At 40.4% G+C, this 72,089-nt stretch overlaps 1 protein-coding gene and 2 long non-coding RNA genes across 4 annotated transcripts in view; all 3 read left to right on the plus strand.

Annotated features, from left to right (window-relative positions):
- The first annotated feature begins 13,602 nt into the window (after positions 1 to 13,602).
- Positions 13,603 to 18,312, plus strand: LOC140529329 (uncharacterized). Its single transcript, XR_011975504.1, has 2 exons — positions 13,603 to 13,759; positions 14,191 to 18,312. It is a non-coding gene; the product is annotated as an uncharacterized lncRNA (long non-coding RNA).
- Positions 18,313 to 35,456: 17,144 nt separating this feature from the next.
- On the plus strand, positions 35,457 to 40,012 carry LOC140529330 (uncharacterized). Its single transcript, XR_011975505.1, has 2 exons — positions 35,457 to 35,633; positions 39,713 to 40,012. It is a non-coding gene; the product is annotated as an uncharacterized lncRNA (long non-coding RNA).
- Positions 40,013 to 68,769: 28,757 nt separating this feature from the next.
- RD3 (RD3 regulator of GUCY2D) overlaps positions 68,770 to 72,089 on the plus strand; it is a 23,567-nt gene continuing 20,247 nt past the window's right edge. For both annotated transcript variants that reach the window (XM_072647907.1, XM_072647908.1), the window contains exon 1: positions 68,770 to 69,222. The gene's annotated coding sequence lies outside the window, so the exon portion shown is untranslated. The remainder of the gene's footprint in view (positions 69,223 to 72,089) is intronic.

The raw sequence follows: 72,089 nt of genomic DNA on the forward strand, positions 1-72,089 counted from the left end.
CTGGAACCAGTAGGGAGCAGAGCAGGTTAGAAGAGAAGAAAGGGATGGGGGCACGGCAGGAGAGCAGGCATCAGGACCAGGAGGAAATCTGAAGGAGAAGTTAGACTGCGATGGCCATAATCAGGCAAGATGTAGAATGATCCCAAGCATCAAGTTTAGGGGAAGAAGAAGAAGAATCAGTGTGGGTGGGGTTTGGGGTGGAGGGGGGGAGGCGCTTTGTAGTGGGGAGAGGGAAAGAGGGAGGGGGGCAGGGTTAGGGTGGAGTGGCCGCCCACGAAATCAGAAAGCAAGTGCTGATTTCCAACTCCGGGAGGATCTCAGCTCACTCCTAAGAGAAAGAGATGCTTAGGATTTCTTAGGTGGTATCTGCCTGCCTGAGGAAGGCTGACTAGGCGATCTTCCAACGCTCCTTCCTTCCAGGAAGAGGATTCCTGGCACAACTGCCCTTTAAATGATTAATACCAAGTTGGCCGGAGTCTGAGAGTAGGTGTGAGGGGGCGAGCGATTCCCAACCTGCTTTGCGTGTCTGCCAGATGCAAAGAGGATGCAAAGCAGGGTATTTTTACCTTCTGACTGCTGTCCCCTTCCCGCCCCAGTGGGGAGCCACGGGGATGGCTCTCATGATTACAAGTGACTGACGCGGGCCGAGAGAACACATTTTCTCTGAGAGGCTAAGTCGGGGAAATGAAGAAGGGAAGCGCTTCTCTAAAGCCACGAGGCACACGATTATACCTAGACAAGTGGTGTCTTCAGGTCCCCAGTCTGAGAGGTCATTCGGACCACGGACACTTTGTGTGTGGGTTGTACACGTACCTTTGTGTCCTATTCTGTGGCTGAAAAAGGAAAGGGAATTGACAAGATTCTGGCAGGAGAGGTTCTCTCTGTCTCTGTCTCCCTCTGTTTCTGTCTGTCTCTCTCTGTCTCTGTCTCTCTCTGTCTCTGTCTCTGTCTCTCTCCCTAAAACCTGATACATAATTAGCAATTAGCTGGGCAGAGGACCTTTAAGGAAGAAGTCGGAAGCTACTGAAATGATTAGAGGTGGGTGAGGTTAGTCTGAGAAGCCGCCCTATCACATCTGGCAAAGAAGAGTGGGTACAGGAATTCAAGTTTGGGGAATGGCACAAAAGTTCAGGAAGTGGCAGGATGACTAATTTGATTTGCCTGATATAGATCTTATTCTTTAACCTAAAATACACCCTTGGAGAGAGGGCAGGGCTATACTCCCTGCGGTCTATGCATCTTCCACAAGGGATGTATCTGAAGTTTTGGGTGCTTAGTTAAGTGCTCAGTAAATACTCTTGCACTTGACCTGGAGTAGCAGGCAGAGGAGACTCCCAGAAGGCAATGGAATATTTGTCCCACTTACTCTTTTCCATGAAGGGAGGGAGTCATACACAGCTTGACATTCATTCCTCTCTCATGGTAAACAGTTCCTCAGCTGAAGGCTCCCCAGGAAGCTGTCGAATTCACACATTTTTGAGAAGGTCATCCGAGCCAAACAGTTACCAATCCTTGGTTAGTAAAATAATCATGGTAAAAAGACTTCATCTCACTCACCTTTCCAATAACATTATGAGCTGCTCAGTATTTTTTAATTTGGAAGACCAAAGCTTAGATAAATGCACTATAATGCTCAAGGGCACACGTTAAATCAGAGTTGGACCCTGGAGCTGGTTATTCAGTTTCTAGTAATTGTTGCTTATATACAAGGCTTGATGGATTTCTGGTTATGATATTGCCCTGGGTCCTGTGGGAATGGAGAAAATTCCATTTTTGAGCTCTACCATATACTGAGAGAGCACATACTTATAGAGAATTAGGTCTTCTAGGCTCTGAAGACTATTGAGCAGCTGCTCTACCCTGGGGACTGAGCAGGGGGAAGTGGACAGTCAGAGGAATTTAGTTTAAAGCTAAGTTAGCCAATGTTCTCATCAGTGAAGCTTATCAGGTGCCAGAAGGGGGCAACCCAGGGAGTTTGAAAAGCTTTATTGCTGGAAAGTTTCAGAGGGAAGAAACGTAAATTCTCCACTCCCAATTCTGAGTCCTATCTAGACACAATTAGTGTAATGCTCAGATAATATCACGTACCCTCATAACAGGAATGGTGGTCCAAGGGAAAGAGTGCTGAATTTCTGATCAAAAGTTCTAGGATCGAGTAAAGAATTATTTAGTCCAATTGTTTCATTTCACAAAGGAGGAAACTGAGATCAAGAGAAGTAAAAGATCATAGACAAATATGGTATGATGAGATTATATACATATATAAATATATATAAATGGATTCAGATATAGTCCCATCCCCTTGTTTTTTTAATTTAATTTGTTTTCAGTTTTCAGCAATCACTTCCATAAGTTTTAATTTTTCTCCACCTGCCTTCCTCCTCTCTCCCCAAGATAGCATGTAATCTTATATAGGTTCTACACACACATTTTTATTAAACACATTTTCACATTAGTCATGTTGCATAGGAGAATTAAAATGAATGGGAGAAACCATGAGAAAAACCAAACCAAAACTAAACACAACATAAGAGATAATAGTCTGATTCATTCTGTGTTCCAATTCCACAGTTCTTTCTCTGCATGTGGATGGCATTTTGCTTCAAGAGTCCTTTGGGAAAGTTTTAGGTCCTTGCATTGCTGTGAAGGGCTAAGTCTATCAGAAACAGTCCACACACTGTGGCTGTTACTGTGTATAATATTCTCCCAGTTCTGCTCAATTCACTCGGCATCAGTTCATATAAGTCTTTCCAGGTTTTTCTGAAGTCTACCTATTCATCATTTCTTATAGCATAATAGTATTCCATTACATTCATATACCACAACTTGTTCAGCCACCCCCAACTGATGGGCATCCCCTTGACTTCCAGTTCTAGGCCACCACAAAAAGAGATGCTATAAATATTTTTGTACATGTGGGACCTTTCCCCATTTTTATGATCTCTTTGGGATACAGCCATGGAAGTGATATTACTGGGTCAAAGCGTATGCACATTTTTATAACTCTTTGGGCATAGTTCCAAATTGCTCTCCAGAATGCCAACCTCCTTGTTTTACAGATGAGAAAACTGAGACATAGAAAGTATAAGTGCTTTGCCAAGGTGACACACATAAACCCCAGAGGCAAGGTGTAGCTGGAGGTCCTCTTACAGAGACAGCACCCAAGGTAGTCAATAGCAGAATAAGAATTCTCGATCACAGGTTATCTCACTCCAGCACCAGCACCTAACTCTAGGTCTCTCAAAGCTGACATGACTGTTCAGCAAACTTGAACAACCACATACATTCAGGAATTATCTCCTAAGGGCAGGGCACTAAGAGAGTCACATATTTTAAAATAGGGTCACCTGTTCTGGCGGAATGCATCATCTAGTACAGAGTCAGCATCTCCCAGAAGCAGACCCTTCTCTGGTACTCATCAGTTGCATGGCCTTGGGTAAGACATTTGAACTCCCTAAGCTTTTATTTTCATGTATGTAGTGTGAATTCTGATGCAGATCAGCAAATCCAGGTCTTAAAGAATTGCTACCACTTGCCCATAATCAGTTGTCAGAAGCAGTCTTCCTGATTCCAAGATCATCCCTCTGTGCACATAACCACACTGTTTCTCTTCCTCATCTATATCAGGTTAAGGTCAACACCTTTTTAGGTTTTGCTGGCAGCTTACAGTTACATAGAAAAGGAGGGGAATGGTGCTAGGCAGGAAAAAAGACACAATTACCTATCTTACTCCTGACCTTTAAGTTTCTCTTTATGCCTTTAATCAATGTGGAAGACTAGAAGAATGTTGAAATTGGAAAACTGGATATCCCTGAATCTCAGAGGTACTTGGTAATTATTGGTTGTATAGTCTTACATGCATAATGAATGGTTAGTTATTGGCTAGCCTTCAGAGATTAAAAATCATGAGGCATTCAGAAGGAGTATGATGAATGAGAGGGAGGTCCCCTTCAGACCCCAAGCTCAATGACCAGGAAGTTGAGTCCAAAGATTAGAAAGTGTTGAACGTTAGGACACTAAAAGCTTAGTTAGGTATGTCAAGACCTTGGCACCAAGGGTCAGGAATTTCTTGCTAGAGATAAGAAATTTCATAGCAAACCTTTAGGGAATAAGACAAGTCACTCTCCAGACTCCTCTACCTCTTCAGTAGCAGTCTTCTTCCTCCATCCATCCCCCCACCCTAGATGCTTCAGCCTGAGAGCCCAATCTCTTGAGTATACAACATTTAGATGTCAGGAAAGTTGAAGACTGAAAGGGAAAATACAAGGGAAGTCCTTTCAGTTGTAAATCAAGGCATTTCACACCTTGGAAGAGATTCTGGGGCTTCCAGAAACTGCGTTTCATATGAAAAAGCCAGCAGAAACAATGAGCTTGTCCTCAGAATATACAGTGCCTTACTACCTTTGTCTCTAGCCATTTATTTTCATAAGAAATTTGGGCAAAGTACTAGGGTGATACCATAAACAACTGTAGGGTCTCTCACTGAGGGAAACAGATTCTGAATCAGGAAGAGGGTGTTCGTCCTTCATTGCCGAAGGAGACCATGCCATCAGAGAAGTAATAACACGACTTGCATATGACTTTGTTTTGAGGGAGAGAGGGCTGTGCAGGTCACCAGCCTCACTTCTCCTCCAGTGCCACCTGAATCCAGTGACCAGATATTCATCAGGATGAGTGGAGATGACCCAGGATGAGGCAATTAGGGTTAAGTGACTTGCTCAAGGTCACACAGCTAATGAGTGTCAAGTATCTGAGGTGAGATTTGAACTCAGGTCCTCTTGACTCCTGCACTGGTGCTCTATCCACTGCACCACCTAGCTGACCCCCTAAATCAGAAAGAGTAATTAAATAGGAGAAAATATACCTCTCTTACCCTCTGCCAAGAGAAGTGACAGACCTTCCTGCTGAGGTCCTGAGAGTACAGAGGTGGAGGCTCAGGTCATTGGGTCTCTCACCTTTCTGAGATCAGTGTTAGGAACACTATAGCATTCCAGGTGAAAAAAAAGCTGCAACAACCACAAGCAGCCAAAAGAACCAGTACCTTTAACCTTCAGGAACCTTCCGTTGTTAGTGCTGGTTATTATTCGGTTCCTTCAGCTAGGTTGTTGTAATGCTTTTCTAGAGGAAAAGCATTCTAGGAATGTGGAATGGCTTATGCAAAGGAGGGGTAGGGGACTGTACCTGAGGGAAAGTAATAAAATCACTGGAAAATTAGCTGGATTGAGCTTTGAATGTTTGTCCTTCCTGCTAGGGTCAATGTAAACCTTGTTGAACTATGACTGATCAGACCAACATGATCTTGGAAGTCTCTACCACAGGTTGGGCACAAACATTTGGAGTGGAAATGTCTCCAAATTTGCATATCTCATGTTTCTTTTGAGCTACTACAATTCTGCTTTGCTCATAGGGCACCTTCTTTGATAAAGGCATGTCATGCTAGATGATCCAGAGCCATTGTCTCCCCTATCTCAAAGTTCTTGAAAGAGACCTTGACAGTATCTATTTATCACCTCTTCTGACTATCATGTGAGTACCTGCCTTGTGAGTTTCTATAAAATAGTCCTTTGGGCAGGCATACATTTGGCATTCAAACAACATGGGCAGCCCACTGGAGTTGCTCTCTCTGCAGTTGAGTTTGAATACTTTGCAGCTCAACTCAAGAAAGTCCTTGGTGTCTGTACCTTATCTTGCCAGGTGATCTGCAGAATCTTCCTAAGATAATTCCAAAGGAAGTGATTCAATTTCCTGGTATGACATTGGTAGACTGTCCAGATTTCACAGGCATATAACAATGAGGTCAGCACAACAGCTTGGTAGTCCTTCAGTTTGGTAGGCATGCCTCTTCTCTCTCACATTTTCCTTCAGAGTCTCCCAACACAGAGCTAGTTCTGGCCATACATGTATCAACCTCATCATCTGTGAGTACATCCCTGGAAAATATACTGCCAAAGTAAGTGAACTTATCCACAGAATCTAAAATTTTTCCATTAGCTGTAACCAGTGGTTCCATGGATGGATGGTGCAGTGCTGGCTGGTGGAGAATCTCTGTTTTCTTGGGTTAATTGTTAGATGAAAATTAACACTAGTGGCAGAGAATCCATACTTTGCTACATCTCATACTCAGAGGCTTCATTGAGTGCACAATCATCTACTAATAAAAAGTGTTTTAAATCCCAAACAGAAAAGACCAATGGAGATATTGGGTCTGTGTGAGGACCCAACCCATTGATCCAGCAAAATTGCCTGGCCCCACCCAGCAATGTATTGAACATCGAGCAGAGACTTCATGCTCTGTGAGGAGCAAGCCCCTCAAGCCCCCATCTAGCTAAGACACTGACATCTGTGAGTAGCCAACCGAGCCTAGACTTCTAATGGCTTGTTTAGCACCAACAGTGATGTCCCACTCTACAGTAAACTTCATGAGATAGTTTAAATGGAAAGGCAAGCTGGAGATTGAACAACAGGATTACACAATGTTTCTATCATGTTTTTACAACTGACATAATTTTGGTTTTCAGTAGTGGGTACGGGAAGAATAAAGTCCAATTGAGACTTTAATGCAAACAACAACTTTGCTTTTTGATAATAAATATGACCTTTCTGTCATCTCTCCTAGCTCTTACCTCCATATTATCTCCACTCTCCATCTTACATGGGCAAGAGCCTTGACTCCAAGTAAATATGGTAATAGTTTTTTAAAAAGAAAAGAAAGAGGATTGTGGTCTAGATTAAAAATAATTTAGATCACCCATAAAAGCTTTTGAATTTGGTCAAGATCAGGTTTTTATTACCTGAAATTGCAGACAATGCATTTGTTTTTGTTAGGCGTATTGTTAGCTGGAAAATAGAGTAGAGAACTCATGAAAGTTATGGACTGTGAGTGTGAAAATCAGATTGTACTATAGTTTGCAGAAGCTGAATATGAATCCCAGCTCTGTTATCTCAAGCAAGTAACTTAGGCAAGTCATTGAACCTATCTGAGCCTCAGTTTCCCCATCTATAAAATAAAGGGTCTTTATTAGATGACTTCTAAGGTCCCTTTTGGAGGCAGTTAGGAATATGACTCAGTGGATAGAGAACTGGACTTGGAGTCAGGAAGACTTAGTTCAAATATGTCCTTAGATACTTACTAGTTGCGTGGCCCTGGACAAGATACTTAACCCTGTTTGTCTTAATCCACTGGAGAAGGAAATAGCAATATCTTTGCCAAGGAAACCTCATGGATGGTATTGGCATGCTATGGTCCACAGGGTCATGAAGAGTCAGACATGACCGAACAAGGTCCCTTCTAGCTCTAAATCCCATGATAATCATAGCTTTTGTGTTAGAAGAGTTAGCAACAGGGCCAGAAACAAAACTCATCTCTTGATGCTCAGTCTATGTTTCTGCCACTGTCCCATACTGTCTCTGCTAACCCTGATCTCAGCCCTATGGGCTTGTCCATGCAATTACAAGCAAATACAAGTTGAGAATCAACTTCTGGATTTAAGTTAATGATCCTCAGGTGTGGGAAGAGATTCACACTATGGAGGGACTAAAAATTCCACTAGGATTTCCATCTGAGCCTGCTTGGAGGCAGATTACCCTTTCAGAGTTCTGCTCAAATCCAGGATTCCTGTAATTTCCAACTAAGGAATTTAGATTATTTCAGAAAAGACTGAAGTTGGATACCAGAAAGAATTTCTTTAAAATAAAGGTGTCTTGTCATTGAAATAGGTGACCAAAAGATATTATACAATTGATCACATCTCTTGAAAATTTTTGGAGATAGATGTATAGGATGAGGTTAGAGGGATCCTTGCCAAGGAGTAGTGGGATGAATATCATGGTCCTTCCCAGCCTTAGGAGATAAGGAGTTCCTTTGGCATTCCACAGTTGAAAGTTAGGGCCATACAGAAGGCATGGCAAATATAGGTGTGGATAAAATGGATCTCTTCCATGTATGGCTAGAATCCTTGGACATAGTTACATTATTCACTTCAATTTTCTCATCTGTGAAATGAGAATATTGGACTAAAAGGTCCCTTAAATTTTCCTCTTTCTTTCAATGAGTCTGATAACAGTAGGTCCCCTCCCTGCCCCCCAACTTTCCCTCTACCTTTCTCTTGCAAAGCCTCTAGGAACTGGCTCTTCCTCATGATTAGAAAACTTCTTCTCCCCCACCCCCCATCTCCCTCCTTCTGCATGTTCTGCAAGAAGACTTTCTCAGGGCTCTGTCTCTCCCCCTTGCAAGTGCCTTGTCTCTGAGATCACCTCCCATGGACATCTTGCATCTTATATGTATCTAGTTGCTTACGTGTTGTTTCCCCCATTAGAATATGAACTGCTGGAGGGCAGAGACTGCATTTAACTTTCTTTGTATGACCAGCATTTAGCTAGGTAAATAGTAAGCCTTAGTAATGATGATCCCTCATTCCTCTCTCCCTTTCTTTGCTTCTGTCCCCCCTCACCTTACTCTCATAGCTTGATATTTCATTCTGCCCTGGCCCCCCTCCCATTCCCACCCCTAACTAGCTCTGCCCTTGGAACCTCATAAAGCCTTCTTTCCTCTCACAATGCTTTGGAAATACAAAGGTATTTCCTGTCCCTGGGAGAATCTAGGGTTTGCTTCTGCCAGCTTCCTCTCCTTAGGAGAAAGAGATCTAGGTCTAATTTTGAGAACTAGCTTGAAAACATTCAAAATATATTCTTTCAATATTTAATAAAAATGGAGCTCCTTCTATGTGCACAGTGCTAGGCATTGGAGGAGACACAACATTTTAAAAGACACTGTATCTTACAATCTAAAAGGTGGAAAAACACAAACATAGATCAGTATTAATATTATTCAAACAATTGTACTGTGCAACACAATATTGCCCAATAAATGTATGAAGGAGCTGCAGGATAAGATGTGGTACACGGTCAGAGCAGAAAGAGCATTACAGTCTGGAAATAGCGTTGGTCTTCAGATTATGCTTTAAAGAATGGGAAAGAATGCAAGAGATGAGGAAGGGCAAGGAGAATGTTCTGGAAACAGAAACAGTGTGAGTAAAGGGATGAAGGTAGGAAGATGTACACAGGGAGTCCACTGATGTTAACGTACAGTGTATTTGGTGGTGGTGGGGTGTGTGTGTGTGTGTGTGTGTGTGTGTGTGTGTGTGTGTGTGTGTGTGTGTGTGTGTAGAGTTGGGGTGGGGAATGTAATAATACAGTGAATCCCAAAAGTCTTACTGAAGCTGAAAGCTTTAATAGCACCCCCCTATTAAACTCAAATAATTTTAAGCTATTGAAGCTTTAAACTGCTCTTGGGATACCCTGAATAAGATACAGTTGGAGATTCTACATGGCACCAGATTCCAGAAGGCCTTGAATATCAGTATCTGGAATATGAACTTTACTCAGTAAACAAAGGGGACATCTACTGAACAGTTTTGAACAGAGGTATGGCATAATAGGATTTATGCAAAAGGAAGATTATTCCAAGACTAGTTAGAAGGATGGATTGGAAAGGGAAGGAAACTAAAGATGGGAAAACTTGGGGGGAGGGGAGATTGATACAGTAGTTCTGAGAGGTGTGAATGAGAGCCTACATCAAATTGGGAGCAATGGGAATAAAGGAGAGGTGGGCATACTGTCAAGCTGGAATCGTTAGGATCTGGTAACTTGATATGAAAGGCAAGGTTAAGGAAAGACTTAGAGATAATGCCAAGGTTTTGAACACAGGAAATTGGGTAAATGGTAGTATCACAACCAGAAATAACTTTTTCAAATGACTTACTAAAATTTGGGTAAACAACTGAGAGATGGAAATGATAGTCCAGAGATATGTGTGTGTGTGTGTGTGTGTGTGTGTGTGTGTGTGTGTGTACTTGCCTTGGTTTGATCACATATAGGATACCATCTTCAGTTCTAAGAAAACCATTTTAGGAAACACATACAGAGAAAGGGAATTAGGATAGTGAGGGCCCTAAAAACTATGCCATAGAGGGACTGGCACATACAGTGCCTGGCATATAGTAGGTGCTTAATACACGTTTATTGAATTGAATTGATTGAAGGAATTATGGTTGTTTAGTCTGGAGAAGAGACTTAGAAATGTCATGACAGCTATCTTCAAGTATTTGAAAGGTCACCCTTGGATTAGACTCATTATGCTCAGTCCCAGAAAGAAAAACTTGAAGAAGTTAGATTTGTAGAGGGGCAGATTGAAGTCCCATGTAAGGAAAAGTTTTATAGTAATTAAAGTTATCCATGAGTAAAATGGGCTGTTTTGCAAGTTTCCCCTGCATCTAGAAGGGGCTAGCTGGTCAATTCATGGAGATGGTATCCAAGGGATTGCTGTTTGGGTAAGGGTTGAACTAGATGATCCATCTTTGAGAGTCTGGGATAAGGTGGAGAATAGAACCATGAGACAGATAAGATAGTAAAGTTATGAAGCAATTAGAAAGAACACTTGGAGGAAGATTATTTACTGTAAACATGTGGAAAGAAAAGAATAAATAAATTGTAAACTTCAAAGTCATTAGGGAATGGAAATAAAGGAATGTTCTGGAAGGAATTGTTGGTGAAGGAGTCTGCTTACAACCCCTTCTGGCCCTGTGAATCAGGGGAAATGAGGATGGTCTTCAGTGGAAAAGTTTGAAAGCAATGTGGGGAAATTATGAGAGTCTGGTGTTAGATCAAATAAGGTGAATAAGTATAGACTTTCTCTTTCTATGGAACTGGTCAGAGAAATGGACTGGGTCAAATTGAGGGTGTGGCTAGTATGGTCTTTAGTCTTGATGCTCAATTTCTTCAAGGGAGGATTCCTAGGGGAAGGGACCCAGCACTAAGGATTTGTTCAAAGTAATGCTTCAGCCCTGGATCCTGAGATAGTTTGCTAGGAATCTGGAGTCAAGCTGCCTTAGGAAACCATCATTTGTTGGTTTAGATCAAACATAAAAGAGGTCATAATTAATACATTTTGGCAACTCATTTGGTGAGAACATGAAGCTGAAACCCATATCAATTTAGATTTCCTGCATACAGATTATACTCTTAATGTCAAGGGACTAGTGTCATCATAAGGATGACTGGATGAGAAAGTATGAGAAAGTTCAGTGCAAACCTTTCTCCACTATGAGGAAAACTACTCCAAGTACATCATCTTCAATTAAGTATTTATTATGTACCTACTATGTGCCATGAACATTGCTGGGGACTGGGGGTATATGGAAGACCTAATATCTTTTCTGTTTCTGAGATGGCTATTCCAGCTCTCACATCCAACTCACAGTAAAGTACCCCCCTATCTCATTTTTTATTACTCGGGATGGTGAGTTTCTCTGGTGCCTTCAATTATTTTGCATGGGAATCCTTTTGGGGAAAGGAGTAGTTAAAATTTATTATTAAAAATTAATATATTTTTTGTTCTTTCCCACCTTCCCTTCTTCCCATTGGAAAAAAAAAAGGAAAGAAAAAAGAAAAAGAAAATCTTTTTAACTAATAAGTATAATCAAGCAAAAAAAATTTTTTTTTATCATATTGACCAGCAAAGTGAGGAGATGGAAAGCACATTGGTGTCTTGCTCCTTCTACCTCTAACAATTGCGCATTATATAGGATTCAAACAAAAGAGCAAAGAAACAGTAGCTGATTGGTTAAGATATAATGTTTTCCAGATAAAGCACAAAGATAAATTAAAATGTACTTCTCAGAATACCAGAAACTATGTGGAACTTTCAAACATCAGTAAAGTTTTCTGGGGTTGGTATGACCCAGGATCCTAAGTCAAACATTAAAGTAGTCTGATCCTTGAACAGTACATATCTAGTTTCTTGTCAAGCAAGGCTACAATTAAAACAATGAAATAATAATTTTTCTTACAATTCAGTACTTAATAATTTTACCTAAAAATTAGTCATTGATAATTTTATCTACAAATCCTTTATCATAGGTCCTCTGACATCATGGTTGATCAATGCATTGATTAGATTTCTTAAATCTTTCAAAATTGTTCATTTTTGCTATGTGGATGTTATAGTATAAATTGTTTTTTTCTGGTTCTACTCACTTCATTCTCTGTCAGTGCAGACAGGTCTCCCCTGGTTTCTCTGAAACTCTCTTTTATAATTTCTTATAGGACAATGAATTTCCATTAATTACATTTATAGAGACAGAGTGGGTAGAACATTGACCTTTAAGTCAGGAAGACCTGAGCTAAAATCTGACTTCAGACACTTAATAGTTTTGTGACCTTGGACAAATTGTTTAACTTCTATCCGTCTCAGTTTCCTTACCTGTAAAATGGGCAGTCTAATAACACCTTCTCAGGGTTGTTATGCAGATCAAATGAGTTAATACTTCTGTAGCTCTTAGCACAGTGAGGCTCTTAATAAATGCTTGTTTTCCCTTCTTTTTTCATATAGCATGATTTTCCCTGATCAATAGCACCCATCCTTGGAGCTACAAAAAATGCTATTATAAACATTATATGTGGGTCCTTCTCCTTTCTTTGATCTCTAAGGCTAGAGTGGTATTGTTGGGTCAAGGGTTTAAGAACAGTTTAATGGCTTTGGAGCCATAGTTCTAAATTGTTCTCCAGAATGGCCGGTCCAATTCACAGCTCCCCCAACAATGCATTAATGTGCCTCTCAAAGCCCCATGGAAAATATTTTCAGTGGGTCCTCAGTCCCTGAGAGCAGGAGTGAGTATTATAGATGAAAAAAATCTCAGTCAAAGACTGATGCTTCCAGTTTTGTCCACGTTGGGCCTCCAGAATAGGGCTTCGTCCCACATCTGCCTCCTATATGTTTGTTCACATTTGCAACATCTCAGTTGGAAGAAGAAATCACCCCAAGGAGGAAAATGACCAGTGCTAATGGACAGTGCTGACAGTCAGCTAGCTGAAAGTATATAAACCTAGGATAGAGTTTCTATCTCTGGCAATTGGGTTTTGAAGGACAGTCAGAGTGGGTGGGAGGAGGGAGGGGTTCATGCAAACCAGATTTGTAAAGTTTGTAACTGCTGTTTGATGGTTGGTGATTAAGTCTTAAAGACAATCTTGTGGGAGTTGTGGGCAATGATAAGAGTATGATAAAAGCTTGTAGAGATATTCTTGAGTGAAAGATGGGGATAAAGAAGGGATAGGAGTTTTTAAAAATGAAGACCTACAAAAATGCATAGATTTACATATTGAGTGAATTAGCTTGCTTCAGGACAAAGATTTATTCTTTTAAAAAGTGAAAAGTTTAAGAGCACTATAGAGATTTTTTTTTAAAGTGTCTCATTTAAATTTAAAACTTATGGAAAGTGAGTGCTGAAAACTAAAAAGAAATAAATTAACTTTAAAAAAATGTGTCATTTGATGCAATTAGACTGTGATCTCCTAGAGGTCAGGGACTGTCTTTTGCCTCTTTTTTTACCTCTAGTACTTAGCATAGTGCCTTGGCACATAGTAGGTATTTAATAAATGTTTATTGACTGACTAAACAAATGACCTGAAACAGTGATTATACATTCATTTATCTTATTTAGCACTTTGTAATAATATATCCAGCTTTCAATCCATAGCTGTAAACATTAAAACTCTCCTATGCAAACAAACTCAAATGCTAATTTTGTGCTTTTTACAGCTCATTTTGCATATTTTAAATTTAAAGACAAAAGTACTCAAGCCATAGAAGTTGAGCCCTGGATGGGACCTTGGAGAACGTATACTCCATCCATCCGGCATTTTCATCTTATGGATAAAGAAACTGAAGGCCAGAGAATGGAAGAAGTCCTTTGAATATTGCACAGTAAGTGTATAAGGTTTCTCCCAGTATCTCCTTTCTTCCACCTCCTTCCTCTCAGACCCCCACCTCCTTCTGCTACCCCTGTGGGGTTGGGTTGGGCAAAGCCCAGTCTGGAAAAACAACTGGTGTTGGTCTGCTGGTGTGGAGGGCGGGCAGTGGGATCTCTGAATCAGAGCAGGGTCTGAGCTAGCTCTGGTCACGAGATCTTGGCAGGAGGAAGGGGAGAGAGGAGGAGCTCCCAGACCCCTTGGCCTATGATCTGGGCCACGACAAGGAAGGAAGTTGGTGAGACGTGATTCCTGCTAATGAATCCTTGTGAAGTTTCATTTCCTGCTCAGCTCTGGACTTTGACATCAAAAGCTTTTCTTTTCTAGCAGCTACTCTGCTTCAGTCCCTCCCTACTCCAATACTTCTCTTCCCTCTTCTGTTTCTAGGTTTACTTTGGGGACATTCAGCAGGAGGGAGAGTCTGAATGATGCTCCATCTGCCCTACAGTCTTCTAAAGGCTAGTGTGGTTTTTGAGGGGGGAAATGGAGGGGGGGGAGGAGAGATTTGGGAGATCCCACCTGCGCTAGTCATAACCCCAGGGGAGGAACAATAGTCTGAACCCTTCAGCAGCCAATACAATAAGTGTGTCCACTCTGAGCTAAAGAGTAAGATGGTGAAGTAGATAGAGAGCTGGGCCTGGAGTCAGAAGATCTGAGTTCAAATTGGACTTCTTACACTAGCTGTGTGACTCCCGGCAAGTCACTTAACCAATCTCTGCCTCAGTTTCCTCAACTGTAAAATGGAGATAACAGCACCTATCTCCCAGAGTTCTTGTGATGCTCAAATAAGTTAACATTTTAAAGTGCCTAGAACATAGTAGGTGCTTAAAAAATGCTTATTCCCTTCCTACTGCCTCTGCTGAGCCAGGTCCAGAAGCCATGTCTCTTGATTTCCAGTTAAAGACTTTTTTGACCTTGATATTGGTGTAGCAATGCAAACCAGCAATTGTTCTGCAATTTATAGTCTTAGAAAATTGCCTCAGGCACCCGAGACTAAATCACTTGCCCAAGGTCACATAGCTCCTTTGTGCTAGGAGCTAGCCTTGAACTCAGGTCTCTCTGATTTCCTCATTGGCTTTCTCTGTATTACTCTCCATTGCCTCTCTCCATCTTCTGTATAATCTGTTCCTCTCTCCTTCCTGGCGTTTCAGCCCCCTCCACATTAGTGCCATCACTATTAGTTACTGTTACTACTAATCTATTACTAAATTAGCTAGCAATTGCTACAACCTTACTAATACCTTATATTGATATTGCTTGTTTCATTTTCATTTTTTGCATCTATTACCCCATCTCGGTCTCTGCTCTCTTCCTGCCAGTCTATCTGTCCCTTCTTGGCACTCATTCCTTTGCTCACCCTCCTGTGGGTGGGGTCTGTGCTCTCTTTTCCAGGTACCTAGAAACACCTTCCTCTCTCACCCCTAGGAAAGGACACTGCACGACCTGGGTGGAGAATGAATGATGAATGACTCATGATTTCCCCATGTCACCAACCCTCTTAAAGATAGTACAACACTACAGACAAGTGCAAGGCTGGAAGAGAGTTACATGCCTTTGAAAAGGACAGGGAGTGGCCTGCATTTGCCAGCAGACTCCTCCCAAACGTGTGGAGACTTCTGTGAATATTTCATAGAGGCAGGGGAAAGAGCTGGAGGCCTCCCACTAGCCTAAGATTTCTTAACCTGAGATCCACGGCATCTGTGAATAGATTTCTGGAGTTCTGTGAACTCAAATGGAAAAAAAAAATACATCTTTATTTCAAGGTAATTGTTTTCCTTTGCAATGCTATGTATTTTATTTTATACATTCAAAAATATTATTATGAGTTCATAGATTTCATAATGAGCAGTAGGAGTGAACAAAGGGTATATGACACAAAAAAGATTCAGAATCCTCATTTTAGCTCATGCCTCATAGTCCTGTCCCTACTCCTATTTAAAGACTAAGGAGAGAGGCTCACTGAGGGAGGAACTCATCAGTCCAAGAGCTCAGGTGAAAGTGTGAGATCAGGAGCTGCTGACTTAGCTTCAGAAGACTGAGTTGACATGGCTACTATAGAAGTATGTTTTACATGACTTCACAGATATCATTAATATGAAATTGCTTGCCTTCTCATTGAGTGGGGGTGGGAGCAGAGGGACAGACACAATTTGGAACTAAAAAAAAAAATTTAATGAATATTAAAAATGCATTCTTAAAAATAAATGAGACTGTCTTGAGCTTATCTATCCTCCAGAAGAGGCTGAACCAGGATGTGACAATTATAAAAGATTGTCCTTAGACCCTAAAAACCAATGTTTATTAAACACAGGGAGTGGGATCACCTTGAGTGACTGGGGACCCCCTCAAAAGATGGACACACCAACAGGACTTGGGCACAAGTAGAGAAGCCAGGCACAATGATGGGCTGGCTACACCACTCTGCTATGGGCTAAGAGCTCTTACTGGGCTGAATACATTGACTGAGCCTGAGTACACACAGAGTCTAGGAGAATAGACTTGAGCAGCCACATAACCCTCCCTTCTTCACAACAACTAGATACACAAAGGTTCTTTCCTAGAAAACATTCAAAGGACTTTTCCCTACAGGACAAAGTGCCATCCTATCACATTCTATAATTTTGAAATGTGAAAACAGTATTAAGAAATTTCTGCCTTGTAAAAAACCCTGGAAAGCTGGAGGCTTGAAAGATTGAAAATAGGTACAGACCAATCTGACTGTGAGGAAGTCTCCAAGGTCCTCTTGAAGAAAGAGCACTTAGCAAATTAATGAATTTTCAAGTTTTCTCCTTCCTTTCCAAAGACTTTTCTGTTGGCCAAAAGCCTTCAGACCCAGTTTAGATGCTATTTGTAAATGAAAGTGTTGACTTGTAACTTGGCTCGAGACACTCTGGAAAAGCAAACATTGGGGAAATGCAAGCATCTTTTCATTTTCTAACGGCCTGCAATTCAGCTATAGAGTTTAGGAAAACTAACAAATAACTATTATCCTGATAGCTCTTTGAGGGTTCCCCAGTTGAAGGGTTGGCTATGGAAGTCCATCTAGTAAGCACCTAATACTTGCCAGACCCTGTTCTAAGAGTTGAGGGTGTTCATAGTCCAGTGGAGAGGACAACATGATAACAAATTTAAGTTCAAGATAGAGACAGGCTAAATCTGAAATAACTAAGGAGGGAAGGCACTAGCCTTAAGGGGAGAAGGTCTTATATAGTATGTATAGTTACCAGCACAGTGCTTTACAGCTCAATTTTTTACCTGAGATTTATTTTTTAAAAGTTTTCATTAACATTTTCCATTTCTTACATCACCATAATGTCATGCTTCCCCACTCCCACCCTCTGCTTCTCAAAAGCCATTCCTATGACAAATAGTATTTTTTTGAAAGAAAAAAAATCAGCACAATTGATCGATATTTTGAAAACATCTGAAAACATGCAACTTGCAACATCTGTGGACCTCTTGCTTCCATGAAGGAACAGGTTGTGGGTGTCTTCTGTCTCTTCACTGGAGTCCCACATGACCTTTATAGTTTTGTTTCATTTACCTTTGATTTTTTAGTGTCATTGTTCACATTTATATTGTAGTTACTATGTATATTGTTATTTTGGCTCTGCTTATTTCACTCTGCATCAGTTCATGTAGACCTTTCCAAGCTTCTCTGCATTCCTCACACGCATCGTTCCTTGCAGGACAGTGCTATTCCGTTACATTCATGTACCATGATTTGTTTAGCCATTCCCCAACCGATGGGCATCTGCTGTTTCCATTTCTTTGCTGTATCACCAAAAAAGTGCTGCTCTAAATATTTTGAAGTGTACTTTTTTCTTATTGATGGTTTCCTTGGGGAATAGAGCTTAATTATTTCTTGAATAAAATTTTATGGTTATCTTTTTGATGTGGATATCACTTAAATATTCCCCTCTATTCCTCCTGAATGGGAACAGATTTAGTGAAGACTCATCAGGGATATGGAGTCTTCTCCCTAGAGTAAAAGGGACCTTAGACCCAGGTTTCAATTCCTCCAGTCAGGTGATTTCCATATAAGGCTATGTAGTACATTAGGATCAATGATTGGATATGACTCACTAACTCCTCAGTACCTAATTTGCATATGTGCATGCAGTCTGCAGTCCTCCCATAGGTCCACCTGATTTGCATAACTTCTCAATGCCCAATTTGCATGAGTTGTCAATGCTTCATTTGCATATATTTTCAATTCCTAATTTGTATATAATGACATGTATTTTCACAGGCTTTGTAAGTCCAGGAGGGGGAAATTTGAACCAGGTTCCAAAAGGGATTGGTTAGATTTCCCACCTAGAATGTAAGACCTTGCTTCTCAGCCAATGAGAATAATGGTCAGCGGTGGGAGGGGGATTTCCATGTCAAGGTCTATATAAATTGCCATTCTGCTTCTGTAAAGCGCCTCCCGACTCCAGCTTTAGTGGTGAAGGGACTGCCTGTTTCTCGCAAGAACTGAATAAAGGAGATTTTCTGTTTTTACTTTGAGATGCCTCTGAGCAGTCAATTTAAGTAAGGGGGGGGGGGGGTTCATGCTTCCCCCACACACTCCCCTTTTCCCCTCCCAGAGAGCATAATAAAGTGAGTTTTATTTCTTAAGTTTTGGTGGTTGTTATTGTTGTAAGTTCCTATCTACCCTCTGCCCTCAGCTATCAAAACATTCCAATATGCCTTGTGTTCCAGGGTCCCTATACAGTGAAATCTTCTTTTGGGATACTGAAAAATCAAGCTGATGTCGAGAAACTTCAAAAGATCTCATGAAACAGACAAAGCAGAAAAAAGGGTAGATGGGTTTCAGTGTTGACCAGCATAAGCTCACACATTAAAGAGAAATATTCCAAATTCTTATTCACATTTAGAGACAAATCTTCCAAACGCTTCTTCTAGAATTATGGGCTGTAGTCTAGAGAAAGGGACTTAGCAATTCATTGTAGACTTTCTGCTGAAGACCACCATTAAATTTGGCCCAAAGTCCAGTAAAACATTTGGTTTCTAGAGAAGGTTACTGACTATAGAAACGTGGTGTTATTCCACCTCTGGTATCAACCCATGGTGTCTATCCATATGAAATAAAGGCATGGAAGCCCAGAGTGGGAAGGGATCTTAGAGATCAGTTAATCCAGTACTAAAGTGGTTATTCTCTTCTTATACAACATGTCAATGAAATGGTCATTCAGCCTCTGGTTCTAGTGATGGAGAAAGCTCTACCTCTCTGATCCTTAGTTTTCTTTATCTGTAAAATGGGAACAGTAATGCAGATGAAACTCAAAGAAATTGAATGACTTGCCCATAGTCCCCATACATATATCAGAAGTGGGATTCAAAGGCAGGTCTTCTGGATTCCAACACCAAAACTTTGTCTTCAACAATACTGCCCTGCAGTAACCAAGCTTATAAAACTGCTAACCTCAAAATTGATATGAACAATTTCCAGCTATAAGATATTCCATCTCCTACTTGTGTGTGGAAGCACAAGCTACCCCCATGCAGGGAATACTGTCCCTCCCTAGTGCCTTGTCCCATTCAAGGCTTATCTCAGGTATCACTCCTGCAGGAGGTCTTTGTGATTCCTTCTAGTTGTTAGGATTTTCCACTCACTGCTCCCCTCTCCCCAATCACTTTTCATTTTTTGTTGTTGTCATTCAGTCCCATCTGACTCTCTGTGTCCCCATTTGGGGTTTTCTTAGCAAAGATACTGGAGTGCTTTGCCATTTCCTTCTCCAGCTCATTTTATAGATGAGGAAACTAAGACAGCTAAGGTTAAGTGACTTGCCCAGGTAGGAAGTATCTGAAGCTGGATTGGAACTCAGATCTATGCTGACTCCAGACTTCCTGTTCTATCCACTACATATGCCTTAGCTAGGGCTCAGATCCACCTTGAGTCACTCCCCCAGTTATACCAGTTAACAAAGAAAGTCCAAGTTTCCTGAAATGAACAATGTTTAGAAAAATTCAGGGGTAATTGTCCATTCCATCATGCCATATACTCCCTGGTCTCTTAACCTGTATAGCTCCCCTCCTCAGAGGACCCTAATGGACTATCTCCCACATAGAATCCCTCCTTTTGGACCAGTGGATGAATTTGTTAAAATAGGCAGTCAGGAATAAACATTTATGAACCACCTGCTATGTGCCAGGCACTGTGCTAAGTGCTGCGGGATATAAAAAATGGCAAAAGATAGTCCCTGCCTTCAAGTACTTCCCAAGGAATTCTATTGGGAAGAGATAAGGCAGAAAAAGAAATTTAAAGGCTTGAAGTAGAATGATAGAGGGGACTCTGGCTCAGAGACTTGATGAAGTTCTACAGCTGGATAGGAGATGATGAGATGGTTGCCCTGGACTTCCTCCTTAAACAGAGGATCTGGAGGAGAAACAGATTGAGTTAAAAGCTTAGACCCCATGGCAAGACCCCTAAACCAAGACCCATGAACAGGACTGTTTACCCATCCTCCTTCAGAGAGAGCTATCATTTACCTATTCCTGATTATTGTAGTACTTCCCAGGAGGAGATAAAAGACTATACAAGCACACATCAGAAATATTGCAGTTTCAGTTCCAGACTATGCAATAAAGTGAATATTGCAATAAAGCAAGTCACACGAAATTATTGGTTTCCCAGGGCATATAGGAGTTATGTTTACACCATACCATAGTCTGTTAAGTATACAATAGTATATATTGGGGGCAGCTAGGTGGTGCTGTGGATGGTGCATCAGTGCAGAAGTCAGGAGGACCTGAGTTCAAATCTCACCTCAAACACTTGACACTCACTAGCTGTGTGACCTTGGGCAAGTCACTTAACCCCAATTGCCTCATCCTGATGAATATCTGGTCACTAGATTCAGATGACTCTGGAGGAGAAGTGAGGCTGGTGACCTGCACAGCCCTCCCTCACTCAAAACAAAGTCAAGTGCAAGTCATGTCACCATTTCTCTGATGGCATGGTCTTCTTTGGCAACGAAGGACAAACACACACAATATATTTATGTTAAAAATAATGTATATATCTTAAATAAAAATACTTTATTGCTAAAAAATGCTAACCATCATCTGAGCCTTTAGCAAGTCATAATCTTTCTGCTGATGGAGGGTCTTGCCTTGATGTTGATGGATGCTGATCAAGGTGGTGGTTGCTGAAGGTTGGGGTGGCCGTGGCAATTTAAAAAAATAAGAGGACAATGAAGTTTGCCACATTCATTGACTCTTCCTTTCACCTGAACCCTTAGAGGCCGTTGTAAGGCTAATTGGTCTAATTTCAATATTATCGTCTCAGGGAACAGAGAGACCCAAGGAGATGGAGAGAAATGGTGAACAGCCGGTGAGTGAAGCAGTCAGAACAAACACAACATTTATCAATCAAGTTTGCCATCTTATATGGGTGGTGTTAGAGGCATCCTGAAACCATTACAATAACATCAAAGATCATTCATCACAGATCACCAAAACAGATATAATAATAATGAAAAATTTTGAAATATTGCAAGAATTACCAGAATGTGACACAGAAACATGATGCAAGCTCATACTGCTAGAAAAAATGGCATTGATGGGACTTGCTTAATACAGGGTTGCCACAAAGTTTCAATTAGTAAAAAATGCAATATCTGTGAAGCACCATAAAGGGACACACAATAAAATGAGGTATGCTATAGTGATAATAGCTCATATTCATACTATTCAGCAGTATGTAACATTTTTTTCACAATAATCATATCATTATCTCCATTCCTACTTGCTACTTTTTCCATATGACAATTTCTTTTTCACGTCCATGCCTCTGCACATGCTGTACTCCACGCCTGGAATGCCACCACCTTGTTAAATCATAGCTTTCTTCTAAGTTCATCTCAAGTGCCACTTTGTACATGAGACTTTCCAAATCCCACCAGCGGCCAATGCCCGCTTCCACTCCCAAATTATCTGTTTCTACTTTATACATTTTGCATTTACTTATCTGTATGTATGTTATTTCTTCCTAGTGAAATGTAATCTCCTTGAGATCAAGGACTATTTTTCCTTTGTATCCTCAGTCACTATCAAAGAAATTGACACATAATAGATGCTTAATTAATGCTGGTTAATTGATTATGAAAATACCATGGCAAGCAAGTGGCAGATGGGAGATTCGAACTCATTTCCTCCTACTCAAAATTTCTTGTAAGTAACAAGCCCAGTTAAACAAAACAAGTGCATACATTGGCTGAGTCTGAAAATGTATATCTCATTGACCTCACTAATCCATCACCTTTCCCCCATCAAGATAAAGCCAGCTTATCACAGCCCATGGGAGTCATGAGCAACTGGTCACCACATTGATTGGCCTTCTGAAGTCTTGCAAGTTGTTTTTTTTAACAATGCTGCTGTCACTCTACAAATTATTCTTGTTTAGTTTACTTTCCTCTATTTCAGTTTATCCAAGTCTTCTCAGGTTTCTAAGAAATCATACTTGTCACCATTTCTTATAGAACAGTAATATTCCATTATATCATATATACCGTCATTTATTCAGTCATTTCTCAGGCGATGGACACCCCTTTAATTTCTAGTTTGTTGCAACAAAAAGCTATCATTAGTTTTGTAAATATGGGCTCTTTCTCTCTGATCTCTATGCCTGGTAGTTCAATTTCTAGTATCAAAGGATTTCTACAGTTATAGTTCCAAATTGCTTTACAGAATCACTTGACTACTTCACAGGTCCACCAATAATGTATAAGTATATTTGTTCTCTCATATTTTCTCTAGTATTTAATGAAATGTTATTTTATTGTTGCTTTTCAGTCATTTCAGATGTCTGACTCTGTGATCCCATTTGGGGTTTTCTTGACAAAGATACTAGAATGGTCTGCTGTTTCCTTCTCCAGTTTATTGTACAGATGAGGAAATTGAAACAAACAGAGTTAAGTGACTTGCCCAGGGTTATGCAACTAGTAAATTTTTAAGGCTGGATTTGAACTCTGGAAGATAGTTTTTCTAACTCTAGACCTCGCACTCTAGCCATGGTGTCACCTACCTGTCCCAAAAATATTATTGTTCAATAAGAAATAACCATTATGAGTAATACTGAAAATAAGGGATGAATTGTATGAACTAATATTGAACTGATGTTATGAACTCATCAATATGATCTGTATGATCAATATGATCTTTAGCAATATAAACTGATAAGCAGAACCAAAAGAATGTATACCTACAAATATTCATATATGCTCTCATATGTACACATATCTGCATATATATGTGCATATACTTATAATCTGGTTTTTATATTTAAAATATATATTTATATATGTATATATTTCAAATCTAGTCTACATATACTAGATTCTAAATATATATCAATAATTATAAACTACATAGGCTAGTTTCTAAATATGCATTTATAATTGTAAAATATGTAGACTAAATTCTAAATATATACATACAAATATACACATATTGAGGTATGCATATATATGTATAAATATATATTATGCATGCACATATATGGAGGGAGAGAGAGAGGATTTTAAATTAAAAGAGCACCAATAAGAAATCAGTTCTGAGTAATGGAAAAAGCCATGAAGTTCTTGGAACATCATAGATCTACAGCTGGAAGGAACCTCAGAAGCTACCTAGTCTAACCCTTTAATTTTACAGATGAGGAAACTAAGGCCCACAGACTTTAAGTGACTTATCTAAGCTTACTCAGGTAGTGAAAGCATCTGAGGGTGGTTTTAAATCCAGCTCCTCTAATTCCAGAGACAGAGCTCTGAACAAAACAGATCTATTCTCTCACAGAAATGAGGGAGTAGACTACTTGGTCAGAATATCATATATGCTGTCAGAGTTTCTGAAGCAAATGTTTTTGCTGAGTTGTATTTCTTTGTCATAAAAAAATGGTTTAGTCTTGGTGGATTAGGAAGAAAGATAATTATAATGTAAAGATATAAGGTTTTAAAAATATATGTATGTGTGTATGTATATATGTGTACATAATACACACATGCATATATATGTATGTATGTATGTATGTGTGTATGTGTATATAAATAAAACCAGTGAATGCTGTTGCTAAGCCACTCCCAGTGGTATTTTGAAGACTCTGGGAAATAAGGAAGGCACTGCTAGACTGGAGGAGGGCAAAGGTCCCAGTTTTCCAAAAAGGAAAGAGAGAACTCTCTGCAATCTACAGCATAAGTCCGGTGAACAGAACCTTCATTCCTAGGAAAATTCTAGAATAGATCACGGCATATACATCCACAAAAGAAGAGAATGATTACAGCATGGCCTGCTTGGCTCTGTCAAGAACTGCTAGACTAATCTTGTTTCCTTTTTTGACAGGGATATCAAACTCCTAAGGAGATCAGGCAAATTTGGTAAATATAGTTTACCTAGATTTTAGCAAAGGATTTGGTAAGTTATCTCATACTGTTTTTGTGGAAAAGATGGAGAGTAGATTAGGTGACGATAGGAGTTGATGGATTTGGAACTGGTTGAATGATTAGACTCAAGAATATACACTAATGGATCAATATCAAGTTGCCTGAAAGTCTCCGTAGAGTGTCCCGGAACCTGTAGTTTGACCCATGCTTAATAAGAACTTGGGTAAAGACACAGATGGCACATTTATCAAATTTATGGATATCACAAAACTGGAAGGGACAGCTAACACACTGGGTGACAGTTAAGATCCAGAAAGATTTTTGACAGGATAGATAAGCAATCACCTGAGCCTAATAAGATGAAATTCAATAGGGTTAAATGTACAATCAAGGGCAGCATAGGAGGATCTGAATTCAAATGTGGCCTCAGACACTTACTAGTTGTGTGACTCTGAGCAAATCACTTCATCCTGTTTGCTTCAGTGGCCTAGAGAATGAAATGGCCAACCACTCCAGTATCTTTGCCAAGAAAACCCCAAATGGGGTCATGAAGAGTTGGACATGGTTAAAACAACCAAAGGTGTGTGATCTTGGACCAGGCATTCATTAACTGCTTCAGTTTCCCCATCCATAAGTTGAGAACAATAATAGCACCTACCTTTGAGTGTTGTGAGAATAAAATGAGCACTATGTGAACCTTAAAGCATTATATAAATGTTATTAATTACCATCATCATCATCATTATTATGAAAAGCCAACAGAGTAAAGCACAGAAATCAGAGAACTAGAGCCCACAGAGGCCATGTGGTTCAGAGGAAGGAGCCTTGGTTCTAGACTCACAGAACCTCAATTCAAAGCCCAGCTTTCCCGATTTTGGGAAGTTAACCTCCCTTAACCACTCTGGACCTCAGATCTTCATCTGTAAAATGTAAGACTTGGACTAGATGGCCTCTAAGCTTCCTTCCAGCTCTAAATCAATGACCCTTCACAACATCAGTCTTATGGCATCCCAGTTATCTCTTCCTAATCCTCTTCACAAATAATCGTCATTTGTTGTTGTTCAGTTGTGTCTGACTCTTTGTGACCATGGGGTTTTCTTGGCAGAGATACTGGAGTGGTTTGCCATTTCATTCTCCAACTCATTTATGGATAAGGAAACTGAGGCAAACAGGGTTAAGTGACTTGCCCAGGATCACACAGCTAGTAAGCATCTGGGGTTACATTTGAATTCAGGTCTTGCTGACTTCCAAGTCCACTACTCTACTATTGAGCCACCTATCTGCCCCTCTACAAGTAAATGTATCTTTAAAAATTTATTTAATGCTGCTTGGCCAGGTTAGTTTTGTAAAAGTAACCTTGGGCACCTATTTTTTTCTTTTGTTTTGAACTTAAATACCCAATATAAGAGCACTGCTATTTACAGAGAAGAATTTTTTTTTAAAAAAGGGGATTGTGTATAAAAATACGAACCTCCATTTCTTAGTGCTTGTGTTTTTTAAAGTACATGCCATGTATTACTTTCGAAACTGTCCTGATAGTCTGTACTTCCTTCTGAACTTTCTTCTGTTTCCTCTGTCTATTTAAAAAGATGTTTCAATGACTCTTTTTTAAGACTCAATATTACTAGATCCTCCTCTCTACCTCAAATTCTCAATTAAGAGAGAGGGAGAGAGAGATAAAAATTTTTTAAACAAATAAGTAGAGTCAAACAATCAAATCTACACAGTAGCCACATCCAAAAATAATTCATCTCTTTCTACACCTTAAATCTATCACCTCTGTGTCAAGAGATGAGTAAGAAACTTCATCATGGTTGGTTATGGCCATTGTGGTTTTTAAGTCTTTCAAAGTTGTTTTTTCTTGACAATGTCATTGTCTTTATATAATGATTTCCTGGCTCTGCTCACTTCACTTGGCATCAGTTCCTACTGTCCACGATTCTCTGAAAACACCTCTTTGATCATTTCTAATAGAATAATAATATTTCCTTACATCCCTATTACCATTTCCTAATTGATGAATACTACCCTTAGTTTCTAGTATTTCCTCCCCTCCCCATTAAATTCTCCTTGTGGCTATTCCCTTCCTGGTATTATCCTCTCTCTTTATTCCCTCTACCTCCAACCTTCCATTTATAACTGTGTTGTTTGATGTACATGTATACCAAACTATGTATGTGCACAGTCCTCCTTTGTCCATTTCATGTAAGAGTGAGATTAATTTGATACTCCCCTACCCCTCTCTCCATGTTTGTATGCTCTTATTCCCATTTACTCCAGTGATAAGAAAGAGCAAGTTCCATCCCCTTCTTCCTCCTGTCTATATTAGTGTATTCTTCGTACACTCCTTTCTCTTTCCCCTTTATTAACCCTCAGTACAGACCCACTCCCCCTGCTAGGTCCTTTGTTTTTCTTGTTTAATTACCTCAATACCCCTTGTAGACATCAAGGTTCTAAAGGGACACTTCTTTGATCTCACCATAATTAGAATATTAATACCATATCATCATACAACTCCTTTCAATTACTCAAATAAATTTATGATTTCCGGGTTTCCTTTGACTCTTGTGTTTGCATTTCAAAGTTCCTACTCATCTCTGGTCTTTCATTAGAAATGCTGAAATAGAACATTCATTAGAAGTCCATTCCCCTCCCCTCCCCCCCCCCCCTTGTACTCAGTTTTACAGCCGAGTTATTCTTGATTATAAGCCTATCTTTTGGAATAGTCCATTCCAAAAGTCTAATTTTTTTTTTTTTTGCAGAACTCCTAGGTCTTGTGTGATCATGATTAATACTTGGTACTGGAACTGTTTTTTCCTGGATGTATATAGTAATTTTTGTTTGGTGTAGGACCTCTGGATTTTGACTGTGGCATTCCTGGGATTTTTCCTTTTAGGGTTTCTTTCAGGAGGTAATCTATAGGTTTTTTCTATCTTTACCTTTTGATTCTAATAGATCCAGGGATCAAAATTGTGGGTTTTTTTCTTTTTTTTCCTCAATCTTTTGACTTTGTTCTAATATATCTTGCTGAGTTGTATAAGGTATTCAGGGAGGGCTAATACCTCTGGCATGAGGGTTGCCTAGCCTTTTTCTGGGCTATTCATCCACCTTTGATGTTCACCTTCCCCTAACTTTCACCTGTGGCTCCAAGAAGCTGTGGCATGCACTTGTGGCCACACCCTGGTAAACCATCTTGGTAGGCGGGTTAAACCAGGGTGAGGGCAACCAGCACAATTGAAACCCATCAGTGAGTTAGGGGGATGCCTGCCTCAAGCATGTGAAGATTTCCCTGGGTAGAATAGGTGGATGAGAGCAATTTGTTCTCCACTCCCCCCAAACATCAGTCATGACAGTGACTGAAGGAGAACTTGTTCAGTTATCAGATGTTAAGTTCATCCACTGCATCCTAGGCCGTTACCAGTCTTCTTCTTCTTCTTCTTCTTCTTCTTCCTCTTCCTCTTCCTCTTCCTCTTCCTCCTCCTCCTCCTCCTCCTTCCTCTTCTTCCCCAGAGTCACACTGGTAGTAAGTGTCTACGACCAGATTTGAACTCAGATGCTCCTGACTCCAGGAGTAGTACTCTATCCACTATGCCACCTACTCACCATCTTCTTGACTTTAGTCTTGGCATTGAGCTTCAATGACTCTGGAAGAGAGAGCGAGGCTGATGACTTTATGCAACTCTGCCTCACTTAAATCCAATTCATCCATGAGTCAAGACATCACCTGAGATGTCATTGGTCCTTTTCAGAAAGGATAGACCAGCAACGATATTTCTTGCTATCTCATGGAGTTATTAATTTCTGTTTGCTCTCGTCTAGTTTTTAGGAAGTCCCTTTTTGGGTAAAGTTTACCATTTTCTCTTCTAAGCTATTTATCCTCTTTCAATTCTTTCCTTCAGAACTTTTATTTCACTTTTTATCTTGTATTTTATTCCTTCTGGATATTCATGTAGCCCTAAAGGAAATCAATTTGTTTTCCTTGAGCCACAGCTTGCAATAATTATAAAGTTACTACCTCCTTCTTTGGGGTCAATCTCTAGATTTGTCATAGTTTTTATGTATATTATTAATGTTTTCTTTGGTTTATTCATCTCTCCAGCTTCGGTCCCTGAATAGAGACTTTGTGTCAGGGCCCAGCTTTGACCCCTGCTGTGTTTGTTTGACCTTTTCAAGTCTCACTCAAGGTCCCCTAAGTTTCTGGGCTGAACTCCTCCTCCTAGTGTTAAGTGCCCTGAATCTTTGAGGTTCCTCTTTAAAACTTCCTATGACAGCTCTTAATTCTGCCCTCTGGGATTAAAAAAAAGAGAGAGAGAGAGGGAAAAGGGCCTATCTGTACAAAAAATATTTATAGCAGCTCTTTTTGTGGTAGCTATGACTGGAAATTAAGGGGATGCCCATCAATTGGGGAATGGTTGAACACTCTGTGGTATGTGATTGTGATGGAATATTATTGTGTTATAAGAAATAACAAGCAGGATTCTTTCAGAAAAACCTGGAAAGACTCACATGAACTGATGCAAAGTGAAGTAAGCAGAACCAGGAGAACGTTGTACACAGTAATAGCAATATTGTACGATGAAGAACTGTGAATGACTTAGCTATTCTCAGAAATATAATGATTCAAGACAATCCCAAAGGACTCCTGATGAAACATGCTATCCACTTCTAGAGAATGAACTGACATTATCTGAAAATAGACCCAAGCATACTTCCTTACTTCTACAAAATAACTAATATGGAAATGTTTTACTGACTGCACATGTATAACCTATATTGGGGTTGTTTACCATCTCAGGGAAAGGTGAGGGAAGGCAGGAATAGAATTGGGAACTCAAAACATAAAAAAAAATGCTCAAGTGTTAAAAATTGTTTTAACATATAATTGGAGAGGGGAAGAGAAAATATTATTTAAAAAATTAATTCTGCCCTCTGGAACTAAAGAGAACAAGTCTAATCTATTTTCTATGTGATACTCCTTCAAATCTTTGAAACAAGGGTCAGGAACTTACCTATAACTTACCTTTCTCTTCAAGGCAGTTTAAGGCTCCTGGTCACAGGTCTTATGACTCTGGTATAAGAGCAATAAGTGAACCAGATAGGCTATACCAGGATCAAATCTATGGCTCTGCCAGCTCAGGGTTTCATACCTGACAGTAACTGAGGAATAGTTTGTAGTTGAAGGTGGTAGCTGTTGACCATGACTTCATCTTTAATGGCTAAAGGTCATTAACATGGGCAGCTAAGTGGTACAGTGGAGAGGGAGTCTAAAGTCAGGAAGACTTATCTTCCCAAGTTCAAATCTGGCCTCAGATACTTACTGTGTGACCCCAGGCAGGTCACTTCATCCTGTTTATTCAGTTTCCTCATCTGTAAAATGAGCTGGAGAACAAAATAGCAAACCATTCCAGTATCTCTGCCAAGAAAACCCCAAATGGGGTCACAGACTCAGATGTGACTGAAACATTTCAACAACAATATACTCTAATATCCCTAAATCCTCTAAATCTGGAGAAATCTACCAGGTGTTCCTGGCTATGATAGGCTTCCCTTCATATCTCACTCATCTTCTTGGCTGTACTGGTCATGCCTTTTTTATGTAGTTTTCATTGTTCTATCAAAAAAGTTTATATCTTAACCATCCTAGACCCTTATGGAAGGCCCAAATCTCTGTCTCTACCCTAATAGGGAATGACTCAACTCAGAGGTCCTAAAATCCTCATGAAGAGTGATTCCTCTCACACGGTCTGTTTGACCAGAGGTCAATAAACCAAGAGGCAAAACTAGAAGATAAAAAGTTTAATTAGCATCAGCTGGTGGGCAGTTGAAAGTTGGCTGCCAACTCTGCAGATCAGAGGGTGATACATACATCTATAGGTCTTATACAGTTTTTGCTGGTAGCGAAAGGAACCTTGTAGGTGAGGCTGCTCAAACCCTTTCTTGATTTGGAAGATTGACCAATTGATACAGAACATCAGGTGATTTGCAGTGGAGAATGTTTAGATCTTGGTTCCTCCCAAGATCAGATTTTTTTCTGATGAGAATTTCCTTGTAGTTAATTTCATCATATCACCTAGGTGTAGCAGGAAATATTAATTTCATCAGACTGCCTAGGGTGGGATGGGAGTTGAGGTGGAATCACAGGGAGAGTTTGTGTGTTCATCCTTTGTTGCCAAAGAAGACCATGCCATCAGAGAAATAATGACATCACTTGCACTTGATTTTGTTTATTCAGTGAGGGAGGGCTGTGCAAGTCACCAGCCTTACTTCTCCTCTAGAGCCATCTGAATCCAGTGACCAAATATTCATCAGAATGACTGGAGATGACCCAGGATGAGGCAATTGGGGTTAAGTGACTTGCCCAAGGTCACACAGCTAGTGAGTGTCAAGTGTCTGAGGTGAGATTTGAATTCAGATCCTCCTGACTCCTGCACTGGTGCTCTATCCACTGTACCACCTAGTTGCCCCACAGGAAGAGTTTATACAAAACTGGAGGCTACAATTCTTTAACCTCTCAGTTTCCTTTTAAATGTTGAGAGAGGAAGAGAAGATGGTTCCCCTAAACTCCCTGCACATGGGCTTTGTCCATTTCCTCCCCAGGTCCAAATGTAACTGTCTCCTTTGGCTGGAAAATATGGTCAATGGAGAATGGAATCTGTTGTTGTCTGATTCACCATGGAGGAAACCAACTCAATGTGAAGTCAAAGGTCATAGTGAGTAATAAGAGTAGCTCACTTTACTTTCAGGTTTGCAAAACATTCTCCTTTCAGCAGCCTTGTGAAACTATGCAACCATGATTATCCCTATCTTACAGGTTAAGAAAATAGAGCTTTGGGAAGTTGAGTGGTTTATCCACCATCATGCAGTAAGTGAATGAAGTGTGATATATAGGAGATAAAGAACTGGTCTTAGAACTAGAAGTTGTTGTTGTTCAATCATTTCAGTGTCGAATTTTCTTTACAAAGATACTGGAGTGGTTTGCCATTTCCTTCTCCAACTCATTTCCCAGATGAGGAAAGGGAAGCAAATTGGGTTAGATGACTGGACCAGGGTCACACAGCTAGTAAGTATCTGAAGCTGGATTTGAACTCAGGAAGATGAAGCCCAACACTCTATTTACTATGCCCCCTAGCTACCTCTTAGAACCAGAACACCTGGGTTCCAATTCTGCTGCTAATACATACCAGCTGTGTGACTCCGGGCAAATTATTTTACCTCTCTGTCCTCAACTCTCCAAGGTTTAAAAAGAAGGTGCCAAACTTCATTGGTATTCTAACGAAATCAATGAAATCCTAGGTCTTCTGTTGCTACAACAGTCAATGGACATTTATGAAGTGCTTACTAAGTGGCAGGCACATTGCTAAACACAGGGAATAACTATACAAGCAGAAAGAGAGAATCCCTGCCCTCAAAGAGAACACTTAAAATGATGAACAGTTCAAAAATACCCCAGAAACTTCCTGGTAGAATATTGTTTCACTTTTCTCTAGACTAAATTAATTCCCAAATACTGACAAGGCTCAAGCTGTAGGTTTCCTTCCCCGACATAATTAATTTTGTTTTTCACTTGAATGGAAAGAACATTGGATTTAGAACAAGGAAATCTGGAGGTAAGTCTTGGATTGGCTACTCATTAGCTGAGTTACTGTGGTCAAGTCACTCAACCTTTAGTATCTGTTTCCTCACTTGTAAAGTGGGAGAGGCAGGGAGGGAGGGAGAGAGAGAGAAAGACCGGGAAAAAGATGGAGAAAGAGAGGCATTTGTTAATTGGTTATTATGTGTATGTGCCAGGCACAGGAGATACAAAACAAGAAAACAAGATGGTCCCTACTCTCAAGGTGCTTACATTCTAATACAAGAAGACAATAAAGAGAGGTTGGGAGGGGGAAGAGAAAGAGTGTAAGTACATAGGGGACAGGGAGTTGGTGTGGGGGCAGGGCAAGCTGGATAAGCTGGAAGTGGAATGAGTAGCATGACTGGGCCTTCTTTAGGATGTGGTGGTTCCATATGAATGAGAATATTTCCTAGCTGCATGTCTCTCAGTAAATCACCCAACGCCTCCAAATCTGTTTTCTTATTTGTAAAATGAGAATGCTACTCTACCCCTACTGACCTCACTGGACTGTTGGGAAGAAAGTGCCAAAAATCCATGAACAGTTATCATTATTCCCCTGCTATTGATTAAACTGTTAATATCAAACCAGCTATCAGAGGCAGCGTAGGATGTCAGAAGGAATGTTGGATTTGGAACTAAGGAGCTCTGGGTTCACCCCCTCCCCCTGACAATCATTTACCTGTGTGATTACAGGCTAGTCACTTAATCTCTCTATTTTCTTAACTGTATAATGGGGAGAGTATGCCACAGGGTTATTTCTAGAAAAATGCTTTATACATCTCAAAGCACCATATAAAACAGAGGTATTCTTATAATCCAGATCATAACAGGCCTAGTCAGAGATAAAGCATCAATGGCTGACTTAGTCAGCATTTACTGATCATTTCCTATGTGCCAGGCACTGTGCTGAGCACTGTGGATACAAAGAATCAGTCATTCAGTCAATAAACATCGATTAAATGCCTACTATGTGCCATTGGGCATACAAAAGCAAAAGACAGTAATGCTCTCAAAGGACTTACAGTATGATTAGAGACACATGCAAACAACTATGCACAAACGAGATACACAAGATACATTGGACATAATCAAAGAAGCCTCTGTTTAGATTCTAATGGGGAGAGGACATGTAAATAACCAGGCTGATAATACAATATATACAGTGTAGGTGGAAGGTAGTTTCAGAGGGCAAAGGTATTAACAGCTGGAGGAAGCAAGTCTCCTGCAGGTAGAATTTAAGCTGAGTCTTGGAGGAAGCCAAGGAAACACAGGCAGAATATTTAAGGCATGGGGGTCAGCCGGGGCAAAGTTATGGAGGGTAGAGTTTGAGGAGCAGTGTGGTTGGATCACAGCATGCATGGAGAAGAGTAAAGTGTAAGACCGGAAAGGTAGTAAGGGGCCAGGATATGAAGAGGTTGAAATGCCAAATAGAGCTATTCATATTTGATCCCAGAAGCCACTGAAATGTATTAGGAACATGGGGAGAGAGGACGGTAACATGATCAGATCCGTGATTTAGAAAAATAAATTGTTATTTGAGTGGAGGCTAGACTGGAGTGGGAAGGGAAGTGTAGCAAGGAGCCTAATTAGAAGTCTATTAAAGTAGTCCAGAGGTGATTTGAGTCTGAATCAGGGTGGTGATTATTGTGAGGGTAGAAACAAAATTCATGAACTAATTGGTTACATTAGGAGAATGAGTGAGCAGAGGTTGAGAGCTAGGGTCACTAGGAGAATGGTGGTACCCTCTACAAAAACAAGGAAGTTAGAAAGAGAAGAGGTTTGGAGGGGAAATTGCATGGATTCTATTTTGAGTTCAAGATGCCTATGCACAATTCAGGTTGAGAGGTCCAAAAAGCAGTTGTCCACATGACACCACAGTTCCAGAAAGAGATTAGGGGCAGATATATAGACCTGGGGGTCATCGGCATAGAGATGACCATGGAAGACTAAATGAAAGCATATTGAAGAAAAAGGGAAGAGCCAATAAGGAGGCATCATTTCACTGGGAGCAAAACCATTGGCCCTCTTTACTCAAGAAGGTGGGATGGCACCTAGCTCTGTGTGCTGTGTGCTTGTATGGGCTTCTGGGCTCTCCATTTCTGCAGATTCAGCAAATAGGATTCATTTCCTTATCCTTTCTTCACTCTCATGAAATGCTTTATATAATTTAAAATTCTATATATGTGAATTGCTATTCTCTGTCTACCTCTAGCTTGGAAATCAGGGGTCAGCTGCCTGAGGTGCAGGTGCAGTTACTGAAGAACTCTAGGAACAAGAGTTGGCAACCTTAGATTCTTCCAAATCATGGCTCCTTTCCCATTCCCAATCTCTTCCATTCTTTCAGCTCCTTTCTTCTCTCTCCGCTTTCCCCAACTCCTGATTCCTCTTCCCAGTGACCTTCTCCTTAGGCCTGCCTGTAGTGAAATTTGGGATCTCCTAAAGTTCATGCTCTAGCCAAGAAGGATCCTTTGCCAGTCCCTATATACTACCTGAATATTCCCATCTCTGCACCATTACTTCCTTTCCCTGGAATGACTTTTCCCCATCTGCCTAATGAAATCCTCCTCATTCTTGAAAACTTGGCTCTCCACAATGCCTTTCATTTATGATTTCACTTGACCCTTATAATAACTTCTTGAAGTAGATTGAGTGAGTACCATCACCATCCCCTTACCTCCATCATGTTTTTTCTAAAGCAGAAAGGGTCTGAATGACTTGTCCAGTGCTGATCCAGGTCTAGAACTCAGGTGTCTTAGTTGTTACAGTCTCCTACTCTTTCCACTACGCCATACCATCTTCATTCTCATCTTTGGGATAGGTAGATAGGTGACTCACTGGACTTTGGAGACTGCTGTGGGACTGATTTCCCAGTGTTTTTCAGCAGGGGTTATTTTTTGCAGAGCTTGCTGTCACACAAAGAAAGAATTAAGTGAGACATCATCTCTGTCTTCAAATTCTGAAAGTTTGTCATACCAAATTGAGATGAGGAAGCTAGGTGGTGTAGTGGATGGAGTACTGAATGTGGAGTCAGGATGACCTGAGTTCAAATCCAGCCTAGACATTTAACTAAATGTGTGACCTTGGGTGTGTCATTTAACCTCTGCCTCAGTTTCTACAAAATGGGGTAACAATAGCACCCAACTCCCAGGTTGTTGTGAAGACAAAATGAGGTAATATTTGTAAATTATCTTGGAAATATTACAGAGCTTTAGAGTTGGAAAGCAGGGGGACACTGAGACAAGGTAAAACAGAAAGGTAAAACTTTTCCCAAGTCAACACAGGCAGTAAGGAACAAAGTTGGGATTTTAAGCCTGGATCCTTGACTCCTGCCCAAGCATTCTGCCTACAGTACTATGATGTTTGAGGATTAAAGGGTTCAGAGTATGGCAGGGGAGGAAGGACAGCAGAAGAATAAATCATAGGAGAAACTTTCCACCTTTTTGGTTCCTAGGCTGTAGAGGCAGGTGATCAGGGCTGTATCTTCCAGTGGAGGTGAAGGTTAATGGGTTTTCCTTATCGTTTGGACAGCAATCACTGCAGTATCACGTGAGACCTCTCCAGCCAGACACCAGCCTCTTCTCTTCCATCCCTGCCAGCTCTGGCCAGTGGTTTCTGTGCCAGCCAGAGGTGCTGTTAAAATGAAACTGCAAACACATGGCATGTAGGGCTATGATCTTTGACCCATGGGCAGATTGGCTATGACTCTGGGGTGGAGGCTGGGTTAAATGTAAAGTGCTGCTCACCAAATGGGGAAAGGAGGAAGGGGAAAGGAAATCAAGAGGAAAAAGAGGCAAAGTCACTGGGGACTGGAGAAGGGGCTGCTTCTGACACCACAGGTATGAACATGAAGGACTATTTAGGGAAATTTCATGGCCTCCCCAGGGACATCCCAAGATAGCCACTTGTTCTATTCTCCTATAAAAGCCCCAGGAATGACCTGATCTGCTAGCCAGCCACATAATAGGATTTTAGGGGTGCTCAAGTGTCTTGCTTCTCACAAATATCTGCCACACCAGCTTGAGCTGCCTGAATTTGGCCATTAGGAATCCATTTCTTTGCTATAGCTTTATACCATAAAAAAAATTACAAATAATAAAGGGAAGAGACAGGAAGAATTGTTATCCACCCTCAATGACATTGTGTCCTTACCCCCAGGACCTTTTACTAGTTTCCTTGGTGCTAATTTTAGTTTTCCTGTCTGGGGACTGAAGGTGAAGAGGGTGTGGTGGTAACGATCATATCAAAACTGGGAATGTCTTGCACAAGAGTATCTAAGGTTAGTGATCAGAATGTGGGTTATGAACCCGAAGGGCCAGAGTGGCTGGGGACATCTGCGTGGAAACTAGGGTCTAAACCAGAATCAAAACCAAATCCAAGAGGCCTCTCCAGGCTGAGGATGTTAGACTGAGGTTATCAGCAGGAGATTGTACTTAACAAAGAGTCCTTTCAGTCTACGCTCCTCCATCTCCCTAAGGTTCACGCTTTATTTTATGCTGGACCGGCACACCTGCCCTGCCTTCCTGCCTCTTCTGAATTCATCTCAGCTGGATAGCTCCACCCTGCCCTGGGGAATTCATTGCCTTCCTCAGTGGTCTAGAAGCAATGAAGACAAGCCCCTTAATGTGACAGATGGGGAGGAAGGGGGAGAACGTGAGGATACTGGGCACCTGCCAGAGTTCAGGAGAAAGAGAGACTGCTGAAGTGGGAGGGGGGAGGGGAGGTGACTAGCTGAAAATAAAATTTGCCTGGAAAAAGAATTGGAGGAGTTGGAAGAGATTGTAAAGAAAGTCCCCACTTGGGGATCCAGTTTCTTGGAGGGGATCAGATTGTCTGCCAGTTTCCCTCAAGGGAACATAGCTGTTTAATTTCTCTATCTGGTAACCTAAAAATCATCCCTCCTCAAACCTGATTCAGGTCCCAAGCCTTGAGATTACATGGTTGCTTAGTTCACTGAGTTCCCTGGACAAAGATCCACTGTACCCCTATTTCAAATTACGTGTCCTCCCTTGTACTGCTACGGCCAACATTTTTTGGTGTTCTGGTTCCATCACTCTCCCCTCCTTAGCCAGGTATGTTTTTCTCGAGTTTGTACAAGAAGGAAAAGGGTAAATTAAATTAGTAAATATTACAAGAGGTCATCTAAAGAAAATAAATTTTTCCAGAACACACAGGGTAATGACAAAATCTTCCTCCTAACAAAGATTCTCTGATTGTCTGGAGCCACACCCAAGCAAACAATCTCAATCTTCACCCCACCCCCCACCCCCCACCCCCCCAGGAAGCAAAAAACAAATTTGGCTTCGGCTCAGACGGACTAAGCCTATTTTTAGGTTGGTATAGTCTTAAACTAAATTTCGGCCAATCAGCCCTCTGGAAGATTTCCATGCATTCCTACTTAATAGTTCGTTAAACAAATCATATCCTAAAAGAAAAGAGACTAATAAGCTAGGAGATACAAGTCTTCTATCACCTTAAAAGGCCCCAGGTTTACAAAAAACAGGCCCTGACCTTTACAAACTATAACTATGCTGACCTCACCCTTGGCATGGCCCTGGCCATTCCATTTAGCCCTTTTGACCCCTCTAAAACTCTCTCCCTAGACTTCTCAGTACAAGACTATCTGTCCTCATCCTCTACTGGTGTGGCCTTGGGTCATAAGCCCTGGCTAGATCAAGGCTGGGGCACTGTGCCACTGGAGTCAGGGGAAGGGAGAGTGGGTGGGGAGTGGCGGATGGAGAGTTCAGTCCTGGTATGAACCCAGTCATACTGGTCATCACCTTATTTCACAATTTTATAAGGAGCCAACCCTGGATCCTCGGATAATGTTACAGCATAATTATAGAACCATAGACTTCAGAGCTAACTTAATTCTCATTTTATAGTTCCTGAGTTCATGTGACTTGTCCACACACATTATAAGTGTTAGCAACTGGGATTTGAATTCAGGTCTTCTGAATCCAAAACCTATGTTCTTTCCACTTGTTGTGGTCATTCAACCACATCCAACTCTTCGTGATCCCATTTAGGATTTTCTTGACAAAGATACTAAAGTGGTTTGCTACTTCCTTTTCCAACTCATTTTACAGATGAGGAAACTGAGGCAAACAAGATAAAGTGATGCCCAGGGTCACACAGCTAATTAGTGTCTGAGGCTAGATTGGGACTCAGGAAGAAGAGCCTTTCTGCCTCAAGGCCCTACATTTTATCTACTACCCCACCTACCTGCTCGTTCTTTCCACTAAAACATGATAAATATAGGCTATGGCTTGAGGAGTGGGGGAGGGAAACAGAATAATAATAAAACAAAAATAATAATTATGACTTTCATTTATATAATGCTCTAAGGACTGTGAATACTTTCTCCATAACAACTGGACATAGGTAAGGAAGCATTATCCCCATTTTACAGATGAGAAAACTGAGACATAGAGTCTTGCCCAGGGTCACACTGCTAATATCAGAACTGATACCCAAACTCAGGTCTCTTGGCTTGCAGAATTGTTGCCTGTTCCACCATTCCAAATGGAGCTGACCTTTTTTATTTCTCTTTTTTTTTAATGAATCATAGATTTAGACCTAGAAAGGATCTCTCTACCTCCTCATTTCTTAGATATGAAAGCTGAGACCCAACAAGTTAAATTTTTTGCCCAGTGGTTTTCATAGTTAAAAAGTAGCATGAGTCCATTTCCACTGATTTGGGGGGTGCTGTTCTTGGTTCAGATAAGTTGCCCTCTTCAGGTTCCATGACCAGTCTGTGTTAGTAGCTAGGCTAACCTTACCCTTGGCATGACCCTGGTCATCCCATTGGCAACTAGTAATTCAGCCATTTTTACCTCACCAGATCCCTCCCCCTAGACTTCCTCCTCAGTCTCAGACTAGACACTGAACCCTTATTTGTCTTTCTTCACTCTCTACAGAGGGCAGCTAGGTGATGCTGTAGATCTGGTAAATGAAACTGGGTTCAAAAGCCAGTTTAGATGAGTTTAGCCTAGGTGGCCATGGACAAATCATTTAGCTCTCTGAGCTTCAGTACTCTCTCACCTGTAAAAATAATACTCATCCCATTTTGCAAAATTGTTGAGGAAAGTGTTTGTAAGTCTTAACATACATAAATGTGAGCTGCTGTGATTACGAAGGTGATGAGGGTAAGGAGGAACATGGGATCATGAAAAGAATACTAACTTTGGAGTTAGAGAATCTGGATTCAAACCCATTTTAGTTACTATCTGTGTGATTTGGGCAAAGTCACTTAACCCTTCGGTCCTCAGTGCTTCATGTATGAAACAAAAAGGTTAGACTAGATGGCCAATGGGTTGTTTTTTTTCCAGCTCTAATCCATGATCCTACAACTAGACCTCCTAAATCTCTAGGGTCTCTTCCAGCTCTGAACTGATGATGAGGATGATGATAATAATAATTGGGCAGCTAGGTGACACTGTGAATAGAGCCCTGGGCTTTGGAATCTAAAAGATTTATCTTCCTGAATTCAAATCTGGCCTCAGACTGTGTGGCCCTGAGCAAGTCAGCATGTTTGTTTCAGTTTAATCATCTGTAAAACGAGATGGAGAAGGAAATGGCAAACCACTCCAGTACCTCTGCCAAGAAAACCCCAAAATGAGGTTATGAAGAGTTGGACACCAGTGAAATAACTGAACAACACTCTATCAGTTTGACTCTGGGTCAAACTTTGACCCCTGACTGGGTCAAGGCTGGAGAACTGTGACCCTGGGGTTAGGAGAAGGGAGGGTAGAAGAGGTGTGGTGCAGAGTTCAGAACCAGTATGAACCTGGTCATCCAACGTTGCTCTATAGAAGGGTCATGGGGTAAAAGAACATGCCTGAGGCTAGGATGACTCAGCACACGATCCAGAGTAACAAAATAAACTGGATTTCCTTATTCTTGTCCCTCATCCCAGGGACAAGATCCTTGTTCCTGATCACAGGAAAGAGATGGAACGGACCCCAGCCTCTCAGAGGTATCCCCTCCTACCTTCCCTCCCTGCAACCAGTTCACCTTGTTCTGTGGCTGATGAAACATTCATGACTACTCTACTAAGGAAGGAAGTCTGAGCAAGGAAGAAGGCCTCCCTCTTGGACTCCAGCTCAACCTCCCTTTCTCTTAAGAATTAAAATTTCTTTCAGGTTTGGGGAGAACTCATCCCCTTCTTCCCCCCAACTCCCTAAATTTCATTAAAATACTACAACGTGTCCCTGTACATGTGGATATTTTGTTCCTTGGGACATCCATGGTGTTAAACGTGAGTGCTTGAGGGAAAACGCAGAAACATCTGAACTAGCATTGTCATCATCTTTATCCAAGAGGATTTGTGGAACGCCATCTTATATAGGTTACAGTGCTTGAACACTATACAGAGAAAACTGCACTAACCTGGCCCCTGACCATAGCACTCCTATCCGTAATCTCTCCAAGCTCTATGATTCTTTTGATGATGTAGCTAGAAGAATGAATTTGGGGTCAGGAAGACCAGATAGACCTCCTTCAGTTTCAATTTCCTCATCTATAAAGAGGGGATGATTATAATAGCACCTACCTCCCAGGGCTATTGTGAGGACTACATGAGATAATGATCATAAAATACTTTGCAAACCTTAAAGCACTATGAAATTGCTAATTATTATCACTTGTTGTTGTTTAGTCATTTCAATCATGTCCAATTCTTGTGACCCCATATTGAGATTTTCTTGACAAAGATACTGGAGTGTTTTGCCATTTCCTTCTCTAGTTAAGTTTATAAATGAGGAAACTGAGGCAAACAGCGTAAAGTGACTTGCCCAGGGTCATACAGCTAGTAAGACTCTGAGGGCAGATTTGAATTGAAGAAGATGAGTCTTTCTGATTCCATGGTCTATCCACAATGTCATCTAGCTGCCCGGTTATTATTATTATTTCCATCATCATTACCTCAGAGATTTAGAGCTGGAAGAGACCCTAGAGATCTAGGAGGTCTAGTCCTAAGATCATAGAGTAGAGCTGAAAAAACCAACCCATCAGCCAACTAGTCTAACCCTCTTGTTTCATAGATGAAGAAGAACTGAGGACCAGAGAGGGTAAGTGACTTGCCCCAAGGCATGCAGATAGTAACAAAGAAACCAGATTCTCTAACTCCAAAGCCAGTATTCTTTCCATGATCCCATGTTCCTCCTTATCATCATCACCATCCTAATAACAACAGGTCATATTTATGTAATATGTTAAGGTTTACAAGCACTTTCCTCAACAATTTTGCAAGATAGGATAAGTATTATTTTTACAGATGAGAGAGGACTGAAGCTCAGAGAGCTAAATGATTCGTCCATAGTCACACAGGCTAAATTCATCCAAATTGGCTTTTGAATCCAGGTCACATTCACCATCTTCATCTTTTTCAGCACCACTGTCATCATCACCACCATCACCATCACCACCAACACCACCACCATCATCATGTTTATCTTTTTCTTCTTCTGTTATCATTAACAATTACTCATTAGTATTTGCATAGTCCATCCTAGGACCTAGAAGGATATTGAGGTTAGAGCAGGACTAGAAAACCTCAGAGCTCTTGACCCAGTTATGGGTAGTTTCTACTCTTCTTTATCCTAATACTCTCTCTTTTTTCTCTGCTTACATTTCTACTTCTCTCCAGTACACACACACACACACACACACACACACACACACACACACGTGTGTGTGTGTGTATGTACACTCAGGTCCTGATTAGTGTGAATAATGAAGCCTTTGAAGTAGTTGCATGTATTTGAACTCATACTATTCCAAGTTATGATTATGGTAAAATATGGTAATTAATTCCAGCCCAATTGAAATATTCAGTGGGAATTCAAATAATGGGACTACTTTGGAGGATTTATTATTCACATTCATATGGACCTAGGTGTAATGCACATACAAACACACACATATGTATACTATATATATGTATATAAAATGTATATATACACATATACAAATATATTTGTGTACAGACATGTATTGCATAATATCATATGTGTGGTATAATATCATATGTATGGTATGTATGTATTATAAATACGTGTGTATGTATATATGTATAATATATATTTTTACCCCCCCGCAGGATTCTCTGACACCCTGAGAATTTGGGAGTTTGCCATTGATTCAAGTCTCAAACTGGCTGTTTCCCCCATTTCAGGGGACCTAGTGAATAGTAGCCCTGGTCCATTTAACCACTTAATATCATATTAGCTTTTACAAAGGGATATTTACTTCAAAGATATTTACATATACGTGGGTGAACACATTTGTATAATATCTATCTATACATCAAGTATGTGTGAATATGTGTATATATACACATGTGCATATTCATTCATACATACACACATACATATATACATACACATACACATGTATATGTGTTCCTTAGACCTGCCTGGGGCCCCCAAGGATACTGTTTAACTCCAGTGAAGCTCTGTAACTTGCTAATCTCCTCTTTGGATAACCCCAGTTTTTTTAGAGAACTTACAGGAATATGGGGAAAGAAGATACACAGATTCACCATCTCGAGCCACAAAGACCACTCAACTACCTTTAATTATAATAAAATTATCTCAAAATACTCTCACTTACTAATTTTTTCCATGTAATAGAAGTTTAGGTAACAGAATCATTGAGTTTTAAAGGAAGGGACCTCAGAAGTCAACTATTCCAAAATCTTTCCCAAAGCAAACTCTTTTGTAGCATTCTTGAAGTCTCTTCTCAATCATTTGCTTCTATATGAAAATTATAGGAAATATGATATGAATTATATATTACCTGTTACATGAATCATTATGTGAATGCTTCTATTCACTTAGGACACTGAGAGGCAGCTCGAATGTTCCATCTTTTGTTAGAAAATTCTTTAACATGTTCAGAAGATCTGTGATTTCATTCATGTAGATGCTATCTCTACTGACTGAATCCAGTTTAATTCAACAAGCATTTTCAAAGCTTCTCCTATTCACTAGGTGCTGGGGGGGAGGGGGGTATCAAGACACAATAGCAACAACAACCAAACAGTCTTTGCCCTCAAGAAGCTTACATTGGAATAACACACTCTCACACAAATAAATACAAAGCATAGCAACTATCATCTAGCCTCGTCTCCTCAGACAAGGAAATGCCTTAAGAGGAGCTTTTTCGGCCTGTAGGAAAGGACCCGTCCTCCTCATGTGGCTAGCCCTTCAGAACCAGTTACAGAAAAATCCACATATGCTCCAGAGACACTCCAAAGCCACTTCCATTGTAAATCATCTCCACAGTCCCAGAAGCAGACTCCTCAGCTTCTCCTGGAACTGTGCCTTGCCCCCTCTGCGGGAGACAGAAATGCAAAGTCATTTCTAGAGCTGATTTAGGGAAAGTCCCTTGAAGGAAGTGGCTTAGATGGATGGATGATTTTTGGTGACATTTTCCTTCAAAGCTGGCGGTTTGATTTGATATTGTAGTCCTTCAAGTCATCAGCAGAGGGAACTGTCCCTACTACCTGGAGTAAAAGGACTGGTCATCCTTCACACTTGAGGACAAATTACTTGACTTCTCCAAAATGGTTTCTCTGTCTGTAAAACAGAGAGAATTACTCCTAGTCTGTCTACCCCGCGCCCATACCCCACAGGTTGAGTAGCAAATACGATGACACACGGGAGAGAACCGTTAGGGCTTGAATTTATTTGGAGCTTTGTAAACTGTGAGCAGATAGAATGAAAAAGAGTAGGAAATAAACATTTATACAGTTTGTGCTACTATGTGCTCAGCCTTTTACAAATGATATTGCCTCATTTGATAGACAGGACAAGTATTATTGTTTTCCTTTTACAGATGGGGAAACAGGACGATAGCTCGTCCACGGTTATAATGATAAGTAAATGAAACAGAAGCCCGATCTTGTAACTCCACATTCAAAATCTTGACTCTCTTCTGAGGTCAGACCTGTGGAGCTAGATAAATCTCACTTGATCCTATGAAACTTATCCTAAAATCCTTTCAGATGATAATAATAGCAGACATTTATACAATGCTTTTAAATATAGCAAGGTATTTTACAAATATTATTTATTCTCAAGACAACCCATAGAGGCAAGAACTATTTATTATTTTTATGGTAGCTAGGTGGCCCAGGGGATAGAGTGCTGGGTCTAGAGTTAGGAAGGCTGGAGTTTAAATCCTACCTCAGACAAATCCTAGCTGAGTCAGGATAGGCAAGTCATTTTACACTCTTTCTTACCTCAATTTCCTTACCTATAAAAGGGGATAATCACAGTGCCTACCTCCCAGGGTTGTTGTGAGGATCAAATGAGATAATTATTGTAAAGCATTTACTTAGCACAGTGCCACGAGCATAGTAAGTGCTATTTAAATGTTAACTATGATTATAATAACATTATCCCTATTTTGCAGATAAGGAAACTGAGACAGAGATTGACTTGCCAAGGTCACACAACCAGTAAGTGTGGGAGGTGGAATCTGAAAGAACTCTAAGCTCAGTCCAATTTCCATACTGTTCTATTTCCTTCCTAATTAGAAAATTCATCTCATCATTAGAAATGTACTTAATATGCTAGGTTTGCCTTTTATCTGCTGACGTATCCCATGGTGTTTTGCGTGTGGGTTCCCATGACAACACAAGACCTATACACCCATACTTATCTCTACAGTGACGTTCTCCTGCAGGGCCGAGGTCAGGAGAACTGTGGAAGGTTTCTTTGACTCCATCCAGCCTGGAATCAAGTTTTCAAGAAGTCCTGGGTAAGGATTTAAAATATGGAGGTGAAAGGCATTTAGAAAACATAAAAGGATTGCTGTGACTTATACCTCTGACTCTGAACCATTATGAGATATTACAAAAGGAGTTAGGGAGACCACACCATGAAAGAAGGCAAGGGCAAAGACAACTTAAAACCACCTTTCACTTTCCAAAGGTCCTTGCCTCTGAACCCTGATCCCCTGGTGCCTTCCCTGACCACTGGGAAACCATCCATCATCATGGCAGCCCTATTGTAGCTTCCTAGGACATCTGTCATAGGTCTCACACCTCCACCCATAAGCAACTCTCCCACCTCAAGCACTCATGATGTTAGGAACAGATTTGACATTGGTGGGGAGGGGAGAGTGCCGTTCCAGCAGGAAGAGATAACTCACAACTCTGGGTTATAGAGGGTTTGTTGTGCAGTTGTTTTCAGTCATGTTTGACTCTTCCTGACCCCACTGGAGTTTTCTTAGTAAAGATATTGGAGTGGTTTGCCATTTCCTTCTCTACCTCATTTTGCAGATGAGGAAATGGAGGCAAACAAGATTGAGTGATTTGCCCAGGACCACACAGCTAGTAAGTACCTGAGGTTGGATTTGAACTCAAGTCCTATACTCTAACCACAGAGTCACTTAGCAGCCTCCAATTTCCAAAGAAAATTAGCACCAAATTATTAGGAGCCTTCACCCAGCTTAGGAAAAATAAGATCAGGACAGTCAGGGAAACTGGAAATATGCAGATGGCTTCATGGCATTAGGGACAGAGGGCTAGGAAAAGGAAAAAACTTAGAGCTGTCATAATGGTCTAATCTAAAGTAGTTGCCATGTGAGTAGAGAGAAGGGGTTGAATTGGAAAGATATGGAGATAGAAAAGACAAGATTTTTCAATGGAGTGAATGTGGGGGGGTGAGGGAGATAGTGCCAAGGTTTCAAACCTGGGAGACTGGAAGGATTGTGGTGTCCTTGACAGACATGTGGCAGTCATAAGGAAGAGGGAACAAACTTATTCTACTTGTACCTAGAAGCCAGAACTTAAAACAACTGGGATAAAGTGCAGAGAAAAAGATTAAGGATGCACATAGGGAACAATCTTCCAGCATTTAGAGCTGTCCAAAATGAGTTCCCTCAGAAGTTAGTGCTGGACACTTTCAAGTCAATGGACAATGGACAATAGTCCAGATTCTATAAAGGCAATCCTTGCTTAAAAATGAGTAGGATTATATGATTTTTGAGAAACTGGAAGCAAATCATCCCTTGAATGAGGTTGGAAGCACCTCTGATACTTACTATCTGGGTGATCCTGGATAAGTCTCCACCTCAAGTAATCTCTCTAGGCCTCAGTTCCCTCCTCTGTGAAATGGGAATGACAACAGCACCTAATTCATGTGGTTGTTGGGCTGATCAAATGCCATGATACACATAAAGTGCTTTGAAAACCTTAAAATGCCACGGAAATATTATCTCTCATTATGTGTCATTATCACCATCATCTTACCCTGACTCTATTGGAAACCAGCTATGTATAAATAGGACTTTTGGAGTTGGGTGGGGTGTGGGGGGGTGAGCGATAAGAACTGAGAGAGACTCCAGGATGGAGGCAGTTTCCATCCTATAGACTTCTTTCACAGTTTAAGCTTTTGGTTCCACAACTGGACACTAGATGGTGCTGCTACTCCCATTTTAAATGACATCTGGACCCCTCTGCATCCCCTAGGGCTGAGAGCTCAAAGAGAAAACTGCTCCATTCTCTTACCAACCCTTCTGGGACTCATGGCTTCCCATGGCTTCTGCCACCCACACAGTTATCACAGAGTCAGAAACAGCCCAGGTTGACTTCACAACCCCTGTGAATGCCTGACTTGAGGGGTAGGGGTGGGTGGAATTACATTTGGACAAAATATTCTAACATCTTCCAGAGAAAGTAAAGGAGAGAGGATGGAATCCCACCCTAGGTCTGGGGCAGGAAAATGTGAGAAGGAAGCAATAGTTTCTTGGAGATTTCCGAAGATCAATTTTCCTAAAAAATGCCTAAGAAATAACAGGTCTAGGGCATGGGCAAAATGTCATGGGCTTGGGTTATTTGCCACTTCCTTTTTTTTTTTTTTTTCATTTCTCTTCTCAATCTGCAAACATAGGTAATGCAGCCTACACCAGCACTGGCCCCTCTCCATTTTTGCAAGGTTTGGAAAATAAACTTTTGTTGGAATCATCAAGATCTGAAATAAAATATATTTTGAAAATATGAACATCCACTAGGATTGATGTGACATGAAAAGTAATATCAATTGTACTTAGTTTCTTTGGACATTTACATGTATATGCACTGCTGTCAATGTTGCTTGTGAAAAGTTTTTCATGAAATTACAACAGACTCTATAACAACGGAAAAAGAAAAATGCACAAAAACTGGAAACTGAACATTGTGAAATTATAATAATCAAGTTTGGCCCAAAAGAAATGAGAAAATGTACCTTCACCCCTTCTTTGCACAGGTGGGGAACTATGGATGAGGAATACTGTACATACTGTCAGACTTGAATGATTTGCTGCTTAGTTTTGCTACACTGGTTTTGTCCCCTCTTTTTCTTTTTTCATTCTTTGTTATAAGCAATGGCTCCCTGGGTAGGGAAGGTAGGGAGGGATATATTCAGGCATGTTCTGGAGCCAGCTCAACCAGCCCACCAGAGCCGATTGTTAAATTTTCAATAAAGCATTTAGACCTTAGAAATTGGCAAACACTACATATTAGGGCTTAGTTTATTGCTTTTATCAACTTCTAGACTTAAGAAAGTCTAGAATGATACAAATTAAATTTTAAAATGTATTGAACTTTTTTTTTCTGAAGAGCTGGTTATTAAACATTTGCTGGCACAATCTTGATATATTCTGGAAGTGAGAGAAAAGCAAAAGATATCAATAAAATTTAAAAAATATATAACACTCTCTAGGGGATCTGTATAAACCACTGTGAAGTGTTCAGGGAGGACTAGCACCTCTCATGTGAGGGCTCATCAAACCCTTTTCAAGGCTTTTCTTCCACCTTTGCATTCACCTCTCACTTGTAGCTCCAGGAAGCTCTAGCATTTGCAGCAGCTACACTCTGGTAAAACCATCTCAGCAGACAGGCTAAACCACCTTGAGGGTAACTGACGGACCTCAAACCCATCAGTGAGATTGGGGGATGTCTACCCCAAGCATGTGAAGACTTCCCTTGGTGCAGTGGGCAGATTAGAATAGTTTGTTCCAATGGCCCTGAAGAGGCCATTGAAGCAGGTACTTGGAGGGTTTTGGTTGGACCTCAAAGATGCCAAGGTCATCCATTGCAACCTGGGCTGTCACAGTCATCTTGACTTTTGTCCTGCCACTGAACTTTGATGATTCCAGAAGAGAGACTGAGGCTGACAACTTTGTGTAACTCTGCCTCACTTAAATCCAATTCATGTTTAAGTCAAGATATCACCCATGATGTCACTGGTCCTCTTGGAAAACAAAGGACAAACAACATAGGTTACTACACACAGAAGATGATAAAGACTCAAATGGAGTATCAGATTAGTTCATACATGTTGTTCCAACCTAATAGTTAGACATGTAATTCTTTGGATTCATTCATATTGAATAATAAATAATGCAGATTGTGACCTTTGCTTTTGTCTCCATGTGCACTTCAGTCAAATGTAGGAGCATTAGAAGCAAGCAGTCAGGTATTCAAATTATTTGGTGAATATATACATTATAAGTTAAGAATCCAATCATATTTTGGTTCCAATAACCAAAGAGAGAGTAGAGAGGGAAAGAAGAGGGTTGTTTTGTCCGTAGGTTGGCCAGAAAACCCACAATTCCTCTCTCCAGCTATCCTCGGAGCGTTAAACTCAAAAGAGCTAAGAGGGCTCTTTGACCTGAAGTGACTCAGCTACAAAATCTCTGCTTTCTATCTCCACATCTGCCTTCTGCTCCCTGTTCAGCACTTCCTCTTTACAGGACACTAAGCCTGTTTTCTCTGAAGCCCCAGGAGAGCTGCATTCAGCCCAGTGACATATGGCATTGCACAAAACACATTTTCTTAATCCCTGATCAGGCTGAAGAGATTCCAGGAATCAGCTTAATAAAAAGCTCAATGAGATTGGGGAATATGTGTGTGTGTGTGTGTGTGTGTGTGTGTGTGTGTATGTATGTATAGGATTGGCAAGGAGGGATGAAAAATATCCAGGGAGAGCTACAGCTTGTTTCAACCCCAAGGATTTATAGGTTACAGAATCACAGAACCAGTGTTGAACATTAGAAGACTCATCTATGTAGTCAAACACAGACACAGACACAGACACACACACACACATTTGGGACTGGAAAAAAATCAAATAGCCAGTAAATCTAATCTACTTCAGCTACACACCCAATGTGGGAATCCCTTCTACAATATTTTCTGCCAAGGTCAACCTTACCTTTTCACAAGTTAGGAAACTTAAGACTCAGAAGGAGGAGACTGAAGACACTCACATGAATAGAATCTTATTAGAATTGAAAAAGGTCTTTATTTTCACCTCATTCAGCCTCCTACTCAATGTAGAAATCTACAGACCCAAAACCTTCGTTTAAGAAAAAAATAGATGATGCAACTGAATGAAGCCCAGAGGGGGAATTTCAAGTCTGGTGACCCATGATGAAGATGGAACACTACCAGCATTAACCTCTAAGTGTGTTGTTATCCTCAAAAGATTATTTATTGCATGACCCAAAATGCTGCCCTCCACCATAGCTCTAACGTTATGAATATAGCTGTGTTATTTGTTACTGTTTATACAGCCCTTTGTTGTTTTCTATCCATGCTGTGGTTCACCCAAAAGCTTTGCTTACCCAGGGCCTCCTCCCTGTTCCATATTCTGACTCCCAAGGTGGGTGTCTTTACTGTGGTAGTTGCCTCTCTGTTTACAATTCAGTGATACTGTTCAGCAACTCCTTAAATTTACCTTTTCAGCACTTCACTTTGGGTCACTATATTTCACCTCCCATGTCTTGGTGCCTTCTACCCAAGTTGGTATTGCAGTGGATAGATCACTGGGATGACCTGATTCAGGAAGACCTGAGGTCAAAGTGGTCAGATACAAGCTATGTTACCTTGGGCAAGTCACTTAACCTCAGTTTTCTCTACCATAATACAGGGGCAGCTAGGCGGTGCAGAGGATAGAGCACTAGGCTTGGAATCCGGAAGATGCATCCTCATGAGGTTAAATCTGACCTCAGACACTAGCTGTGTGACCCTGGTGAAGTCTTAACCCTATTTACCTCAGTTTTCTCATCTGTAAAATGAACTGGAGAAGGAAACGACAAACCACTCCAGCAACTTTGCCAAGATCACAGAGTCAGAAACATCAACCAAAAGGTACATAATAATAGCACCTATCTCACTGGGTTGTTGTGGGAGGAATATGTGAGATACTGTTCGTAAAAAGTGCTTAGCCTGATGCCTGACTCATAACAGAAGCTACATAAGTCCTTTGTCCTTTCCTTCCAGCTCCCCTCCCATATTGGAGCTTCAGTTCTCTACAATCTTGTTCTTATCCATTTTCCATGACGTCTATCTCCATAGAAACGTGTCAGGCAACAAGTATCTTTCCAAAGCCGGGACACTGATTCCAACCCTGGCCTCCATTCTGAGAGTTTCTCCCCATGAGACCCAAGTCCCACTGATGAACACCTAATCCAACAAAATGAAGTTAAGTTCTACAGACATAACATATGTTAAATTCCTATTTTGTGTCTGATCTTGGTGACATGCAAAGACAAAAGCAAAATTTTCCTTGCTGTAAAGGAGCTTTTATCTATTCTGGACTTGGTAGGTTATTTTTTCTACTTCCATTTACCTGGGATTGCTTTGAACTTCCTAGTGAGTTGCTCAGAGTATCTCATGACATCTCATCTGGAATCATGGCCCTGCCAAATATATTTCCTTGAAAAGGTACTGGGGGCTGCCAGCACCAACCCAATCCACCTAGCTAAGCCTCCAGACTCTCTTGCATGTCAGAGGGCTAAGAACCCTTGAAAAGAGGCACATTGATGAAGGGCTTCATTCCTTCTCCTGGTACAGTGGAAAGTGGGCTGGGTTTGGAGTCAGAAGACCTTGGGCAAGTCATTTAAACTATCTAGGCCTCAGTTTCTTCATCTGTAAAATGATGCCCTCTAAGATCCTGTGAAGATAAGGGTGAAATCCCATAAGGGCCAGCTCTCAGCCTCATTATATTATCTGGAGCTGAGTGCAGGGAGATAAGAGGAGTGCACTAAAGTTCTAGAAAGGGGGATAGTAATATCAGGAAAGGCCTTTTTAATTTAATTATTTTATTTTTAGTTAATTTTATTAATTTTTTTCTTTTTAAAATTAATTCTTTTCAACTATCAGACTTTTTTTTCTCCTTTCTTACAAACCTTTCCAGCCCTAGCCATCATTTCTTTCCTCCTGCATTGAGGGGAAAAAAGAACACACTCCTTGGGAATATAGGCATATTTGAGCAAAACAAATTCTCACACTTGTTTGGTTATGTCTGGCTTTTTGTGACCTGGTAGACCATAGCGCACCAATGTCTGTCTATGGAATTTTCTTGGCAGATTCTGGAATGGTTTGCTATTTCCTTGTCCAGTAAATTAAGGCAAACAAAGATTAAGTGACTTGCCCAGGGTAACACAGCTGGTGAATGTCTTAGGCTGGATTTGAACTTAGTTCTTCTGGGCCCTATGCTCTCTCAACTAAGCCACCAAACATGTCCAAAACACGTGCCTTATTCTGCATTTTGTATCCATCATATCCATCACCTCTCTGTCTGAAGCAGGTAGTATCCATCTTCCTCATGAGTTCTCTGAAGTCCTGGTTGGTCACTGCATTGATCAGAGTTCTTAAATCTTCAATTCTTAAATCTTTACCTGCCTTTTGAAGGAGCTGGCTCTTGAATTAATCCTTTAAGGGAGCCAGAAATTCCAAGAGGTGGTAGGCAATAAGGTTTGAGAACATTCCCAACTGGGTGATATCCTAGACTTTCTAAAGTTTCTAAACTTAGTTGGCCTACTGCCCCTTTAAAAACAATTTACTCAGCACCCCACTGGAAATCTGCTTTCTTTAAGCCTGTGATGTTTTTTTTTTAAATTTGTGTCATTTCATAAAAATATAAATTCTTTTAAATGACGCATCTTAAGTTTAATAATTTATTGTAAATTTGTGGGTTCCCCTACATACACTGAAGTTTCAATGAGGTAATATTGCATCATGTAAACATGTTGTATTGTATTGTAAACAAGTCATTACACACACTTATTCTTGCTGATGCATGCTAGACTTTCCAACAATGTGCCACATACTTGCCTGCCAACACTTGCTTGTAAAGACCTGTCAGCAGACTTGATCACTGATTGGTTATAACTTGCATTTTGTGTGTTTATTTGGAAAATAATTAATCACTACAACTTTACACAACTCTGTTACACAACCGATGAATCATGTATGAAAGGTTTTTCAAAATTCTCTTCTTTCTTTACGCTTGCATCACCCCCTTGTTTTTATTCAATGCCCCCCAATTGCAGCTCAGGCTACTACTAATGCCCCTCTTCCATCATTCCATCGCCCCACAGGGTGTGGTATCATTCACTTTGAGAACCTATGGCCAGACAAAGGTACAGTAAATAATGTGAGTGTTTTTTTGGATGAGGAAGTTGTTGTCCAGTAACTTACCCAGGTTCAAACAGCAGCACATGGCAATGTCAGGATTCAAACCCAGGTCTTCTGACTCCAAGACCAAGCATTCTTTCCATTCTACCATACCACATCTATAATGACAAGCCTATCATTCTCCTAACCTTTACCTTTCAATACTGAGAAGTTCGATGATTTTCTGAAGCCAATACAGAACTACAACAACCCTTTCTTGGCTCAGTGCTTATCATCACAAAATAGATGCCAATGTTCTGTCCTTACAATTATGGGTACTTATAAAACTTGTATCAATAGATGACCTTTTGATGCCACTTATCCTCCTCTGCCCACCCTACTTGTTTCACTTGCTTGCCCCTATCCTGGACTTCGTCCTGGACTATTTGTTCCACATTGCCAGCAAACTGAAACAGTGAGCAGGGCTACATCATATTGTCCACATACAACCTGGATAGCTAGAGGGAGGGAAAAGAACAGGAGCAGGGGGCACAGAGGGCATAGATGAGAGAATTCCAGTTGCTCAGAGGCCAGAGTATATATGCCTGGTCATGCCAACATCAGATACCATCTTGAGGGTGGCATCTCTGAGACACAAGGTCAGGCTGATTTTGCTATTGGTATCAAATGGATCTCCCTGGCTCCAGGGCTAAACAGACAGGGCTGATTTCATCATGACTTCCTCCCACCAACTGGTGGCCTAGATTCTTCTCCTGTTCTTTTTGTGTGTCATGGACTTCTTTAGTAGTCCAGTGAAACCTATGGATCCCTTCTCAGAATAATATTGCCAAATAATTGAAGAAAATGCTAAATTTCAGGTAGAAGTTGGGGAAAATGATGACACGATATTTTCCCCCATCCAGTGTCACGGACCCCTTGAACCTTACCTATGGATCCAGGTTAAGAATACCTCTGATATAGAAACACATAAAACTCTCAAGAGAAAGGGGAAAGAGGGGAAAAGAACTATTAAACACATATATATCATATATATACATATCATATATATTTGCACCAATATATATCATATATATATTGGTGCAAATTAAGGGAAGAGAGGGAGGGTAGGATAAACAGAATCATTATGAAGCTCCCAATATTAGATTATGTAAACATCAGGTATTCCAGGGGCAGAGATTAACCAGAAAAGTAGGTAATTCCCTCAGTGTTGCCCAAAGGTATTTTGATACCTAGCTCCTTACTCACCATCTTCTATGACATCCACATGAGGCTGTATGTTGTAATCCCAGCAGCTGAAAGTATCCTCGATCCCCAAACTGCCTTTTATTATTTTCTTTGTAGATATTCTGTATAGACTTTAATATATTAAGTAAAATAAATAAATGCATAAATGCTGACTCCCCACGTAGAATGGGAGCTTCTTGAGGACAGGGAGCATTTCATTTTGGTCTTTGTTTCTCCAGTCCCTAACGTAGTGTCTGGCATATAGTAGGCACTTAATAAATGTTTGTCTTTATATTATATTATATTTTATTTCATTAGATATTTTCCAATTATGTTAAATTTTTTAAAACATTCATCTTTTAAAATTTTGAGTTCTAAGTTCTCTCCTGCCCTCCCATCCCTCCCCCATCTGAAACAACAACACCACCTTTGGAATAAGTAAAAGTGGGGGAATTTTGGAATAAACTTAAAGAAATTCAGCTTATTTTCATACTAAAATTGGCTGTTTTTAATTAGCATTATTGATACATACATATATATTATTTTATATTTAAACTCTTCAAGCAGTAGCTCTCAAAGTATGGGCCTTGTAACTCTGTGAATCCCATTCAAGGGGTCCACGAAGTCAATATTATTTTCATAATAATTCTAAGACATTATTTGCTATCATGTAAATCATAGAAAATATTCTATAAGTGCTTATTGATTGATTGCCATGGGTAGAATGCTGGAATTGTGGTCAGGATGACTTGGGTTCAGCTCTTACCTCAGATATTTAACTAGCTATATGACCCTGACCCTGAGCAAGTTATGCAACCTCTCTCTAACTTGGTTTCCTCATCTACAAAATGGGAGTCACGTTATCATCTACCTAATAGGATTTTAGGATACTTCAAATGAAGTATTGTATGTAAGATACCTTGCAAAACATATGACACCATAGAAATGTTAGTTCTCATTATTAATGTTGTTAATGATACAATTATTACCCACTTATCCCTTGCCACTGTGGCAGTGGTCATAGAGTTCCCAACCTAGGGAAGTTCCCTCTCTGATGGGCTGCCCCAGAGGCACCACAAATCAAACATGTCCAAAACCAAACTCATCAGTATGGAATAACAGAGAGAATACCAGACTTGGAGTACAAAGACCTACATTCACGTTTTGGCTCAACCACTTGCTAGCTGCATCACCTTGGGCAAATCACTTCTGAGCCGCAATATTGTCATTCTGAAAATGGGCATGGGAACTATTATTATTTCCCCTATAGCCAGCTCTTCCACCATTCTAGTTCAGGGCCATGTTACTTCACAGATGGATTTTTGCAATAATCTCCCCCCTGTCTCTAGTTTCACCTGTCCTCCAAACTATCCCACACATTGCTACTAAATCAATCTTCCTAGAACAGCTTTTTACACCCATCCCATTCCTTTTTCCTTTCTTCAAATACCTGCACTCATTTATTACTTAATTTTAAAACCACAATAAGAAACCATGACACATTAACATAACATTTTCATGAAAAATAATTCTATTTTCCAAAATAAAAAAATTAGTGAGAAAATTGTATTGTTCTATATATTTTTGCAGATCTTTTTAATGTCTGTCTTAAGAGAAGACAGTTGAGTTCTCATATCTGCTTTTACATTCATTTCCTTGTGATATATGGTTTTGGTTCACATTAAAAAAGGAAATCTGGCTTCACATAGCTAGGTAGTTGGAAAATGGAGTATTATAATAGGCAAATAATATCTTCGAATTATTATGAAAATCATTTTGACTTCATAGACTTCCTGAATGGGACTGACAGTGGTCCAAGACCCATACTTTGAGAGCTGCTGCTCAAAGAGATTAAATATGAAATTATATATAATACATATATATCAACAATGCTTATTAAAAGTAGCAGTGTTTTAGTATGAAAATAGGCTGAATTTAAGTTTGTTCCAAAATTCCCTAACTTTCATTTATTCCAAAGGTGGTGGTGTTGCTTTTTAGTCCTTCAGGTGTCTGACTCTTGGTGACACTAATGCTGTCCATGGAATTTTCTTGGCAAAGTACTAGAGTGGTTCACCATTTCCTTCTCCAGTTGATATTACATAGTCCAAGTCCATTACATAGTCATTAGCCTCTGAGTCTAGAATGGTTTTAGGCTCCAAAGTGTTCTTCTACCAAATTTTTTTGAGCAATGCTGATCTAAGTCCTGGAGAAATCTTGAACTTCTCCTAGGGTAGTGTTCTCTCTCTCAACTTCTGTAGGGTTTGCTGTATGTAGCATTGACGAGACCCTAGGCAGATGCTGTTTTTTATTGTTAGACCTCTTATTCTTTCTCCCAAGATGTATCAGAAACTGTTGGAGGTCGAGGTCAGTCCTTCAATAAGCATTTTGCAGTGGATAGAGTGCTAAGCTTGGAGTCAGAAAGACTTTTCCTCCTGAGTTCAAATCTAGCCTCAGACAAGTACTAGCTATATGACCCTGGTCAAGTCACTTAACCCTGTTTGCCTCAGTTTCCTTATCTGTAATGGGAACTGGAGAAGAAAATGGCAAACCACTCCAGTATCTTAGGCAAGAAAACCCCAAATGGGGTCATAAAGAGTCAGACAAATGAAAAATGACTGAATAGCAATGACAAAAAAAAGTACTTACTATGTTCCAAGTGCTGTGCTAATGCTTGTGATATAAAAGGAGACAAAAGATAGTCCCTGCTCTCAAGGAGTTCACTATCTAAAGGGGGAGACAAAAAGCAAACAAATAGGTACAAACAAGCTACATACAGGATAACTAGGAAATGGTTAATAGAGGGAAGGCAGTAGAATTAAGGGGTGTTAGGAAAGGCTTTCTTTATAAAAGATGGAATTTTTAGTTGGGAATTGAAGGAAGCCAAGGAGGCCAGTAGGTGGAGATGAGGAGAGAGAACATTCCATGCATGGGGGGGACGGTCAGAGAAAGTACCCAGACCTGTGGGGAGGGATTGATGTTCAGTAGAATGACAAGTGGGCCAGTGTCATTGGATTGAATAGAACATGACTGAATCTTCTAGAGTTTTGCAATCTCAGGGTTTCAGGTCAGGGACCTGTTCATAGTAGCCCATTTCTGATTCCACTCCCCCTCTCCAGGATTATCTCATACCACTCCTTCATAGTTTATGTTTCAGCTAAATTGGACCACATGCTATCTCCATAGAATGATAGATCTAGAGTTGGAAGAGACCCCAGAGTCTGTTCTATCCTCCTCATTTTATGGAAAAAGAAACTGAGGCCCATGGAGATTAAGTGACATGCCCAAGGTTATTTGCGTAGTAAACATCAGAGATAAAATTTGAATCTAGGTCCTATTACTCCAGAGCTAGTGCTCTTTCCACTGTACCACACAGCCTCCCTAGCCATCATCCTATCCCTTGCCAGACTTTTTCTTCTACTGCCCCATCCTGATGCTTAGAATAGACTCTCCCTTCCCACCACTAACCCCAGTCCATTGAAACCCTCCTCTCCTTCAAGGACCAATTGAGATACCACCATGAAGCCTTCACTGAACTCCACCTACCCATCCAGGTCAAAGTGATTTCTCCTTACTTTAAATTCTCTCCCCTTGTCAAATTCTACCTTATATTACAATCATTTGTGGACATGCTATATTCTCTCTCACTAGACTCCTTGAGGGCAGTTATGTAGTCTTTCTTCTTTGAATCTCCTTGAGGGCAGGAACAGAAATTCTGATTTTGTCTTTGTAACCCCATCACCTGATATAGGAGTCTTGCACTTGGTAAATGCTTAATCAAAGTTTGTCAAAACGACTTGAGTTGAATTGGCGCAATAGAATCCATGATATACCGATATTATAATTTGTTCAGCCAGTGTTCAGTTGATAGACACTTCCTTATTTTCTAGTTATTTGCCACTACAAAAAGACCAGCTCTCTATCCACTCAACCACACTGTTCCTCAATAGAGGAGCAAGGGCAAGTATTATTATTCCCATTTTCCAAGTGAAACACAAAGAGGTTAATTGACTTTGCCAAGGCCACAGAGTTCACAAGTAACAGGAGGCAGAGCTTCAGCCCTGGTGTTCTGACACCAAGTCCAGTGCTTCCCCCTCTACCCTGACTATACCACATTGCTTATGGTCATGTAATAGAAACTCAATAAACATATATTGATTTTCCATCCTTTATAATGGGATACAGCTAGTTCAGTAGATTGATCTAGTCTCCTATACAGGAGTTGTGGGTGTGTTTGTTTAGTTGGTGACACAGCCTGAGCAGGAAGATGGTCCCAGCTAATGAGGTTGCCTGAGGGATGCCTCCTACTGCCTGTTTACCTGCTTAGACTAGGACCCTAGAGACTCAGGGAGAGCACTTAGTTGCGCTTACTGAACAATTCAATTGAGAATGACATTTCCTCAGACTTGCCTAGGAATTGTTTGACTCCTGCACAAAAACATGCTGGCCTCCAATGTCCTGGTGAAGAGATTGAGAGTTAAACTAGTATGACAGACCAGGAAGGTATATCTAAGGGTACCCTTCCTTGTCCCCCTGGGGAGGGGATGTGGGTATGGAAGTGAAGTCATGCAGAGATAAGATCTAAGTAAGGCTAGGGACATGGGTTGGCCTGCCATGGAATTAAACTCCAATTTGAACAGTCTTTGATTCTAGGAGATCTTTGGGTAGACTTCAGGATAAGAGTCCTTTTGGAACAAGAAAGACTTGGAGCATGTGGGTGAGGGGAGGAATATCTCAGCATCCTCTGTTCTCAAATTTTCTTAAGCCACTGTGTCTGGATTTCTCCTTTCTCTACTTTGTATTATACTTATTAGTCCACATTCATGATCTTATCTCTACAGCTTATTTCTTATCAGTCCTTGGAATCTACCAGTCCAACACAACCAGGGAAACTAGTTAGGGGAGCCACAGCTTTCTCCAAAATAGAAGCAGGGCTATGACAATAGCCAAAAGCAAAATCAGCCAGGGCAGAGATAGAATGTGATGGTCAAATCCCAAGAGTTCAGGAATTGGAGAGGAGCCATGATGGAAGGCTAGACTAGCATAATAAAAAGGGGCAATGTTTATGACAATGTATTTGCCTGAATCTCTTGTATTTTCCTTGTGAATAAGATGGGAGAGAGGGGTTTAATTGGTTGAATGACTGGCTGCCAAAAGGTTAATTAATTAATGGTTTGATGGCTACCTGAAAAGTAACCTCTAAGCCCTGTTTCTGTTCCATATTTTTATGAGCAACTTACTATTTTCTTCAAAATAATATTTTATTTTTTCCTAATTACATGAAAAAAACATTTGTTATCAAAATTTTTGAGTTCCAAATTCTCCATCTCCCTCCCACTCCTCCCCATTCCCTAAGATACCAAGCAATTTGATATAAGCCATATATGTTCAGTCTTGCAAGATATATTTCTAGATTAGTCATGTTGTGAAAGAAAACATAAAAAAATACACACAAAAAAGCAAAAAGTAGTATTCTTCGATCTGCATTCAAACTCCATCGATTCTTTCTTAGCATTTTCCATCATATTGTTATTCAGTCATTTTCAGTCATCCTACTTTTCATGATTCCCATTGGGGTTTTCTTGACAAAGACACTGGAGTGGTTTGCCATTTCTTAGTACAGCTCATTTGTAGAAAAGGAAACTGAGGCAATGGTTAAGTGACTTGTCCAGGGTCACATAGACACACAAGTGCCTAAGGCTGGATTTAAACTCATGAAAATGAGTCTTCCTGACTCCAAGCATAGAACTCTATTTACTTCACCACCTAGCTGCCTATTTTTCATCATAAATCCTTTGGAATTGATCAGATCATTAGACTGTTGAGAGCTAAGTCATTCACAGTTGATCATTATACAACATTGCTGTTACTATACAATATTCTCCTGGTTCTGCTCATTTCACTTTGTATCAATTTGTATAAATCTTTCCAAGTTTTTCTGAAAGCTTCCTGAACAACTTATTCTTAAAATCATGTGATCATAGATTTAGAGCTAGAAGGGACCTCAGAGGCCACTGAGTTCAACCAACTTATTTTATAGATGAAGAAACATAGTCACACAGCTAGTCTGAGGCAAAATTTTAACTCAATTCCTCCTTACTCCAAGGCCAGGGCTCTATCCCTGTGCTATCCAACTGCCATTCTTATTTGTGGCATGCCATCGAGTATACAGAGGATAAAAAGCTGGGAGGATGATATCAGGATCAAAAATTATTTCCACAAGCTGCAATTTTCACAAGCTGGATTGAGTGTAATAATGGAAAAATTAAAAGCAATAAACATAAAGACAAGTACTTAGGCTCAAAATACCAAATCCACTAGTACAGAATGGAGGAAAATGTAGCCATTTTGCCATTGATATAAAAGAAGGCCTTGGGGTTCTAATTGGCTACAGGCTTGGTATGAGTCAAGCATGTTTCCAGTGTTATATGGCAACCAAAGAGATAGACAGAGACAAAGGGAGAATGAGAGGGAGTATGTGAAGGGAGGAAAGGAGGAGGGAGAGATCATGGAGCCTATGATGAACATTTCCATGTAGCTGGACTGGAACAGAAAAAAGGACCAAGGGAAGAACTCTAATACTCCTCAGAGATGACACCATGACCTTCCCACAGGTTAGGCTGTGGTAAAATGGACTAGCTGATCTTAAGTTCTTTTGCTAGTGTTGTTAACTCTGCTATTGGGGCAGCTAGGTGGTGCAGTGGATAGAGCACCAGTGCAGGAGTCAGGAGGACCTGAGTTCAAATCTCATCTCAGACACTTGACACTCACTAGCTGTGTGACCTTGGGCAAGTCACTTAACCCCAATTGCCTCATCCTGGGTCATCTCCAGTCATCCTGATGAATATCTGGTCACTGGATTCAGATGGCTCTGGAGGAGAAGTGAGGCTGGTGACCTGCACAGCCCTCCCTCACTCAAAAAAACAAAGTCAAGTGAAAGCCATGTCATCATTTCTTTGATGGCATGGTCTTCTTTGGCAACGAAGGACAAACACACACTTTTCTAACTCTGCTGTAAAGAGGTATAACTCAAACTAGAAAGGAGAATTCCTTGGACTTATTCTGGGGCACACAGAGTGATGAGCTTCCTAGTGATCACTAGAGCATACCTACAGGTTGAGACCATTGAATATCTGTCCACAGGAGAATTCTGTAAGACACCATGAGAGAATGCTGGAGGAGGATGTCATTTCACCTGGACCACAGCTGCAGTCATCAGGGATATGGGAGTGGCAATACAACATAAGAGACCCTAGAATAAAAAAAGACTATGACACCAGAGAAGAAGACTGAATGTGGGAATCCGTGGGACTTGGGGGAACTGTAATTCCCTTGGAGATTGCTTTAATGTTCTTAGAATATTTCTTTACCTACAAATAAAATTTTGCTTTGATGTATCATGGATTAAGTGATTTCAGATCTGAAGACTTGTTACTGGTATTCCGTTAACATTTGTGCCAGTGATCTTTGGTTAACTCTATCATTCAATGAATATCTGTAAGCACCTGCTCTGTACAGAATACTGTGCTAGATTAATGGAGATAACAGAGCTTAGGTTATGACTGGCTCCATGCATTCATGGAGAATGCAATCTGTACAAAACATAAATACATAACTATGATACACAAACGCAATACTATATAGTAAGGGCATTACTTGAGAGGCAGTGTAGAGTAATGGAGAGGAAGCTGGCCTTGAAACCTGGGAGGCCTCATTTCAAGAGCCTCTTCTGAAACATACTGACTATACAACCTTGGGCAAGGAACTTCCCCTTCCAGTGCCCTAGGAAAATCTCTATGACTATAATTGCAGAGAAGGTACTTATCTTCATTTGTAGAGGACATTTCTTCAACTGGGAGTTCTTTATATCAATTAAATCATAAGTTCATAAGTTCAGTCCCTATCCCAAAGGGCCTTACTTACCATGATATTTTCATGGCTCTGTGATCCCACTGATTTGAGGTATTCTCCAACAATACTGATGGAAACCCATCTATGCCTGCCCATCCTGTCTGACTGCCATATATTTCTCTCATAAATCCATAAAAACTGGAAGGCATTTACCCAATACACTGTGGGCCTTCACCATGTTTTCCTGACATTGTATGGATGCCAGTTGGGGATGTAGGGTATCTATTGGTTTTCTTCACTCTTGCTACTTTACTGGCTCATGATTTTTAGCAGTCACATGCCTCTCCAGTGGCATCCTTCACTCATTTCTTCTACACATATCATAGTCTGGAGAGTAGGCAGTTTTCACTTACTTGTTACTTCCTTTGTGATGTGTAGGACAATTTTTTAAAAAATTAATTTAAATTTATTTTAACTTAAATACAAAATAAGAAAAGAAAAAATATTGCCATGAACACAGCAGAACATGAGAGGATTCAATATATAAAGCAATAAATTTCCATTGCAAGAAAACCTACATAATAAATACTACACCTTGTTTTCAAAGTTCTCCATCTTTTCTTTGCTTCTGTATGTTTTCTTTTGTCCTTTGCTCTGCACTTTTTACTTTCTTTTTCCCCCTTCCTCCCTTCTACCCCTAAAAAGGCTACAATTAAGTACAGATACACATATGCACATACGTAGATATCTATAAATATACATATCTATAAACATACATACTCAATTGTACATACTTTATTTTTCCCCCTTCCTCCTTCCTACCCCCAAGAAGGTGACAATTAAGCACAGATTACACACACAGAGACAGATACAGATATCCATAAATATACATATATATACATATACACTCAAATGTATATGCTTTATGTTTTTACTTTATTTTTCTCCTTCCTCCTTCCTACCCCCAAGAAGGCTACAATTAAGCACAGATACACAATATACATATATACATAGATATCATAAATACGTACACACACATATACACATATACATTCAGGTTGTTGTTGTTGTGTTCATCCTTCGTTTTCTAAGAAGACCATGCCTTCAGAAAAATAATGACATGACTTGCACTTGACTTTGTTTTGAGTGAGGGAGGGCTGTGCAGGTCATCAGCCTCACTTTCTCCTCCTGAACCATCTGGGTCCAGTGACCAGATATTCATCAGGATGACTGGAAATGGCCCAGCATGCTACTCAAATGTATATACTTGGGACTGTATTATGCATATTTCCACTTGTCTTCTGTTTCTATATAAGTAGACAGCATCTTCCTTCAAAAGTCCAATTCTTTCCATATTTTTCTAGGACAAACTCTTTTGAGCAATTATCTTTCTCATTTAGAAGGCTCTGTGACATTCCAGGGCTTGATGCAATTAGCACAATGTCATCTGGAAACAGAAACATCTGGAGTGTAAGTGTATTAGCGAGTTGCAAAATGATATACTTGCAGAAGGAAGTCAGAAATAAGTCCTTCAAAATATTGTGCTGATGGAGGGGAGGGGTGGTTTGTGAGATTTATGGAACATTCCATTTAGATAGCATATTTTAAATGACTTGCAATCATTAAAATGAAAGATAAACATAAGATATTATGATTGTGTAAGATGAAAGGTAAGATGAAAGGGATAGAATAGGTCTTCAAGAAGGTTCTAAAAGAGAATGGAGGTGGGAGAGAATATTAGTTTGAAAAAAGTAGGGAGAATGATTGAAGTCCAGGCATTTTACATTAGATAATAAGTGTGAAAAGCATGGACGATTTTGCCATATAGTGCAAATTCATAGATGATAGTGTACTTATAAAATGTTCAGGTGACAGAAAAGGGAGGGATAGATACTACACCACATGGTCCTGCTCCTCATTGAAATTATATCAAGGTCTATGACTTAGCTTAGCCCCCTCTTATCCCTGAACAGGCAGGAAGAGATAATGGGGAAATTTTGGAGTAGATGGAGCTCAGTATCTGGAGCTCAATGAACCAGACTATTGGCTTGTAACATCGGTATTCTAAAAACACTGAGCACTTTGACTTTGGAGGACCTCATTACTACAAATCACCACATCTTCCCTTGCTGTGTAGACACATTTCTAGATGGAGGTGAGGGGCTTGCATCAACCTGAACTAAATGTTGTACCTTTGTTGAGTATCCTTTCTATGCCATGACTAAGTAAACCTCCTTCTGTCAATAGTTAGATAAACTGATGGATGGATGGATGGATGGATGGATAGACAGACAGGCAGGCAGACAAACAGACAGACAGACAGACAGACAGACAGACAGACAGACAGACAGACAGATAGATAGATAGATAGATAGATAGATAGATAGATAGATAGATAGATAGATAGATAGATGATAGGGTACTCAGGAGTTTTATGGAATAGCTTATGGCCCTCAAGTCAGAAGTTGGACAACTCTGAGCTAGAAAATGCACAGGACTGAATTCAGATTGGGAAACTCAAGAATAAATCATGTAGTTCAGTCATTTCAGTTATGCCTGACTCTTTATGACCTCATTTGGGATTTTCTTGGCAGAGCTTGGAAAAAACAGTATAAAATCTTACCGAAGAAAATAACTCCTTGATAATCAGAATTAGCTAAATGGAAGCTACTGACTCCATGAAACCTCAAGAGATAATAAAACAAAGTTAAAAGTCTGAAAAATGGTAAAAAAAAAAATGAACTGTTTCATAGGAAAAACAACTGACCCTGAAAACAGATCAAGGAGAGATAATTTAAGAATCATTGGATTATCTGAGAAATGTGAACAAAAGAGTCTAGGCATGATATTTCACAAAATCCAAAAAGAAAACTGCTCAGTTACAGGTATATATAGATATAGATATATATACCCATGTATAGGTGTATTTGTGTGTATTTATATATACCTACATATACATACACATACACACACACACACACACACACACACACACATATATATATATATATATATATATATATACATAAACCCACATCTGTACATATCTATATATTGATGTATGTGCTTACATACACCCTTGTCAATTCCTATTTGAGGGTTGTTTTCTCCTTTAGTCTCTGTGACTTCATTCTCTGTCAAATATACATACCTATTAGATAGAACATGGATAAAATAAATATATTATAGATCTAGATCATAGATAAGTATCTATCTATGTAGATAGATATCTCTGAAATATAACTACATATCATATATATCTGATATACATCTATAAACATCTTGTTCATGCATATTATTAATTTACATCACTCAGTGCACCTCATAGAATTAATTAACCATGGCACTGGACAAATTATTTAACCTCCACGAGCCTCAGTTTCCTCAACTATCAAGTGAGGGAGGTAGATTAAATGGCCTCTGTGGCCCCTTCCAGCTCTGTCTTTCAAGCCTATGAGTTTAAAACCTCTCCTTTGTTAGTTCTCTTATTGTTTGACATTCAGTGGACTCTGTGTATACATATGGTGAACTAGAAAGAAAAGCTTTTGCTTCTCTTCAGCTAAAAACTGCATGTGATCTTAGATCGCACTAAGAGAAGCATCGTGTCCAGAACAAGGCACTGATGACCCCACTTGCTGTAAGAATCATGGAACTACAGCTGGGAAAGTCCTCAAAGGACATCTCGTCCAACTCCCTCATTTTATAGGTGAGGAAAGTGCTCTGCCCTGGTCAGATCAGATCTGGAGCATCATGTTCAACTTTGGCCAAACCATTTTTAGGAAAAGCACAGATAAGTAGGAAATTAGCTAAAAAGGTGAAAGGCCTCAAGTCCATGCCCTAGGAGGATAGTCTGATAGAAGGAGGGATGTTTAGCTTGGAGAAACAGGGCTTAGGAGGGACACAGCAGTCATCTTCAAGTATTTAAAAGTTTATCATGTGAAAAAGAGACTAGATTTGTCGGTCTTGGTTCCAGAAAGGCAGATTAAGAGCGATAGGTAGAAAGTGTAAAGAAGCGGATGTAGTCTTGAGGTAAAGAAAATTAGATGTCACCCTCATAACTCTAGGGACTTTGTCACAACTCCCAACTATATTGATCAGTTAGATCCTCCCGAGTAAAGCTACATTTCCCTGTAAGGGTCTAGGGATATATTTCCCTCCAAGGGTCTAAGGATACCTCTGACCGTTGATGAGATTCTCTCATGCTTTCAACTCAAGCCCCTATTCCAGTGTGTTCTTCCTAATATCAAATGCTAATTATCTCTTCAATATAATCTAACCCAGGTCCATTTAAAAATCTCCTCAATCTACTGATGCAATTGATTAATATTCCAGTATCATTTAACCAAACACAATTAATTAGCTTTTTCAAAGGGATATATCCAAAGAAGATGCAGAAAGCAGTATAAAATATCTCTTCATGCCCTCCCTCAACCCTCAGGTGCATACTTTTCCCACACTCCCTTTGTCTCTGTGGAGGGAGGCTCAGTTGCTGTAAAGCATTCACCCCCACCAAATTCACTTCTGAATGAGTTATAGCCAAAGAAAAATTTGTCTCATTTTTACTGCCTTTGTTGCACTGCTGTCAATCAATTACTGAGCATGTATTAAGTGTCAACCATGTGCCAGGCACTGTGTTAAGTGCTGGGGATATGAAAAGAGGTAAAAGTCCCTGTCCCCAAGGAGCTTACAGTCTAGTCATAAAAAATCTAATTGACCCACTGCTATATTGGATCAAGCAGGTGACTCACGTTTTTACTCCCCATTGGACAATCTCCTCCACGTTCAAAGCTCACAAGATCAAAGCCTAGTCCATTCCATCTCTGATCCTCCCTCACTTAAGGGAGGAAGAAATAAACAAAACAGCACAGAAGCAGGGGTGTGCTAACAAATAATTAACAACTGATTCTCTGAAAAAAATGTATACATGACATACTTGGAAGTTTAATCTACACTAGCAACATTTTAATCACTTCCTTAAGTCTAAACAATCACCAAAACAATAAATCAAGCCTTGATTTATAGTGTTTGCCAATTTCTGAAGGATAGATGACCACAATGAAAATTCAACAAGCGGTTTTCTCTAGCAGGCATGAGCTAGACCACATATATCCCTGGTTGGTAGCAACAACAGGGCCATATGTGTAGCCATGTCTTCATGTTGACCAGGTGGAACAGGAGGACAGAAAGTAGGCCACTGGAGTAATTATTGCCTCTTCACTCAAAAAAATATTCTGAAATGGAATGGGCTATTTCAGGAGGTAGTGGTTGCCACCTCACTGGGGGTGGCAGAAACTGGATGGTCATTTGTCAAGGATATTTTAGGAGGGACCTCGTTGAGGTAAAAAGAATAATGGCTTCTATTTCTGAGATTCTGTGACTCCTGAGAGTGAACAGTTCATTTTTTACTGAGGAAATAAAATATTGGGATTCTGAGGAAGAAATATGAGAAAGTGACCAAGGTGAGGGGGGTCTATGCAAATATGGACACCCAAGTAGGGTCTAAAGATTATAAATTCGGAGCTGGAAGGGACCTCAGAAGTCTTCCTATTTTACAGATTCAAACAAACAATCCAAGACCCAGAGAGATGAAGTGATTTGCCTAAATTCACATAAGAAGTAAGACAGAACCAGAAGTGAACCCAGGTCTTTTGTCTCCAAGTGCAATGGCTTAGCATCCTTAGGCAAAGTAGATGTTGCTTTGTATCAAAACAGCTTTTCTTAAAATCTTCTCTTCCTCCCAGATGATTTGGGGAGAAGCGGCCCATAAAGATGTTTCTATCCTTTCTGCAATGCTGACATCTGGCTAAAGGCTGCTCTCTCCCTTTATCTCCCTCCCTCTGCTGCCCCTCCTTCTCTCTCATAATTCTTTAAATCTTACCACCCTCCCCCTTCTCCATCTCTCCCTTCTTCTCACTATCTAACTTCACATCACCAATTTATTCATCAAACACCATCTGTGCAGTGGTGTTTGGGCCCCATTTGTGTCTCTGCAGTGGATTCATTGTAGAATATTTAACCACAGATCAGCGATTTTCATTGATGCCTACTGGGGAGTGAAGAACCCAACTTCCTCTCCCAGTACAAATTCTCACTTAGTTAGGGTAATCACAAAGCCCCCTGCAGGCAAATTAATCAAAAATAAATTTGCCATCACTGCAGACATTAAATCCTCACTGAACAACTGTTCAGAGAAGACTGGACCAAAAACAGGGAATATCTAAGAGTGACTCTTTCCCCTCTCCGCTGAAGGGTCCTCAAAAATTGGGGACTGGGAAAAAGGAGAGGGTTGAGATTTTCATTGTTCTCCGGAGCCTTGCCCTTAGACTTATGCCATCAATCAGTTCCATTTTAGGAGTATGGGGGTCAGCTGAGTTTATCAATCAATACAGGAATTTAACTGTTTCTGTGCCTGTTTCCATTATATTCCCAGGAAAAATCATAGAGTCACATTCTACCTTGGAGTGAAAACTTTCCTTCTGGTAGCTTAAAACAATATGATTCATCAATTTATTCTCACAGTATCTATAGAGGGAAAGAGGGATAGTGCTTGTTGACTGGTTGATCTTTTGTTGATCTTTTCTCGGAAGGAACAAGAGGAGACATGTGACCTTTTTGTTGTTGTTTCAGTCAAGTCCAAGTCTTTGTGACTCCTTTTGGGGTTTTCTTGGCAAAGATACCAGAGTGATTAGCCCTTTCCTTCTCCAACTCATTTTACAGATGCGGAAACTAAGGCAAACAGGGTTAAGTGACTTGCCCAGGGTAACACAGCTAGTAAGTCTATGAGGTAAGATTTGAACTCAGGAAGGTGAGTCTTAATGACTCCAGGTCTGGCACTCTATCCACTGCCCCACCTAGCTGCCTCCCTCTAGTTACCATCAAATAAGGAGGAACATTCGGGGCTTGACAATGATGGATTTAGTTAGGACCCTAAAGGTGATTGAGGCCAGAAGGAACTAAAGAATGCAGTCTAGAAACAGGCTTAAGAATCCCCAAATGCAGACCTTTGCTTATTACCTACAAATTATTCTTTGTGGCTAGGTGGCTTTAGTGGGTAGAGTACCTGGCCTGGAGTTGGGAAGACTCATATTTTTGAGTTTAGACACTCACTAGTTGTGTGACCTTGAGCAAGTCATTTAACCCTGTTTGCCTCAGTTTCCACATTGTAAAATAAGCTGGAGAGAAGGAAATAGCAAACCACTCAGGTATCTTTGCAAAAAAAAACCAAAAAACCCCAAACGAGGTCACAAAGAGATGGGCATAATTGAAACGATTGAACAGCAACACTCTTTGAGGGGACAACAGTTGTCCCACCAGTAGGGAAGGGGTTGTTCCAAGACTGATCCTCCTTTCCCTGCCTTACTTGTTTTTTCTGTTCTGTCTCAGACCTTCTCAGACCCCTGCCTCAGTTAGCCTCTTCCTCCCCATCCCCCTGGATTATGCTTCTCAAAGCTAAGTAGGCTTAGGTGAGTCTCCATGGTAACTGAGCATCACAAGCTGGGATGTGGCCAACCGTTCATCAGGGAGAAACTGTGAGTCAAACCTCCCAGGACTCTTCTAGAGAACAGGAACCAGACAATCAGACAGACAGACTAAGAAACAGCCACAGCCGTGCTCCCTGGGACCTTCTACCTATTCTATTTTGTTTTTCCTCTTCAAGAGGAGGGAGAAGGACAGAAAGGTAGAGGAAGCAGCAGCCGGCAGGAGCAGAGAGGAAAGGAAGAAGCTTAGTTAAAAGATTAATTCACTCCTGCCCTGCCTCTCCTCCCCTTCCCCCCATACGCTCATTCATCCTTGCCTACCATTTCATGGCTTCACAATACCTTCTTGCCTTTCTTTGAAAGGATCTGACAATCCCCTCTTCACAACTGGAGGCAGAAAGTGGTACACTCTCTCTGCCCAGAAGGTGCCAGTTATTTCAATCAACTTTGGAAATTCAGGTAAGAAGTCTGCCCACTTAGACATCTGTGCCTAAAGAAACACTTTGGGCAATCAGAGTAGAATAACTGTGGAGGGGGGACAAAAGTTAATGCCTCATTTGATCCAACTGTGGGGCAGGCTTCAGGTACCAGGCACTAATTTCTTAGTCACCTTCCTCTCTTCTAGACACTGGTTCCTCCTGGGTGATATGTTTGATGAGAGCTGGGAGAGAGCAATTTAGTTGGGTAGACCTGTCAATAATTCTCTAAATACAGGCTGGGAATATGACCCAGGTAAACTTTAGCAAAAATGTTCATTTTGATTAATTTCAGAGATTTGCTGGACCCAGCTCCAATAAACTCTCTAGAGCAGACTGTTAAATTTTCAGAATGAGCATTTACACCTTAGAAATTGGCAAATGCTGCAAGTCAAGGGCTTAATTTCTTGTTTTGTTGAAATTATTAATAACACAGCTTAAACTTAAAAGTGTGTCTGGCAGACATTTTTCCATAAAGAGTCAGTTGTTAAACATTTGCCACAACATTACTGATTTAATTCAAGTACTTGACTAGGAACCCTGAATCATGTGTCATTGAAATTGTATCGAATCAGATTTTTGTCATTCAGGGCCAGCAAAGCCAGATTGGTGGTTATCCAATATCCCCAGTTGTCCTCTTTCTTGGCTCTCCCAGAGATGGGCTAGACAAAGAGAAAGGAGAAGAGGTAACTAAGAGTCACAGTGAATACAGTGCTAGACTTGGAGTCAGAGAGACCTAAGTTTAAATCCTGCCTCAGACATTTACTAGCCATGGCACTCTGGGAAAGTCACTCTCTCAGTCTCAGTTTCCTTATTTGTAAACTTGATGGCCTACTGAGATCTCTTCCAGCTTTAAATCTATGACCTTATGAAAAGAGACTCACATTGGTTCTTGTGAGCTGCTTGGGTCAAAGTTTGTGGATGAAGGGTGAGGCAAAGAGACATAAATTGGGATATTTTATGGATTTCAGCTCTGCATGTTCTTGTCCAGTTCCCTGGGACTATTATAAAGCCACAATATGGTTACTTTATATTTGCATTGAAGATCAGGGTGCTTTGAGAGGTATTAAGTCCAGGGGTGTTCTGGGATCCAACTGTAGTCAGTAGTTGGAAAGTTTGAGTGGTAACTCTAGGTCATAGAGAGAGCTTGTTTGTATTTCACAAGGGTCCCAATGTGGCATCCCCTCTAATCCAAACCAGTAAACATTTTTTCAAATGCCTACTATGTGCAAGGCACTTTTCTTCTAGTTGATAATACAAAGACCAAAAAGATAAAAGGCCCCCTTTATGAAGAAGTTTATCCTCTCCAAGATTATATTTCTGTGGCAGCCACTCCATCTACCTGGTAACACTATTGCTGCGGGTAGACAAAGACTGTCTGCAATGAATTATACATGTCTCCTGGCTTAGTGATCAATCTTTCTGAGGCTCTTTTCTTTTTTATGATAAGGCAAAAGACATCTCCTACTCCAAAACCCTTTCAACGAGTGGTCACTTTTCTTCACCCAAAGGTGTCTATGAGCTTTGGTGACAACAGGAGCATGAGGAGGACAGATCATGCCCTTTTTAGTGACTATTGGAAAGGTGTCTTCTCAGCCCACCTCCCTACATTAAAAAATAAATCAGCAGAGACTCGTTCATGAAGTTTAGGTCAAAGAATCAGTCCATACTTTGTACTCAATGCAGAACCCTGTCCTAGGCAAAAAGGGTTTATACAGAAGTAGAAAGAGCCATTGGGAATTCCATTGTGGAGTTCCCATCTAATGGAAGAGATAAAGAATAATAACGGTGATAATAATGCACATTTGGAGAGCCTTTTAAGGTCACCAAGCCCTTTCTTCATGAGAACCAAGTATTCTTATCTTCATTTTACAGAAAAGAAAACTGAGGCACTGAGAAAGGAAGTGAGTTTCCTATGTTCACAGAATTGGTGTCAGAGTTGAGATTTGAACCTGAATCTAAATCCAGGACTCTTCTCTAGATCATACCTGGCTTCCAATGCCTTGACAAATGTCAAAGTCTAGCTTTCTTGCTTACACATCAGTGTTGATAAAGGGGAAGAAGAAAGGATTGATCTTAATGTGATCTAGCCACATTTGCAAAAAGAAAAGGTTATTTACAGCTCTGGTCTGTACTTCTGGCCCAGGCTGCTACCTAATAAAGGTGAATTCTTGGTCCCAAGGAGGGCGGGCCATGGCCATGGGTAACTCTGTATGATCTGTAACCAAGACCAGCTGAAAAAGTCGAAGGGCGTGCCTTGTTGAAAGTGTCAGGAGCACCCTTCTTTATGCACTAAGGATTAAACTTTGCTATTATTGCCCTCGCTGTGATTTCCCTCATTCCCTGCCCTGACTTTTAATAATCCTGTAACCGAAGAGAAATGAAAACACTAAAATTCCTTCTTGCCCTTGAGGCACGTCTCTGATTTTTCTAACCTATTTAATGAGCCACAGCTGGTAGCATTGTCTCTTGGGTTTCATGAAGTGAAGGAGCCATCCTTCTCCTCAGAGATATTTAAAAACAAGCAGAACAGAAGGTACAGTGTGTGAGGGAAGGTACAGGCAATGGAAAATGAAGTACGGAAGGGAACAAACAGAATGGAAGGGAAGACAGAAGGGAGCAGGGGATAGAAAGAGAGAAGGGAAGGGAGGAGGAAGATGAGATGTAGAGGAAAGATGTCTGGATCTGGAGCAAGAGGACCTTGACTTGAATCCTGACTATGCCACTTGGGAAGTGTATGACTTTGGGCAAGTTGCTTATTCTTCCTGTGCCTCAATTGTTCTGTTTGTAAAATGAGGGAGTTGAACAAGACTGGAAGACCTCAGAAGATTGTCTTAGCCCTAAATCCTT

This window comes from Notamacropus eugenii, chromosome 2 (assembly GCF_028372415.1).
Source record: "Notamacropus eugenii isolate mMacEug1 chromosome 2, mMacEug1.pri_v2, whole genome shotgun sequence".
NCBI lineage: Eukaryota > Metazoa > Chordata > Mammalia > Diprotodontia > Macropodidae > Notamacropus > Notamacropus eugenii.